The sequence below is a fragment of the Pinus tabuliformis genome, chromosome Q, assembly GCF_031772625.1.
Source record: "Pinus tabuliformis cultivar Carrire ecotype Pingquan chromosome Q, CPIR1, whole genome shotgun sequence".
NCBI lineage: Eukaryota > Viridiplantae > Streptophyta > Pinopsida > Pinales > Pinaceae > Pinus > Pinus tabuliformis.
Genome location: NC_142296.1, coordinates 1,138,951,282 through 1,139,023,370, shown reverse-complemented (window position 1 = coordinate 1,139,023,370; position 72,089 = coordinate 1,138,951,282). Strand labels below are relative to the sequence as shown.

General features: G+C 35.8%; 2 protein-coding genes and 2 pseudogenes across 3 annotated transcripts; 1 reads left to right on the top strand and 3 right to left on the bottom strand.

The window, feature by feature from the left end:
* Positions 1-35,884: 35,884 nt before the first annotated feature.
* LOC149223582 (putative receptor protein kinase ZmPK1) lies at positions 35,885-37,504 on the bottom strand. Its single transcript, XM_089387940.1, has one exon. It carries the CDS (start codon positions 37,502-37,504, stop codon positions 35,885-35,887), a length of 1,620 nt encoding a protein of 539 aa, XP_089244066.1.
* Positions 37,505-44,065: 6,561 nt separating this feature from the next.
* LOC149223581 (putative receptor protein kinase ZmPK1) lies at positions 44,066-44,848 on the bottom strand. The gene has a single exon (XM_089387939.1). It carries the CDS (start codon positions 44,846-44,848, stop codon positions 44,066-44,068), a length of 783 nt encoding a protein of 260 aa, XP_089244065.1.
* A 2,332-nt stretch (positions 44,849-47,180) lies between these two features.
* On the top strand, positions 47,181-48,018 carry LOC149223580 (uncharacterized; annotated as a pseudogene). Its single transcript, XR_016248981.1, has 3 exons — positions 47,181-47,344; positions 47,503-47,696; positions 47,861-48,018. The product of XR_016248981.1 is annotated as an uncharacterized LOC149223580 (transcript).
* Positions 48,019-49,490: 1,472 nt separating this feature from the next.
* Positions 49,491-51,893, bottom strand: LOC149223579 (UDP-glucuronic acid decarboxylase 2 pseudogene; annotated as a pseudogene).
* Positions 51,894-72,089: the final 20,196 nt, after the last annotated feature.

Below are 72,089 nucleotides of genomic sequence, written 5' to 3'. Positions count from 1 at the left end.
ATGTCACTCGAGTAGAGTATTGTGAATGCTGATCAATGTGGGTTATATTGCTGAATTGTTTGAAACTATTGAAAATCATTATCACCGTTGTACTTTTCATCATTGGGATAAACTGAACTCCGGAATGAATTAAGAATATTGAATCAACCCAATATTGCATAGGTTGGTTCTTTGAACCACAACCCATCATTGGAACAAAGACCCAAGCAAAACATTAGACCCCTTTTAAAAGGGGTACATGCTGTCTTATAAGAAAAACAAATAATGGACTTGCGAAAAGGATTGGAAGTAGGAAATTGGATTTATGCACTAGGATCATATTTGAAGGACATGGGGATGACCACAAAAACTCCCCTTCATATAAAGAAATTGTACATCGATCTCTCTAAGGTGAGTAAATCATATTTGAAGATTCTAAATTGGGATCTAAAGCCAATAATGCTTGCCTTGATACAACACATATTTTTTGAGTACCCTTGTAAGGGGGTGAGATTTATAGTTTCCTCCCATATAAACGAGGTCATGAGGATAACTTCACCTATACCTCCCTGCAATGATGATATTATGAGGAAAGTTTTCCATTTGATAGTGGAAAAATTCCAAGACTTGGACAACACCTTGGGTCCCATCTTGGGGAAGATGCTCAAAATCTTAGAAATTATGACTGAGGTCAAATAGTATGGCATCATGTTTGATCTAGAGTGTGATGATTTGATTCTTCAAATGTTCCAATACTTCTTCAACATTAAGGAAAATCATCCTGACATGGTAAAAAAAAACATGTAGTCCATTTTGTCTTCAGTTATGGGAGACCATGATGCCATATGCAAGTAGTTGCAGTCTAAGTTGTTGGCCATTTGGAAGAAGGAACAATTGGTCTCACCTACTTCTTATGAACTAGCTGAAAAGTCGTTTTTGAAGAATATAAGACTGTTAAAAACAAAGTTGACCAAGGAGGAGCTACTGAGGATTTATGGTGACAACAAGGAAGCAAGGTTACAACTATGCAACATGAATAAGTTAAGGAGGAAACATATTTTCTTCATCTACAAAGAGCCTTAGGAGCCTAACCACTCATGCTTGAGTGACACATAGGTTTCCCTGTTGTTGAATTCAACCTCTGCCTTGAGTCACAAAGAGACCTTGGGGGCCTGTTTTTGGATGCAACCTCTTCCTTGAGTAAAAACAACATTCATTCACATTGGAGTAGTCGAGAAACCATTCCCAGTGACAAAGAGACCTTGGGGGCCTGTTGTTGAATGCAACCTCTTCCTTGAGTAAAAACAACATTCATTCACGTTGGAGTAGTTGAGAAACAATTCCCAACAAAAGTGATGTTGTATAACACCCATTTGAAAGCACCTTAATTTCCATATGATGGTTCAAACACTTTTCATATAGTGTTTATGTTGCATTGAACTGTGCGAAGACCATGGTATATATAGTGTAATGAATTGCGTCAAATAGTTTATTGAAGGCCATGATATGCATTGAACTATGATGAAATTCCTTGATGCGTAAGTGCATTTTCTTTTAACTATGCGTTCAATATTTTTGAGGCCATGGAGTTATATTTTTTCTATGCATTCGTTCTTTCTTTTGAAGATGGTGTGTTGGTGCTTTTTTTGAAAACTGTGCATCGGTTTTCCAATGTTTTGAAGATCGTGTTGGGTACTTATAGGTCGTTGAAGTTTTTATGGTGCATCTTATGTGATCAGGTGCTCATGTCCTAAGTGTCGTAAAATGCTCAAAATTTAAAATGCTTAGAACTGGTTCAAAGTGGAACGAATGGAAAGTGCTCGTCCTCTTGATTCCGGTGCCGCAAACGGTTCGAAAAACAGTCGCCGTATGAGGAAGTTATGGCAAAAAGAAGAATTTGTCAATAACATTGAAAATTTGAATTTTTCAAAAAAAATTAAAAAAAGAATATTCCATAGAATATTCCTTGGAATATTCTAGGGAATATTCCTTTTCAGCAACCAATCACAGACTGCCACGTGGCAGGCCCGGAGGCCGCCACGTGGCCTGGGTGACGTCAGCAAATGGCTGTTGGTGTGCATGTTAAAATTTTGGGAGTTCCTTGGTTCGAACACATGACCTACGTTACCACACTCCCAAGCCTTACTGTTAGGCCACCGTATCATTTCTTATTATATGGGCAGAAAAAACATTGTTTAAAGTTTAAAATGACTTTGGGCGGGGCCCGAAGGGGGCCAGCCCCCATACCATGCGACCTCGGGCCTGGAACCTAGGGCTTAAGCCCCAATCGCCAGCACAATCAAACAGTCAGCGCGCAATCCGAGGTAACCGTTCACATGCGCATTAAAGACCGACAGTTAAATCCAGTGGTCAGGTCAGGTTTGGTGGTGGAATTGGCGGACCGCCAAACTTGGCGGGCTTATCTGGCCTCCAACTACAGTTAGCTGGAGTTTTTCTAGGGGCAGACTGGAGAAACTTTAATTGGCCATAACTTTGGCTAGGAAAGGCGGTTTTGGACGAATGTTTTTTTGATCTTGGGTATTTTCGACCTTATGAAGCCATTGGTGCAGGTCTTACAGCCATCTGAGGTCATTTGTAGAGGTTTTGGAGCCGTGAAAGTTCTAGGAGCCACTAGGGCCCATTATTGTGAAGACTGTATAGGATTGCAGGTATCCATTGGAGGTGAACCAATAGTCAATCCTGAAGGATTCAAGTGTTCTGAATCCATTTTTACCATCTATTCCACCTGTAGATGCTTCTATTCAGCTGTATATTCAATTTGAGCATTTAATTAAAACAAGGACAGGCCCATTTGGGAGTTATGGACCCAGCAGACGTATCCCAGGAGGGGTGAACTGCTTTATCAACTTCTTTTGCATCTGTGGTTGATTTATTTTACAAAACAAATTCGTTTTAGTGCATTAAACAGTAAAAGGAAATAAATCTGCTATGCTTAAATGGGTCATGAACAGCTGAAATTTTCATTTGTTTTCTTTCTGCAAGACATGGACATCTTTTAAATATGTATACATCTGAATTGAATACCTTGCAAACCATTTACAAGTAGTTTCAAATTCAGATCATTATGTTTGCGCTTATGATTTGAATGGAGTGTTTTTTAAAAACCATAAAGTGTATATGAAGCGATAATGTATTATATGAGAGTGAATGTGGCATATAAAATTCAAGCTCTTTTTCAAAGGAGGTTGTGAGTGGTATGTAGTATGGTATGTGCCATTCACTCCCTTTTATATGGTAATGAAATTGCATGTTGTATGGAGGTATATTTGAGAGCTTACATCTTTAATTAATGATTTTTGAAGACATATCTAGTCAATTTTACTTCAAATACATCAAGTTTTTGTTGCAACTATTATAATTATTTTGGGCACAAATCATTTTTTTATGATGCATTCACTTATATCTATAGTTGGAGTGGTTCTTTTCGGAAAAGAGAAATACCATGAGTGTTACAAGAAGATAAAACACACCCTCATTTTCAATGAAATTTATAAAAGAATTTGTGAAGGAGAAGGAGACAATGCACTTGAAAGGCCCACTTTAGACAATGAGTTTGCCATTTGGGAAAAAAAGAATAGCAAGGCCTATGCCTTGATTGTAGTGTCAGTAAATGAAGAGGTGAGCCGTCAAATTTCACCATTTTCAAATGCTTTTGAAACTTTAAAGAAGCCGAAGGAATTATATTAGTCACACTTTGAGTTTGAATTTATTCAATTGATGATCAAGTTGTTCAATATTGAGTTGAAAAATGATGACCCTCTTTCCTTAGCATTAGAAATAAGAGCCATAATGCATGATATTGAAGTTGCTGGAGTTAAAATGGATGTTCCTCTCACAACTTATGTCAAGGAATTATATCCTACTTATTCACATTATCTTGAGTCATTGCAAGCAAGTGGCAAACTTAAGGAGATTTTGTTTCACTCCCTTGAGAAGAAGTTTGATGAAAGAGAGAAGGATTTTGGAAGAATACAACTTCTTAGCAATCTAAAGAAATCATGTTCCTTGCATAAAAAGTGAATAATCATGCACATGATTATTCTAAAGGAAGACGTAGTAGAAGAGGACGTAGAAAGAAGATTTTTAAAGGTGCGGGGAGGTGGGGGTGGGGTAGATATTTCCAAGGAGAAAGGTTTGATATTCATTACATATAGTGTAATATAAATGGTTACGATTCTTCCACACGTAAGATCTCATGGGACAGTATTAAATAGGAAAAGAATAAAGAGAAAGTAAAATAATTAGATAAAGGGATAGAAAAAACACACGAGTCCACTCATTATGTTGTGGCACATTGCAACATTAAAGTAACTGAAGACTTATTTAATGCTTCACTTGCTTCAGGGAAACATCATTTGTTTCTTGATTCAAGAGCAACTTTCCACATGAATTTTAGAAGATATTTCTTTGAAGAATTCACTAACAATGTTGACGGTGTAGTCTACTTTGTAGATAAGTCAAAGCTAAAGCCATCGAGGCTTGGCACCATCTAACTCAAACTGTCCAGTCTTCCAAACTTTCTTCTACATGATGTTATCTACCTCCTGGATTTGAGGATAAATTTTTTGTCTTTGGTCTACATCCACCAGTAAGAACACTCCATTCACATATTTGATGGCAAGGTTGAGGTCAGAAAAATATCAAACCACTCACTTTTCATGACTGGGATAGAAGAAGAAAGATTTCTAAAGCTGTAAGGAACCTATTCTTGTGCACATAAATTTTCATATAGTTCTCACTATAATGAAGGTATACTTCCATTAAGTCTTTTATGGCATGCTAGATTTGGACATTTGAACTATAAAAACTTTCATTTTTTGAAGAAAATGGTGTTATTGGTTTTCCAACCATTCCTAGGAAACTTAAGCAATGTGAAAGATTGAATTCATTCATTCTAATTTATGTGGCCCAATGCCTATTCCTTTTCAAATGGAAATAAACACATGATGACATTTATTGATGAATAAACTAGAAGCTTTTGAAACATTCAAGAAACTTCATGTATGGATTGAAAATGATGCACAATATCATATTTTCTCTATTCGTACTGATAATGGAAAATAATATACTTCAAATGAATTTGAAAACTATCTCCGCCAACATGGGATCAAACATCAAACAACTGTGCCTTATAATCCCAAAAATAACAAAGTAGTTGAAAGAATGAACATGACAATCTTAAATATGGTACGCTCAATGATGTTTTTCAAGAATGTTAAGTTGATTTTTTGGGTTGATGCAGTTCTATGTGCTATGTATATAAATAATTGGAAAAACAACACTCCCTATGAAATGTGCTATGACCACATGCCTTCGGTGAGACATCTTCTGGTTTTTGGTTCCACTTGATATGCTTTAATACCCAAGGAACAAAGAAATAAAATTAGTGCAAGGAGTCACAAATGTATCTTCTTGGGGTACTTAGATACCTCCAAAACATACCATCTCTATGATGAAGTAAACAATAAGTTTATAATATCTAGAGATGTGGTATTTCTTGAATATTCCAAGATTGACAATGTTGTTGAGAAACATCTTGATCACTTGGATAGATTCATACAGGAAAAGTCTTTTCAAGAGTTTTATAATTATATTACACATCTTGAAGGGGCGATCCCCATACTGGATCAATCTATGGAGTCTCTTTCTAAAGCACTCTCTCCCCTACATGAAGCTCCAACCACTTATCAAAATGGCACTCTAAGTGACGTGATTGAGAAAATTGGGCGGCTAAATTTTGATTCAGCCGCATCTTAGTCAACTGAGAAAACTGGGCCATCTCCGAAAGGTCCTCCAAAATGGTTCACAAAGGCACTTGAAAATGTTCGTCCCGATGAGGTTGGAAAGACAAGAACAAGAAACTCAACCAGACAGAGTGGAGGTGATTTAAACAATCCTAATTCACCTGTTGATATGGATGTTTCTTATGATTGTGAATTAAATTTGTCTACATATTTTGAACCAACTTCCTTCAAAGAAACCGCTTCTCATGATGAATGGAAAGAAGCGACGCAGAAAGAATATGATGCTTTGATAAAGAATGACACCTAGAAGTTGGTTGATCCTCCATTGGGAACCAAACCAATTGGCTGCACATGGGTCTTCAAGAAAAAGTATAAAACATATGACTCACTTGAAAAACATAAATCTAGGCTTGTAGAAAAATATTTTGAACAGAAGGAAGGGGTTGATTATGAGGAGACTTTTTCCCCCATATAAGAATGGGCTACCATCCCAACACTCTTTGTTTTGGTAGCTTAGAACGGTTAGAAAGTCCATCAAATGGATGTAAAAACTACTTTCTTGAATGGAGATATGAAAGATAATGTTTTTATTTCCCAAGCAGAAGGATTTGTTGTGAAGGGTCAGGAACACAAAGCATGTAATATTATAAAATAATTGTATGGCCTCAAACAAGCACCATGAGCCTAGTACGAGAAATTGACTGAGCATGTTCTGAAACTCAATTTCAAACATTATGATCTTGATGATGCAACTCTGTTTGTCAAGAAAGTTGGGGAAAAAATCATATATCTTGTGGTGTATGTAGATGGTGTTTTGATGACGGAGAACAATGAGAATTACATTGCATCCATAAAGAAAGAATTGAGGAAAGGTTTTGAAATGACAGATTTAGGCTATGTTCACTACTATATTGGTATTGAAATAACCCAACATCCAAAGTTTATATTCCTTAGAAGAAGTACAATGAAGATATGTTGAACAAGTTTGGCATGGATGAGTGCAATCCTTTGACTACTCCAATGGAAAACAAATTTAAAGATCACATCCTCTGAAGGAAAATAATTTGAGGATGCAACGCAGTATAAACAATTCGTAAGAAGTATCAACTACCTAATTACTACTAGACCATGAATTTCATTTTTTATTGGAATCCTCTCTAGGTTTATGCAAAATCCTTGTGAGGGTCATTGATATGCTGCAAAAAGAGTTTTAAAGTACTTGAAGGGAACACAAGACTTTGGAATCAAGTATACACAGGTGGATGACTTCAAATTGATTGGATACTCTGATTTAGATTTCGATGGAGATAAAGAAATTGGAGTATCTACTTCAGGTTATGTTATGAGTATTGGATTAGGCGCTGTCTCTTGGAGTTCACGAACACAATAAATTCTAGCAGATTCTACAACTAAGGCAGAATCTGTGGCAGTAGTTGAAGCAACGAAGAAATTGTTTGGCTCGGGAATATTTTGGAATATTTGTAGATTTTTACTGTAGATTCAACAACTTATGTGATATACTAAAACAAAAGGCAATAATCTACTCTACTCTTCAGTGGAAACCAAAATTGACCAATGAAAACAATAAGTATAAAATTAAGAATTTCAGCTGCACATAACACAATATTTCTCTGTGGAAAGCAACTGCTCAAAACCCTGACTATCGATATTACATTAACCAGAAGATTTGAGAAGAAAAGACAATGCTTGTTCAACCTGAACAATTCCTGCACTAGTACAATCTAACTCTCTACTTCCTAGGCTGACCCTGGCCAACACTTAGCCAATTTACTAGCCTTTCAAGCCCGTACTTCCTTGGAAATTCCTAAGAGAGTTAGTCTCTATTTGATGTGGAAATTCCCTCTCCATAACTACACAATCCAAACATAAGTCCTCAACTAATTGCATGCACCATATGTAAAACTTAGAAAATTATACAACTGATAGCACACTGTCTATGAACTCTAATCTCAACTGGGTCTTCCTCTGAACTGACATGCACGAGTTATTTATGAGTGAATATTTAGTTAACTGGTGTGGTACTGGTGATGCCCTGGTGCACTACTCCATTACTAGACCTCTAATAGCTCCTCCAATAGTTAGAACTAGTTTAACTGACTATAACTTAGTTAGACTGAGTTATCTAATTACAAATCAAAAGAACTCATCTTGGGTCCCTAAAATTTGGGGATCACTCTACATGACTCTAGATAGACTTCCAACTCGAATTTCCTAAGTCAATTTAACTTAATTAACTATTACAAGTTGCTATGAGAATATAATTACAATTTAATTCACACTTTAATTCAAAGACAAATTAAATTGGAATTTATAGCTATTATTTTTAACATTTCTTGTTGCTATTTTCAACACTCCCTTTGAACAAGAAAGGAATTCAACTCTATCCTGATCCGATACCTTTGGAATGTTCTGCATGCAACACTTCTCTCTAGTGTTGTTACTGCTGCAACTTCTGAAACAAAAAAACATCCAAACTGAATCAGTATGATGCATCGGTCACCAAAGTCTATGATTGCTAATAGCTCTACCTCTGTCGATTGAGAACTCTGTGCTTCTGCTGACTTTGCCTCTATTACATCGACACTGCTGTCAACTCTGCTCTGCACTCTCCAGTATCTAATTGCTGGTAGCCTCTTCCTCTGTCACTCTAATATGTGACTGCATCAACCGCCACTGATCCATCCCACTACTGTGTATTAGTGGGCTCGCGTAGCAAGGTAATGATCAGTGAGACAAAACCTCTCAATGGACCCTGCCCAAATTTCTGCACTCTTGGGACTAATACTTCATATCACCCCACCTCTCACCAAGAGGTATGGCTGCATATGCTCCCTTTTTCCACTTGGATCGAAATTTACCCCTACTAGAGGCTTTGATTGAGCAGATGCCTCCACTCGGTCTCCTCTCTGATTCTCGATTTGTGGCTGATACACAACTTTCTAAGGCTGCTTCTTATCTGCTTGAGTGGATCTCTCCACTCGGTCTCCTCTCTGCTTCTCTAATTGTAGCTACTCCACAACTTTCTGAAACTGGTTCTGAGGCTTCTTTTGGGGCTGCATGTTAAGAGGTAATTCATTCTCCCTCTCAACCACCAAGTCTCTAACATTTTCCTTGCTCCTTAAGGATTTGCATGCATCTTTGACCTTGAGAGCATATAGGTTCTTGACTCGCACACTGATTTGTTTCACCTGTCCCATGGCGATGTGTCTAATGAAAACTCTTCCCTTACTAAATATCACATCATAGCCACGATCTTCCGATACCACGGCGAAAACAAGATTATTCTTTAGTCCTGGAACATAAATCACATCTGTGATTATGAGAGGGGAGCCAGACTCCCTCTAAAAGGTAACCGTACCGATTCCGTTAACTCTATACCTCTCATCATCTCCAAACTCTATGTTCTGCTTGAGGTCTTTCGCTTCAAAGTCACTGAAGAGATCTTTATTCCCAGTGATATGGAATGAGGCACTGCTGTTGAGATAACACACAATTCCCATTATAGTGATGTCCATACATGCAATGAGAGTTAAATCAAGTTTGAATTGTGAAGCTAGAGCTTCACCTACTACTGCTACTGCTGGCTCCTTCTTGCTTGCTTTCCTTTATGGGAAATTCATGGCATATCGCAGTGGAAACAAGATTCTTCTTTAATCCTAGAACATAAATCACATCTGTGATTATGAGAGGGGAGCCAAACTCCCTCTGAAAGGTAACCGTACTGATCCCGGTAACACTATACCTCTCATCATCTCCAAACTCTATGTTCTGCTTGAGGTCTTTCACCTCAAAGTCACTGAAGAGATCTTTATTCCCAGTGATATGGAACGAGGCACTACTGTCGAGATACCACACATTTCCCATTATAGTGCTGGCCATGCATGCAATGAGAGTTAAATAAAGTTTGAATTGTGAAGCTAGAGCTTCACCTACTGCTGCTACTGTTGGCTCCTTCTTGCTTGATTTCCTCTGTGGGAAATTCATGGCATAGTGCCTGTACTCGTGACAATGAAAATACTTGACTTTCGACAAGTCCTTAATCTTGCCGCCCACCTCGCCTTGGGAATTCTTTCCCTTGGCTTTATTTTCTTTGCTGACTAATGAAAAGTCGTCTTCCACTTCTTTAGAAGAGGTCCCATGTTTGGTGTTCCACCAAATCTCTTCCTGTACCAAATCTGACCACAACTGTTCCCAATCAGGTAGCTTCTCCCTTCCATTAATAAATCCCTAGTAATTATGCTAACTCTTGGGAAGTCTTAGAAGAGCTAGGCTAAACATATTGTCTTTGTCAAGAGTAATCCTAACACTTCTAAGCTCATCCTAACAATGGGTGAACTTGGTCAAGTAATTCGGAATTGAGTCGCCCTTCTCCATCTTGATATTTCTAAATTTGTCCTTCAGTGCCAACATCCTATGGTCACTGCTATTTTGAAATAGTTTCTTCAAAGCCTTCCACATTGAGTATGGAGTGTCCTTACTGTGGAGACTCGAGAAAATGTGGTCTTGAACTCCTTCCAGAATAATCCTTCTCTCTTTTGCCACACAGTTTCTCCATTCAACTAGATCTTTAGAATCCAAAGTTGGAGGATTAGGAATGTCATGATATATGAATTCCTTGATGCCATTTCCTTCTAACACTACCTCCATCCTATCCTTCCAAGCTATGTAATTTGAGCTTCCCTCTAGGGCATACTCAAGTCGCAAACCGTAGAATGACATATTGCTGATTCTGAAGTATGAACTTGCAAATTCGATTTCACCTGCATAAAAAAATCAAGATATCCTCTTCTACATTGTCTTCAGCTCTGATACCATGTATATTTTTACTGTAGATTCAACAACTTATGTGATATACTAAAACACAAGACAAGAATCTACTCTACTCTTCAGCGGAAACCAAAATTGATCGATGAAAACAATAAGTAGAAAAGGAAGAATTTCAATCACACATAACACAATATTTCTCTGGGGAAAACAACTACTCAAAACCCCGACTATCTATATTGCATTAACCAGAAGATTTGAGAAGAAAATACAATGCTTGTTCAACCCAAACAATTCCTGCACTAGTACAATCTAACTCTTTTCTTTTTAGGCTGACTCTGGCCAACACTTAGCCAATTTATTAGCCTTCCAAGCCCCTACTTCCTTGCACAATCCCTAAGAGAATTAGCCTCTATTTAATGTGGAAATTCCCTCTCCATAACTGCGCAATCCAAACATAGGTCCTCAACTGATTGCATGCACCATATGTACAACTCAGAAACTTATACAACTAATAGTACACTGTCCCTGAACTCTAATCTCAACTGGGTCTTCCTATGAAATAAAATGCCTGAGTTATTTATGAGGGAATATTCAATTAACTGGTGTGTTACTGGTGATGTACTGGTTCACTACTCCACTACTAGACCTCTACTAGTTCGTCAAAAAATTAGAACTTTTTTGATTGACTATAACTCAATTACACTGAGTTATCTAATTACAACTCAAAAGAATACAACTTGGGCCCCTAAAATTTGGGGATCACTCTATATGATTCTAGATAGACTTCCAACTCGAATTTCCTAAGTCAATTAAGTCAATTTAACTAATTAACTATTACAAGTTGCTATGAGAATATAATTACAGTTTAATTCAAGGACAAATTAAATTGGAATTATCTAGATGCTATTTTTAACATTTCTTGTTGCTATTTTCAACAAGATTTGCACGCGAAACAAGTGCATTCAACTCCTCTTTTGATTGATAACACTTCTACATTAAAGTTGACCGAGAACCCAATGTTCTATGACCAAACTAAGCACACCAATACAAAATATCATTTGATTTGGCATCATGTTGAGGACAAGACAATCCATCTACGACATTGTTCCACAAATGATCAGAATGCAAACATCTTCACTAAAACACTTGGAAGAGAAAATATTGAAAGATTTAGAATGATTTTTGGACCATCACCATCCCTTTAAATTAAGGAGGGAATGTTGACACCTAATCTTTAGAATTAGAGAAAATTATGTAAATATTGTAAATAAAAAATAAAAAACATTAGAAGATAAAGAGACATTGGGAGATTAATCCCAACAATCTCCCTCTCCTGGTATATATCCATGTTTTCTCTTAATATAAAAATACAATTCATTCGTGGAGTTACTCTCCTAACTTATCACATTATAATTATACTTATAATTTTTAAAATAATAATTATTTCAATCTTTTTAAAAAAGGTTTTAAAATTCAACATTATTAATCATTTTAGTTTTCATTATATATTTTTTTTTAAATTTTATGTAAGAATAGAAAATTAAAAATATAAATTCAATATATTATTATTATTATTATTTTATTATTATGATTGTATTAAAAATAAAAGGTTTAAATTATAATTATAAATTTTATTTTTGATAATGGTCTAAATCATAAGTTATTTTCTCTCTTTTAATTTCAAATGGAGGAAAAATAATAATCCTAACAATGCGAGTTACAAGACGAGAAGCCCCTATCTTTTAGTGAACAAGGTATAGCAATTATTTATCCATGATGATAGCCATATTTACAATGGGATGTAAGGAAAACAAAGTTTTGTGTTGTGGCCACTTTAGTTTCACCTGCTTGAGTTAGAAGACGAGAAGCGCCTATCTTTAAGTGAGCAATGTATAGTTATTATTAGTCCCTGCCTCCGACAATGCAGGGACTCTAGCGATTGCTAGGGCATTGACCTGACATTAATTGGTCCTTTGACCAAAAAAAAATTTGCGCTATCAAAATTTAACCAAACTTTCAAGTTGCAATTTTCCTTCACCCAAATTTTATCAAAAGTTTTGATTTGAGACTCTTATTGGAACCTTCGCGGGTCTCGAGGTAACGTTATATGGCTAACAAAATTTTATCCAAAGTTTCGAAAATGGCTAACAAAATTTTATCCAAAGTTTCAAAAAACTCATGCATCCACTGCCATACATGAACTTTTATAACATTTTAGGTTTCAAACCTCATACATCTCCCAAAGTTTGAAAATGCATATATATCCAAACTTTTAGACTGCTTATGTGTCCTTATGCAAATTGATGCTCCGTGTCAAGTTGACACTTTTCCCTAAGCCATCTCTCCTCCACATGTCCTCAACTTTCCTCATGTTCATGTCTCGGCACTGCGACTTTCTCCTTTATTCACTCCTATTCACATTGATTCATCGTGATGTACATATTATATAAATCACTCGTCTCAAAGGAGAATATTATCTTCCATAGACATTAGAATGGAGAATTTTCTCTTTCATAGACATTAAAACGGTGATAGAGACATTACCTACATTAGAAATGTGACAACAGACATTCCCTGTATTTTATTTTCTTTCTTTTCTTTCTGAATTTGGAGCAACGTAGGCGACATTACTTGTATTTTCTTTTCCTTCTGAATTTGGAGTTGTGCTTGATGTTGTCGTGCGTCACGGGGTTCCAAGAGTGCATCAGTAACACTAGCTATGTTGACTCTCAAATTTTCTACCATTTCCAAGTAGATATTTCAGGTATGCTACTCTCACCCACCCATCTGAACCAGAGAAGCAGAAGCATTAATCTAAAAGAACAAACAAGACTAAAATGAGAGGTATTTGAGATGAGAGTAGGGGATAACAAAATTGGCAAATCTAGATTCTTTATTTTTTAAATAATAGAAGTTTGAGTTAGCCTATATACTCAAAATAAAAAATAAAAAACTAGCTGATATCAATATTTTTTTCGCTGTTATTGAGTATCAAGTTTCATAGGTTCTATTATTAGGTATCAGGTTTCATAAGTTCTGTTATTGCAAAGACCGATTCTAATATGGCATAGACCATCTGTTATGGAAGACCCCCTAGTGAGCCCTACTGGTCATAGTGATTGAAAATATTCAAATTCATATGAATTTTTTTCTAATTGTCCACTAGGTGCACTTATATCAACCCCTGTAAACAATAAAATTAAAAACCCATTACTGTAAAATTAAAAACCCGTCACTGTAAATTGTGCATTCCTTGAGATAAGTTGTGTGTTGGGCATTGTCATCTTATTGTTTTAGCGATCAAATCCAAAATCTAAGACAACAAAACAAATAATATGGTGAACTTGATATATCTATGTTTATTACAATTTTGCATCTTTTCTAAAAAAAAATTCAGCCAAGATTTATGCTGGCATACTTACCATTTTCCAGAGCCAATGTTTGAGAGTTGTTTGGCATTTCCTGAATGCAAGGAAGTCACTCGTGCCCTACAAATTAACATACAATAAGCTAAACTATTGTCGAGACTAGAAAGAGAAGCTAAAGTATAGAGAAACTAGAGGTAAAGTACAGAGGATAAAATTAAATGATGTAATGGCCATATCCCTGTGGATGCTTCAGGAGAACATAATCTACAACACGGAGAGAAACGAAGGGAATCTACAAAACGGAGAGCGATGAGAGCCCTGAAATCATTGGTCACCAGACTCAATGTAGCCCCTGTGGTTCAGAAGGAGTCTGCTCGGTCTAACACCAATCTCTTAAAACCAATTTTGCAGAAAATATCCAAATGCATTCTATAAGGCTATGTTAATGACAAAAATATTACCAAACCATTTTAAGGTTCACTTAGTAGAACTCACTAATTGTTTGCAAGGGGAATGCATAATAAATTACAAAGCACAGTGCATCATTGTGAAAGTCTAATTCACCAGTTTCTTAGTACCAGTAGAAGGCCATCTTAATTATCGATAAATCACCATACCATTGTTGAACTACTACAGTAGGATTTACAAATATAATGCCAGGTTTGTCAAAATTACTAGTTCTTTGGTTAACGCTATATTCATAAATATAGAATACCTAGTCTAATTCTGGGATCATTATGGTAAGTTCATTGTTAATGCTATATTCATAAATATAGCAGATGCCTAAGTCTGGGATCTTAAGTCGGTATCACAACATATCAGAATAACGCTGTAGTAATTACAGATCATGCTGGATATCTCAAATCGGGATCTTAAATCGAGATCACAAATAACACTGTAGTGATTACCCCTTTTTTAGAGATCACAAAGCTCAAGAGCCATTTTTAGAGAAAGTATTTATGGGAACAATCTGGAACCTCTTGTGTTATGATAGTGATAGTTTTCATAATGTGGAAAGTCAAAGATTTAAAAGAACAATCTACGAACACATATTTTGATCCATGCTTGTATAATAATGTGTGGCCTCTGTAGTTAATGTTGGAAATTTCTGCTAATTTCAAACAATTACTAAACAAAGAACAATGCTCTGTTTCCACAGGATCTTTACACAGGGAAGCAAAAAAAATGTTTGCAGGAGATGAAGAACAGAGTTTCACACACCAAAATAAGCTTGTATTCATTAATCAAAGACAACTGCTATTACAAATTCTTCCTCTGCCAGAAGGATTCTCCAAGAACTTCCACAAAACAAATTACTCTATTTCAGCTCCAAAAATTTATTTTTACACTACTGTGTGTAAAAATAAAACTTACATTTACTATTGTAAAAATCTCTTACATTCGCATTTTACATTCAACAAAAAAAAACATTTTCTTTACACTGCTGCGCATTCCATGTGCTCAAACTCCCTCACGCTGCTGCGCATATTGGGTTTTCATTCTCCACAAAAAAATTCTACGCTGCCCCTGTTTTTTTCTTCTTCTTCGCACTGCTGTGTGTTTCATTGCCAATACAATGAACAAAAAAAACATTACATATATTGTTTGACTTTTGCCCATACTTCCATGGTAAAAAAACAATAAAATTAAAACATTTTACCAACATTCACCTATCACATTAAATTACATTTATTACTTTTACGGAGAAACTGGTGGTCAAAACATAACTTTCACTTCACGTTAAGAAATAAATGCTACAGATCTGTTGCTGTACATCAACCGTTGATCTGCCCTCAAAAAATCGGACGGCTGTGGTCAATATCGGAAGGCCTCTTCTTACCGACCTTTACCTTCCGGGGAAATAGCTGTTTTGGAACAGTTCCCATGGACACGCGTCAACAGCTGAGTGTGATCGGAGCCGTCTTGAGAAATACCACAATCAGCAAAAGGTGGTGCGAGGAAATCCATGGTGGTTTTGCTGAATTAAATGCGCGGTTGTTTAACTGAGCGGCAGTTGAAATTACAATTTCAACACTCCCCTTTAATTTCAACTGTTGGGTTATCAGTCATACCCAGACATTTCCTCAAAAATTCAAAACTTTTCTGTACCAATGGCTTGGTCAAAATGTCTGCAACCTGCTCCTGAGTTCTGCAATGTTGTAAGACAATTTCTCCAATGTTTACCAATTCCCTGATGTAGTGAAACCTTGTTTCAATGTGTTTCGTTCTCTTATGAAACACATAATTCTTGGATAATGCAATAGCTGAGCTATTGTCACAAAAGATCATAGTTCCTTTTGTTTGTTCTTGGCATAAGCTTCTTAACATCCTTCTTATCCAAACTGCTTGACATGCTGTTGTTGTAGCTACCACATATTTAGCTTCTGCTGTAGACAATGCTACAATAGGCTGTTTTTAGAAGCCCATGAAATGGCTCCTGAACCCATGTGAAAAACATAACCGGATGTGATTTTCCGATCATCTACACTTCCAACCCAATTACTATCAGTGTATCCAATTAAATCTGAACATTTTGAGACAGTATATAAAATGCCAAACCTTTTAGTACCTTTAACATACCTCAGAATTCTTTTCGCTGCCTGCCAATGTGCTTCTTTTGGCCTCTCCATAAATTAAACTAACAGCATTCATTATATCCGGCCTTGTTGCAGTCAAATACATGAGGCTGCCAACTATGCTCTTGTACAAACTAGGATCAAAATCCTTGCTGCTGTCCTCTTTGCTGAGTTTTAATCCCATCACTGTGGGAGTGATTGCTGCCTTGCTGTCCTGCATGTTAAATCTTTCCAACACTTCATTAACATATTTTGCTTGTGAGATAAAAATCCCATTTTCATTTTGATCTACTTCTATTCCTAAGAAGTATCTCAGCAAACCCATGTCAATAATTTCAAATTCTTCTTTCATAACTGCTTTGAAATTTTCAATGAGATATTCATCATTACCTGTGAAGATAACATCATCAACATATAACACAACAATTAGAATTTTACCATAATTTTCTTTGATGTAGAGGGTGGGTTCTCCCTCACATTTTTCAAATCCATTTTCCAGTAGATAGGAATCTATCCTACTGTACCATGCTCTTGGCGCTTGCTTCAGCCCATAAAGAGCTTTCTTCAATTTGCACACTTTTTGCTCTTGGCCTTTCTTTTCATAGCCTAGAGGTTGTTCAATGTAAACCTCTTCCATTAACACTCCATTTAGGAATGCTGACTTCACGTCCATTTGGTAAACTTTCCACTTTTTTTGTGCTGCTATGGACAACACGCTCTCACCGTTTCCATTCTAGCAACTGGTGCGAAATTTTCCTCATAGTCTCTCCCATACTGCTGCTTATATCCTTTGACAACAAGCCTTGCCTTGTGTCTTTCTATTTTGCCTTCAACGTTACTCTTGGTCTTGTAGACCCATTTAACTCCAATGAATTCTTTTCCTTTTTGTAGTTCAACTAAATCCCATGTCTTGTTTCTTTCTATGGCATTGATCTCCTCATCCATAGCTTCTATCCATTTCTTATCCTTAATTGCATCTTTGAAATGAATAGGGTCATCAACATGACAATATAAAGCAAACAAAGAATTCATACCTTCATCATAAATGTCACTTAAATTTCTGAACTTCTTACCTCTTTCATTTGGTGTGCAAGTGCTTGAAGAAGCACTTGAATTTCCTCCTTGTGGTGTGCTTGGAGAAGCACTTTCATTTCTCCTCAAGGGTGTCCCTTGCTGTCCTTGTGTTGGTACTGTTGTTTGGGGATGTATTTCAACCATCTCCTCATCATCTTCATCATGAAACAAACAGTTTTTAACATTCACTGTTTTCTCTATGCTTCCATCCCAAGCTTCCTCCTCAATGAACTGAACATCTCTGCTCATAAAAAACTTCTTGGTGGATGGGTTATACAACCTGTAAGATTTGGATTCCTCACTGTATCCAATAAAAATACATTTCTCCCCTTTACTGTCCAACTTCTTCCTTAGCTGATCTGGAATGTGTGCATAAGCCACACATCCAAAAACTTTCATGTGGGTGACTCCTTGCTTTGTCCCACTCCATGCTTCTTCCGACACTCTATTCATCACTGCTTTTGTAGGGCATCTATTCAAAATGTACGCTGCACAGTGTACAACTTCATCCCAAGAATCATTTGGAAAATGATTTGCCTTTAACATACTCCTCGCCATATCCATGATTGTCCTATTCTTCCTTTCGGAAACTCCATTTTGCTGCGGGGTGTACCTAGCTGTAAATTGCTTATGAATTCCATTTTCTCTACAAAATCGTAGAAATTCCTTGGAGATATACTCACCTCCTCTATCAGTTTTTAGAACTTTGATATGCAGCCCGCTTTGGTTTTCTACAAGTGCTTTGAAATTTCGAAATTTTTCAAACACTTCACTTTTGTTCTTCATGAAATAAACCCAAGTTTTTCTAGTAAAATCATCAATGAATGTTAGTATATAGAGGCTGCCTGCAAGTGATGGAGTTTGCATCGGTCCACATACATCTGAGTGGAAAATCTCTAAGGGTGCTTTTGCCCTTATGCTTTTCCCTGATGGAAAACTTTCTCTGTGTTGTTTCCCCAAGATGCAACTTTCACAAAGGCTGTCTGGTTTCTCTATCAATGGTAACCCTTTTACCATTCATTTTCTACTCAACAAGTTAAGACCTCCAAAATTGAGATGTGCAAATCTCAAGTGCCACAACCAATTTTCATCTTTTGGTTCGCTTTGGAAAGCCTCTTGTGTAACTGCTGCAATTTCTACTCCATCTTTTAAATCAACTTTTATCCTAAGAGGGAACATCCTGTTCCTTGTCATATTCACTTCAGCAATACATCGTTTGCTGGGTTTTCTATCCATGATGGTGCATACATCATTCTAAAAGAAAACATTGTAACCTTTTTGAACAAGCTGTCCAATACTTCAGAGGTTACATTTCATTCCAGGAATATAATAAACATCTGCTATGGTTTTCTTTTCACTTTTCTTTGTAAATTTTTTTACTTCTCCTTTTCCCATAACAGAAATTTTACTATCAGTCCCAAGTGTGACTTGTGACTTCACACTCTGATCTAACTTAGAAAACAGGGCTATGTTTCCTGTCATATGGTTACTGCAACCGGATTCTAGAAACCATATATCATCACTCTTTGTTTTAGCTATATTACAAGCTAACAACAAATTATCTTCGCTGATATTTTCTCTAGTGAAATTTGCACTATATCTATTATTCATATCATGCTGCTTCTTCCTACATTCATTGGCATAATGCCCATATTTTTTACAGTATTAACATTGGACATTGGATTTTTCATACCTTTGTCCTTGAGCATGATGTTGTCCACTTTGTTGGCTGCTGCCTTGGCCTTGGTTCTGATTTGGATTGTTGCCTCTTCCTTGAGAATTTGCTGGACTGTTTCTTCCACCTCTGTTTTGGCTTCTGCCTCTTCCTCTCTTTTTTCCTTTGCCTTGACCTCTTTCTCTTCCAAAGGACATCTGGGTCTTGAAGGCTTGCTCTAGAGATGAGTTTTCATTTCTACTCAACCTCTGCTCATGTGTTATCAGTGATGAATGAAGTTCATCAACTGAAAAGTTTGTGAGATCTTTTGTCTCTTCTATGGTGGTGACAATCACATCGAACTTTGAGGGTAGAACCCTCAACAGTTTCTCCACAATCCTCCTTTCTTCAAAAATTTCTCCATGAGATCTTATTTGTGTGACCAGACCAATCACTTGTGTGAAGAATGAGTCAATATTATCTGACTCCTTCATGCATAGGTTCTCAAAATCTCTCCTCAGCAACTGTAGTTTTGTTGTCTTCACTTTCTCCATGCCTTGATAGGTTGTCTTGAGAGTTTGCCATGCTTCTTTGGATGTCTTTGCTGCTACTATCCTTGGAAACACACTCTCATGCACTGCTTGATACAAAAATACGAGGGCTTTTGAATCCTTCTTCTTATTGCTCTTCAACAGATCTTTCTCTGCCTGAGTTAACCTATTAAACTCATTTTCATCTGCTGGTTCTTCAAAACCATCTTCAACTAATTCCCATAAATCTTGAGAAGCAAACAGGGCTCTCATGGTTATTGCCCAATAGTCATAGTTTTTCCCATTAAACTGTGGGAGCTGAGTATTAAAGATACCCATGCTAGTGCTGGTGATGGAGTCAGCCATTCTTGCACTCTCAGCTATGCTTCAAATACCTAACTGTGTATTTAAAATAACTCACTGTTTATTCAGCGGCAACACAAAAAAACTTGAGAAATACCTTGGATTTTTTACTAAGTCTTCACATTACTGGAGAAGCTGCTACAACAAAATCCTTCCTTCAACATCTTTGACACCTTCAAAGAGCCTGGACAAGCTCTGATACCACTGTTGGAAATTTCTGGTAATTTCAAACAATTATTGAACAGAGAACAATGCTCTGTTTCCACAGGATCTTTACACAGGGAAGCAAAAAAAATGTTTTCAGGAGATGAAGAACAGAGTTTCACACACCAAAATAAGCTTGTATTCATTAATCAAAGACAACTGCTGTTACAAATTCTTCCTCTGCCAGAGGGATTCTCCAAGAACTTCCACAAAACAAATTACTCTGTTTCAGCTCCAAAAATTTATTTTTACACTACTGTGTGTAAAAAAAAAACTTACATTTACTGCTGTAAAATCTCTTACATTCCCATTTTACATTCAACAAAAAAAACATTTTCTTTACACTGCTACACATTCCATGTGCTCAAACTCCCTCACGCTGCTGCGCGTATTGGATTTTCATTCTCCACAAAAAAAAATTCTACGCTGCCCTGTTTTTTTCTTCTTCTTCGCACTGTTGTGCGTTTCATTTCCAATACAATAAACACAAAAAACATTATATATATTGTTTGAATTTTGCCCATACTTCCGTGGTAAAAAAACAATAAAATTAAAACATTTTACCAACATTCACTTATCACATTAATTACATTTATTACTTTTATGGAGAAACTGGCGGTCAAAACATAACTTTCACTTCATGTTAAGAAATAAATGCTGCAGGTCTGTCGCTGTACATCAACCGTTGATCTGCCCTCAAAAAATCGGACGGCTGTGGTCAATATCGGAAGGCCTCTTCTTACTGACCTTTACCTTCCGGGGAAATCGCTGTTTTGGAACAGTTCCTGTGGAGCGTCAATAGGTGAGTGTGATCAGAGCCGTCTCGGGAAATACCACAATCGGCAAAAGGCGGTGTGGGAAAATCCTCAGTGGTTTTGCTGAATTAAATGCCCGGCTGTTTAACTGAGCGGCAGTTGAAAGTTGAAATTACAATTTCAATAGTTAACTCACGAGATCGAACCAATAACCTCACATTCTGTTAGGTGAATCTTTGAGATTACACAGACAGAGAAACAGAGAGGGCATTGAGTGAGTTCATTAAACATCTTACTCGCTTTGAATTTACCAAGTAAATGTGACCACAATTGACTGAGCTTCGAAAAAGATAGACCTGAGTGTCAAAAGTTACATTCAAACGAAAATGAATATCTTGGAACAACCTTCAATCATAGTGGGACTTTGGAAGCAATCTGAATTAGAAATTGTAAACTGTAAACAGTTTCAGCCTCTTCATTTGACGGTTTTGGGATGATGCTAAGTGGACAATCAGGGAAATGCTTAAGTTGTATTTGACGATTGAAATCTTTAGTGGCAGAAAATTTGGCTAACCCATTTACTCACATTCCAGCATTATAATATTAATGAAAGCTACAATCACAATAGTCCTTATAATCCATTAATGTTTACCCATTTACTCACATTCCAACATTGTAATATTAATGGAGGCTACACTCACCATAGTCCTTATAATCCATTAATGTTTATTGGAAAAAATACAACTACAAAAAGATGAACACAACAAGTTGTCTTACTTTGAGAAATAAAATAATCCTAACACTTTAGCTTCGTAGTATTTAAATCATTGGAATCAAATATTTCTATCAACACTGACATGGTATTTAAGCAATACAAGCAAACACAGGGTAAAGTGTTAGCGAAGCTGTTTGTTTTTTTGTTACACTGATTAGAACTGGTTTTCAAAGGGAAAATCCATAATGCACAACAGAAAACTAAGAGAATTTTCATCCACAAGTTGAAGGCAATTAGCAATTGCCGCATATCTTATATTATACATATGTATGGATCCAATATTATATTGGAAGCAACAGTGCCCGTCTCCATTCTCTTTTGCAAATTTATTTATTCAAGAGATATAGTTCATTGATCAATAAATTAATTATTTTGTGATCGACTTGACTTTTATTCCTTGTGTTTATATCTGTATATAAGTTTTTTGGAAAATTCTTCAAGGATAATTACGACTTTTTATTAAAAAAGTTGGCAATTTTTAACTATTCTGCTTACAAGCAGAATCAATAAGTTAATTAATTTACTTTTAAGGATGAGTACGAATTTTTATAAAAACAACTTGGCATTTTTTAACTAATTAGCTTTCTACAAGCAGAATTTGGCCGCGAGGGACTACCGCCGCCATCAATTTATAAAAACAATTTGGCCATTTTTAACTGTTTAGCTTTCTACAAGCAGAATTTGGCTGAGGGACTACCGCTGCCACCAATGCATTACTGCCCCCAACTTCCCCTTTGACTTGCGGAGCAGGGACTACCGCTGCCTCAGCGCTTGTTTATCTATGATGATAGCCATATTTGTAATGGGATGCAAAGAAAACATAGTTTTGTGTTGTGGCCACTCTAATTTCACTTGCTTGCTATTTTAGATTTTTACTGTAGATTCAACAACTTATGTGATATACTAAAACAAAAGACAATAATCTACTCTACTCTTCAGCAGAAACCGAAATTGATCAATGAAAACAATAAATAGAAAATGAAGAATTTCAGTTGCACATAACACAATATTTCTCTGGGGAAAGCAACTGTTCAAAACCCTGACTATCTATATTACATTAACCAAAAGATCTGAGAAGAAAATACAATGCATGTTCAACCTGAACAATTCCTGCACTAATACAATCTAACTCTCTGCTTCCTAGGCTGACCCTGGCCAACACTTAGCCAATTTACTAGCCTTCCAAGCCCACACTTCCTTGGAAATTCCTAAGAGAGTTAGTCTCTATTTAATGTGGAAATTCCCTCTCCATAACTGCGCAATCCAAACATAGGTCTTCAACTAATTGCATGCACCATATGTAAAACTTAGAAAATTATACAATTGATAGCACACTGTCTGTGAACTCTAATCTCAACTGGGTCTTCCTCTGAACTGACATGCATGAGTTATTTATGACTGAATCTTTAGTTAACTGGTGTGGTACTGGTGATGCCCTAGTGCACTACTTCATTACTAGACCTCTAATAGCTCCTCCAATAGTTAGAACTAGTTTAACTGACTATAACTTAGTTAGACTGAGTTATCTAATTACAACTCAAAAGAACTGATCTTGGGTCCCTAAAATTTGGGGATCACTCTATATGACTCTAGATAGACTTCCAACTCGAATTTCCTAAGTCAATTTAACTTAATTAACTATTACAAGTTGCTATGAGAATATACTTACAATTTAATTCAAGGACAAATTAAATTGGAATTTATCGTTGTTATTTTTAATATTTCTTGTTGCTATTTTCAACACTCCCTTTGAAAAAGAAAGGAATTCAAATCTATCCTGATCTGATACCTTTGGAATGTTCTGCATGAAACACTTTTGTCTAGTGTTGTTACTGCTGCAACTTCTAAAACAAAAAAAACATCCAAACTGAATCAGTATGATGCATTGGTCACCAAAGTCTATGATTGCTAATAGCTCTGCCTCTGTCGATTGAGAACTCTGTGCTTCTGTTGACTCTGCCTCTATTCCATCTACACTGCTGTCAACTCTGCTCTGCACTCTCCAGTATCTAACTGCTGGTAGCCTCTTCCTCTATCACTCTAATATGTGACTGCATTAACTACCCCTGATCCATCCTGCTATTGTGTATTAGTGGGCTCACGTAGCAAGGTAATGATCAGTGAGACAAAACCTCTCAATGGACCCTGCCCAAATTTCTGCACTCTTGGGACTAATACTTCACATCACCCCACCTCTTACCTGGAGGTATGGCTGCATATGCTCCCTTTTCCCACTTGGATCAAAATTTACCCCTATTAGAGGTCTTTGATTGAGCAGATGCCTCCACTTAGTCTTCTCTTTGATTCTCGATTTGTAGCTACTACACAACTTTCTAAGGTTGCTTCTTCTCTGCTTGAGTGGATCTCTCCACTCAATCTCCTCTCTGCTTCTCTAATTGTAGCTACTCCAAAACTTTCTGAAACTAGTTCTGAGGCTTCTTCCGGGGCTGCATGTTAAGAGGTAATTCATTCTTCCTCTCAACCACCAAGTCTCTAACATTTTCCTTGCTCCTTAAGGATTTGCATGCATCTTCAACCTTTAGAGCATATAGGTTCTTGACTCACAAACTGATTAGTTTCACCTATCTCGTGGCGATGTGTCTAATGAAAACCCTTCCCTTACTAAATATCACATCATAGCCATGATCCTCCAATACTGTGACGAAAACAAGATTCTTCTTTAGTCCTGGAACATAAATCACATATGTGATTATGAGAGGGGAGCTAGACTCCGTCTAAAAGGTAATCGTATCGATCCCGGTAATGCTATACCTCTCATCATCTCTAGACTCTATGTTCTGCTTGAAGTCTTTCGTTTCAAAGTCACTGAAGAGATCTTTATTCCCAGTGATATGGAATGAGGCACTGCTGTCGAGATGCCACATACTTCCCATTATAGTGATGGCCATGCATGCAATGAAAGTTAAATCAAGTTTGAATTGTGAAGCTAGAGCTTCACCTACTGTTGCTACTGCTGGCTCCTTCTTGCTTGCTTTCCTCTGTGGGAAATTCATGGCATACCGTGGCGGAAAATAAGATTCTTCTTTAGTCCTAGAACATAAATCACATATGTGATTATGAGAGGGGAGCCAAACTCCCTCTGAAAGGTAACCGTATCGATCCCGGTAACACTATACCTCTCATCATCTCCAAACTCTATGTTCTGCTTGAGGTCTTTCGCCTCAAAGTCACTAAAGAGATCTTTATTCCCAGTGATATGGAACGAGGCACTACTATCGAGATACCACACACTTCCCAATATAGTGCTAGCCATGCATGCAATGAGAGTTAAATCAAGTTTGAATTGTGAAGCTAGAGCTTCACCTACTGCTGCTACTGTTGGCTCCTTCTTTCTTGCTTTCATTTGTGGGGAATTCGTGACATAGTGCCTGTACTTATGACAATGAAAATACTTGACTTTCGACAAGTCCTTATTCTTGCCGCCTGCCTCACCTTGGGACTTCTTTCCCTTGGCTTTCTTTTCTTTGCTGACTAATGAAAAGTTGTCTTCCACTTTTTAGAAGAGGTCGCATCTTTGGTGTTCCACTGAATCTGTTCCTGTACCAAATCTAACCATAACTATTCCCAACCAGGTAGCTTCTCCCTCCTATTAATAGAGTCCTGGTAATTATGCTAACTCTTGGGAAGTCTAAGAAGAGCTAGGCTCACCATATCGTCTTCGACAAGAGTAATCCTAACACTTCTAAGCTCATCCTGACAATGGGTGAACTTGGTCAAGTAATTCGGAATTGAGTCACCCTTCTCCATCTTGATCTTTCTAAATTTGTCCTTTAGTGCCAACATCCTATGGTCAGTGCTATTTTGAAATAGGTTCTTCAATGCCTTCCACATTGAGTATGGAGTGTCCTTACCATGGAGACTCGAGAAAATGTGGTCTCGAACTCCTTCCAGAATAATCCTTCTCTTTTTTGCCACACACTTTCTCCATTCAACCAAATCTTTAGAATCCAATGTTGGAGGATTAGGAATCTCATGATATATGAATTCCTTGATGCCATTTCCTTCTAACACTGCTTCCATCCTATCCTTCCAAGCTATGTAATTTGAGCTACCCTTTAGGGCATACTTAAGTCACAAACCGTAGATTGACATATTGCTGATTCTAAAGTATGAACTTACAAATTCAATTTCACCTGCATAAAAAAATCAATATATCCTCTTCTACATTGTTTTTAGCTCCGATACCATGTATATTTTTACTATAGGTTCAACAACTTATTTCATATACTAAAACACAAGACAAGAATCTACTCTACTCTTCAGTGGAAACCAAAATTGATCGATGAAAACAATAAGTAGAAAATGAAGAATTTCAATCTGACATAAAACAATATTTCTCTAGGGAAAGCAACTACTCAGAACCCCAACTATCTATATTGCATTAACAAGAAGATTTAAGAAGAAAATACAATGCTTATTCAACCCAAACAATTCCTGCACTAGTACAATCTAACTCTCTTCTTTTTAGGCTGACTCTGGCCAACACTTAGCCAATTTATTAGCCTTCCAAGCCTCTACTTCCTTGTGCAATCCCTAAGAGAATTAGCCTCTATTTAATGTGGAAATTCCCTCTCCAAAATTGCACAATCCAAACATAGGTCCTCAACTGATTGCATGCACCATATGTACAACTCAAAAACTTATACAACTGATAGTACATTGTCTTTGAACTCTAATCTCAACTGGGTCTTCCTTTGAAATAAAATGCATGAGTTATTTATGAGGGAATATTCAATTAACTGGTGTGGTATTAGTGATGCACTGGTGCACTACTCCACTGCTAGACCTCTACTAGTTCCTCCAACAATTAGAACTTGTTTGATTGACTATAACTCAATTAGACTAAGTTATCTAATTACAACTCAAAAGAACACAACTTGGGCCCCTAAATTTGAGGATCACTCTATATGATTCTAGATAGACTTCCAACTCGAATTTCCTAAGTCAATTAAGTCAATTTAACTTAATTAACTATTACAAGTTGCTATGAAAATATAATTACAATTTAATTCAAGGACAAATTAAATTGGAATTATCTAGATGCTATTTTTAACATTTCTTGTTGATATTTTCAACAAGATTGGCACGCAAAACAAGTGCATTCAACTCCTCTTTTGATTGATAACACTTTTACATTAAAGTTGACCAAGAACCCAATGTTCTATGACCGAACTAAGCACACCAATACAAAATATCATTTGATTTGGCATCATGTTGAGGACAAGACAATCCATCTATGACATTGTTCCACAAATGATCAGATTGCAGACATCTTCACCAAAACACTTGAAGAAAAAATATTGAAAGATTCAGAATGATTCTTGGACCATCACCATCCCTTTAAATTAAAGGGGAATGTTGACACCTAATCTTTAGAATTAGAAAAAATTATGTAAATATTGTAAATAAAAATTAAAAGACATTAGAAGATAAAGAGACATTGGGAGATTAATCCCAACAATCTCCCTCTCCTGATATATATCCATGTTTTCTCTTAATATAAAAATACAATTCATTCGTGAAGTTACTCTCCTAACTTATCACATTATAATTATAATTATAATTTTTAAAATAATAAAATTATTTCAATCTTTTTAAAAAATTTTAAAATTCAACATTATTAATCATTTTAGTTTTCATTATATATATTTTTTAAATTTTATGTAGCAATAAAAAATTAAAAATATAAATTCAATATATTATTATTATTATTATGTTAAAAATAAAAGGTTTAAATTATAATTATAAATTTTATTTTTGATAATGGTCTAAATCATAAGTTATTTTCTCTCTTTTAATTTCAAATGGAGGAAAAATAATAATCCTAACAATGCGAGTTACAAGACGAGAAGCCCCTATCTTTAAGTGAGCAGGGTATAGCAATTATTTATCCATGATGATAGCCATATTTACAATGGGATGTAAGGAAAACAAAGTTTTGTGTTGTGGCCACTTTAGTTTCACCTGCTTGTGTTACAAGACGAGAAGCGCCTATCTTTAAGTGAGCAATGTATAGTTATTATTAGTCCCTGCCTCCGACAATGCAGGGACTCTAGTGATAGCTAAGGCGTTGACTTGACATTAATTGGTCTTTTGACCAAAACTATTTTTGCGTTATTAAAATTTAACCAAAATTTCAAGTTGCAATTTTCCTTTACCCAAATTTTATCTGAAGTTTTGATTTGAAACTATTAATGGAACCTTCGCGGGTCTCGAGGTTTGAAACTTTCCTTCACCCAAATTTTATCTGAAGTTTTGATTTGAAACTATTAATGGAACCTTCGCGGGTCTCGAGGTAACGTTATATGGCTAACAAAATTTTACCCAAAGTTTCAAAAAGCTCAGGCATCCACTGCAATACATGAACTTTTATAACATTTTAGGTTTCAAACCTTATACATCTCCCAAAATTTCACACTGAATATATATCCAAAATTTTAAACTGCTTATGTGTCCTTATGCAAATTGATGCTCCCTGTCAAGTTGACACTTTTCCCTAGGCTGGAGCTAACCAGCCATATATTGGGTATTTAATACTGTCAGAGCAGCACGCAACTTAGCTCGATAACACGGGAGTGGGCAAATATTATTTAATGCCGAATTTGCCCGCTTCCGTGTTATCGTGTTAAGTCACGTGCTGCTCTGAGGGCATTAAATACCCAATATATGGCTCGTTAGCTCTTTCCTAAGCCATCTCTCCTTCACATGTCCTCAACTTTCCTCTGCATGTTCATGTCTCGGCACTACGACTTTCTCCTTTATTCACTCCGATTCACATTGATTCATCGTGATGTACATATTATATAAATCACTCGTCTCAAAGGAGAATATTCTCTTCCGTAGACATTAGAATGGAGAATTTTCAAAGGAGAATATTCTCTTCCATAGACATTAGAATGGAGAATTTTCTCTTTCATAGACATTAAAATGGTGATAGAGACATTACCTACATTAGAAATGTGACAACAGACATTCCCTGTATTTTATTTTCTTTCTTTTCTTTTTGAATTTGGAGCAACGTAGGCCACATTACTTGTATTTTCTTTTCCTTCTGAATTTGGAGTTGTGCTTCCCTGTATTTTATTTTCTTTCTTTTCTTTTTGAATTTGGAGCAACGTAGGCGACATTACTTGTATTTTCTTTTCCTTCTGAATTTGGAGTTGTGCTTGATGTCGTCGTGCGTCACGGGTTCCAAGAGTGCAGCAGTAACACTAGCTATGTTGACTCAATTTTTCTACCATTTCGAAGTAGATATTTTAGGTATGTTACTCTCACCCACCCATCTGACCCAGAGAAGCAGAAACATTAATCTAAAATAACAAACAAGACTAAAAGGAGAGGTATTTGAGATGAGAGTAGGGGATAACAAAATTGGAAAATCTAGATTTTTTTTAAATAATAGAAGTTTGAGTTAGTCTCTATACTCAAAATAAAAAATAAAAAACTAGCTAATATCAATATTTTTTTTCGCTGTTATTGAGTATCAGGTTTCATAGGTTCTGTTATTGGGTATCAGGTTTCATAAGTTCTGTTATTGCAAAGACCGATTCTAATATGACATAGACCATCTGTTATGGAAGAGCCCCTAGTGAGCCCTACTGGTCATAGTGATTGCAAATATTCAAATTCATATGATTTTTTTTCTAATTGTCCACTGGGTGCATTTATATCAACCCCTGTAAACAATAAAATTAAAAACCCATTACTGTAAAATTAAAAACCCGTTAGTGTAAGTTGTGCATTCCTTGAGATAAGTCATGTGTTGGGCATTGTCATCTTATCGTTTTAACGATCAAATCCAAAATCTAAGACAACAAAACAAATAATATGGTGAACTTGATATATCTATGTTTATAACAATTTTGCATGTTTTTCGAAAAAGAGTTCAGCTAAGATTTATGCTGGCGTACTTACCATTTTCAGAGCCAACATTTGAGAGTTGTTTGGCATTTCCTGAATGCAAGGAAGTCACTCGTGCCCTGCAAATTAACATACAATAAGCTAAACTATTGTCGAGACTAGAAAGAGAAGCTAAAGTATAGAGCAACTAGAGGTAAAGTACAGAGGATAAAATTTTAAATGATGTAACGGTCATATCCCTGCGGATGCTTCAGGCGAACAGACTCTACAACACGGAGAGAAACGAAGGGAATCTTCAAAACAAAGAGCGATGAGAGCCCTGTTCGGTCAAACACCAATATCTTAAAACCAATTTTGCAGAAAATATCCAAATGCATGCTATAAGGCTATGTTAATGAAAAAAAAATTACCAAACCATTTTAAGGTTCACTTAGTAGAACTCACTAGTTGTTTGCAAGGGGAATGCACAATAAATTACAAAGCACAGTGCATCATTGTGAAAGTCTAATTCACGAGTTTCTTAGTACCAGTAGAAGGCCATCTTAGTTATCGATAAATCACCATACCATTGTTGAACTACTACAGTAGGATTTACAAATATCGTCAAAATTACCAGTTCTTTGGTTGACGCTATATTCATAAATATAGAATACCTAGTCTAATACTGGGATCATTATGGTAAGTTCGTTGTTAATGCTATATTCATTAATATAGCAGATGCCTAAGTCTGGGGTCTTAAGTCGGTATCACGACATATCAGAATAACACTGCAGTAATTACAGATCATGCTAGATATCTTAAATCGGGATCTTAAATCGAGATCACAAATAACACTGCAGTGATTACCCCTTTTTTAGAGATCACAAAGCTCAAGAACCATTTTTAGAGAGTATTTATGGGAACAATCTGGAACCTCTTGTGTTATGATAGTGATAGTTTTCATAATGTGGAAAGTCAAAGATTTAAAAGAACAATCTACAAACACATATTTTGATCCATGAATGTATAATAACGTGTGGCCTCTGTAGTTAACTCACGAGATCGAACCAATAACCTCACATTCTGTTAGGTGAATCTTTGAGATTACACAGACCGAGAAGCATAGAGGGGCAGTGAGTGAGTTCATTATCCATCTTACTCGCTTTGGAATTACCAAGTAAATGTGACCACAATTGGCTGAGCTTCCAGAAAGATAGACCTGACTGTCAAAAGTTACATTCAAATGAAAATGAAGAGCTTGGAAGAGCCTTCAATCATAGTGGGAATTTGGAAGCAATCCGAATTAGAAATTGTAAACTGTAAATAGTTTCAACCTCTTCATTTGACGGTTTTGGGATGATGCTAAGTGGACAATCAGAAAAGTGCTCAAGTTATATTTGACGATTGAAATCTTTAGTGGCAAAAAATTTGGCTATCCCGTTTACTCACACCAGCATTATAATATTAATGAAGGCTACAATCACAATAGTCCTTATAATCCATTAACGTTTACCCATTTACTCACATTCCAGCATTGTAATATTAATGGAGGCTCCACTCACCATAGTCCTTATAATCCATTAATGTTTATTGAAAAAAATACAACTACAAAAAGATGAACACAACAAGTCGTCTTACTTTGAGAAATAAAGCAATCCTAACACTTTAGCTTCGTAGTATTTAAATCATTGGAATCAAATATTTCTATCAACACTTACCTGATATTTAAGCAACACAAACAAACACAGGGTAAAGTGTTAGCGAAGCTGTTTATTTTTTTGTTACACTGATTAGAACTGGTTTTCAAATGGAAAATCAATAATGCACAACAGCAAACTAAGAGAATTTTCATCAACAAGTTGAAGGCAATTAGCAATTGCCGCATATCTTATATTATACATATGTATGGATCCAATATTATATTGGAAGCAACACTGCTCGTCTCCATTCTCTTTTGCAAATTTATTTATTCAAGAGATATAGTTCATTGTTCAATAAATTAATTATTTGGTGATCGACTTGACTTTTATTCCTTGTGTTTATATCTGTATATAAGTTTTTTGGAAAATTCTTCAAGGATAATTACGACTTTTTATTAAAAAAGTTGGCAATCTTTAACTATTGCTTACAAGCAGAATCAATAAGTTAATTAAATTACTTTTAAGGATGAGTACGAATTTTTATAAAAACAACTTGGAATTAGCTTTCTACAAGAAGAATTTGGCCGAGGGACTACCGCTGCCACCAATGCATTACTGCCCCCAACTTCCCCTTTGACTTGCGGGGCAGGGACTACCGCTGCCTCAGCGCTTGTTTATCTATGATGATAGCCATATTTGTAATGGGATGCAAAGAAAACATAGTTTTGTGTTGTGGCCACTCTAATTTCACTTGCTTGCTATTTTGGATGTTGAGGACCGCCGACACATGGTTGGATTGTTAGTGTTACCAAGTTTATTAATGTCATCTTTCATTTGCAATTTATATTTGTTTTATTTAGATCATCAATAATATTATTAAGAACAAAACGTCATTGATAATATTATCTATTTTCTTAAATTAAAAACGTCATTGATAATATTATATATTTTCTTAAATTAAGTTAAAATGTAATTAATAGTATTATTTACTTTTGTTAAAATGTAATTAATAGTATTATTTACTTTTATTAATAATATTATTTACTTTTATGAAATTAAATTGAGTTTCATTGTAGCAGTTTTTTAATAATTTATAATTAAAATTTATGTCAGACCATTAATAATTAATAATATTAATATTAAGAATAAAATATATATATATTTTTTAATTTATTAGACTAACCTAAGTACCCACAGTGATTTGAACTAGTGACCTATCGCAAGGAGTGCGTTAACAGCGCACCCATTCATCGTCAATCCAAAGCCCCATGGGCTAAGAACGAAATATAATTAATTTTTATTCTATTTTTATAAAGATAAATTAAGTTTTAATATTATTTTTATTTAAAAAAATAAATTTAAATTATTTGCACTAATTTTTTTTAATAATATTTTTTTTGTGTCTCACTTACAATCACATTAGATCTCAGTTTCAAAATCTTTGTTGCAATACTGAGCTCAGGAGGGTTCTCTCCAAGCTTTTTGAGTATAAGAATAAAATCTTAAATCAAACTAAATAATTCGTTTCTTTAGGTCTGATAGACCCAAGGTTGGTCTTAGTGGACGTTAACCATCATCATCATCATATATATAATTTTAAAATAGATAAACTTACATTACAAATTGTACGTATAAATATAATATAATATAGACATACCAACATATAGATATATGAGATAAGGTAATATCATACGAAATATATTTTAGAATAAAAATGTATAATCAAATTAACTTTAAAAGGCCAATCATATTTTAAAGGATAACATTATCCTTTGGTTGAGTTAGTATTGATTGAGTTAGTATTACTTAAATTGAAATTATTTATCAGTTACATTATAAATGTTAAATAAAATCATATAATTAATTATAAGAAAAATGTTGTAGTGTTTGTAAATATGTGTAAACATTTAAATATCAGCTTAATATGGAAGAGATGCTGTACATTTTTTAAATAAGTGTAAACATTTGAATGTGCAGTTAATATAGGAGAAATATTGTACTATCCATTGGCTCAATATGGGAGAGATATTGGATTGTCATAAAATGAAATATTAGATAAAAAATAATAATAATAAAACATAATATTTGCATAATTAAAAAATAAAAAATAATAAAAATAATAAATAGATTCAATTCAATTTGTTATCTAATTGATACCATTATATTTACCACATATTTAATAAATGTTTAAAAATTATATATATATATATATATATATATATATATATATATATATTTATTTGTGATTATTATTTTTTGAGAATTTAAAATTTAAATTTAATTAATAAATATATAAAAAGTAATATTTATATATATATTTTATAGGTTATATATTTATCTTTCTATGTCATGAATGCTATGTATATTACATTAAAAAATTAAAGAAAAAAATATAAAACACGTCAAATAAATGGTGCATATATGTAACTATATGTATTATCAAGGCTTTAATAAAATAAAACATAAGAATATTTTTATATAGAGATATCTCAAATTTATAAAAATAGAAATAATATTAGTTAAAGCCAATATAGATTCATCTTGGCTCGAGATAAAGAGGAGTCAATTCTCCCTAAGTGCAAATTTTTTTTCAAAGTTTTGCACCCTTCAAGTTTTGCACATCTTGACACATTTGATCCCTCTCAGTCTAGAGTTAAGATAGATCTATACTGGTATATATAACATGAAATACATTATCTAACGTGGATGATAAACATAATTTAGAAACTATAGAAAAGAAAATTGTAAAGGTGATTAATTCCTTATAAAAATTAAAGACCTCATTGAAAAGAAATTCTAGTATCCTTAAGTTCTGTCTTATCTTTGTAAACAAGAGTTGGTAAGAAAGTTCTTGTATAGATCTATTGTAAATCTAGATCTACCAAGCCCTGATAGGGATCAAATCTCTATGCAAATGTCTTCTTGAGTGCAAAGCTTAAAGAAATGTTTGAATCTTGAGAGATTTGTTCCCTCTTGTCTAGATCTATCGATCCCCAATAGGGATCAAATCTCTATGCAAATATCTTCTTGAATACAAATGTTTGAATCTTGAAAAATTTGATTCCCCTTGACACTTGATAGATCTGGAAATTTGACACATTTAAATTTAAAAACCAAAACATGAAAAACATAAAATACATTATCTAACCTCAATTATCAACCTAATTTAAAAACCATAAAAAAAAATTGTGTAAGGTAATGAATTTCTTATTGAAATTAAAGATCCAATGAAAATAAATTCCAATATCCTTTATGTTCTGCCTTACCCTTATCCCCGAGTCGCTCAAAGAATTTTGGTAGAAAGTTCCATGTTTTGTTTCCGCTAGTTGTGCGATTATGCTGCTACTGGAAACTAAACTAAACATGTTTTAAGCTAAACTAAACATGTTTTTATTTTATCTTTTATTTATTTATTTATTTATTTTAGTACCTTTTATAACCAGCTTCTTTAATTTACATACATTAATATTTATTTATGTATTTTTATTTTTTATTACCTCGTTCCAATTATTTTTATTTTTTAAGTTACCTCATTCCTATATTTTTATTAATTCTAACTAACTTTTATTAACAACTTATTATTATAATCTTTATAATTATTAATTATTAAATAAATAAATGAATTAGTTTTTTAACTAACCATTAACACCAATTAAAATTATTTTATTTTTGAATAATAATAATAATAATAAAAAATAAATAAATAAATAATAGTAATAATAATATTAATAATTTGACCCTGGTCCTAAGGTCAAAATTAACCGTTGAAGACTCTGCTCAGACTATTTAACATGCTAAGCTGGATCCGTTTCTTCAACTTATCCTGACGATGAACCACATTAGTTGGTTCGAAACGCGTCGACAAATGATATTCTATGTGATTTACGCTGGAGAATCTCTCATAAAATATTTTAAGCTAATAAGCGTTCATGGAAACAACTTGTTTATCTCCAACTTACACACAATGGATGAAAGCGTTTATTTTATTACCACATAATTATCCAACTTACACACAATGAATGCAAGCGTTTCTTTTATTATCACATAGGGAAGCGTTTATTTTATTGCCACATAATTAACATGGCAGACATTGCAGTCACAACTATAATATCTAAAAGATTTTTGATAATATCTAAAGGATTAATAACATTCTAGTAGACATTTCGAACCAAATATATATTAACAGTAATACTACTATAATATGCTAAAATGTACACTATCGTAATAGATAATTCTAAAATAATAATAATAATAATAATTTAATATTTAAATATCTACAAAACCACTCTACTTACTCTACTCCCGTAGATGATAATTTTTAATTCCAAAACTAATAATAATAATTTAATGTTTAAATATCTAAAAAACCCACTTACTCCCGTCATACAAACTTTTACAGATATTAAAACCTAACCCCTAAAATTATGCGATCTCTTACAGATAATAAACCCTTACAGCTAAGATTATGCAAACTCTTACAAATAATAAACGCTAACCCCTAGCATTATGCAAAATGTTACAAATATTAAACCTTAACCCCTAAAATCCTGCCATTATGATTTTGCTGTAGGTTGGTGACTCTCTACTGCGAATGAAGAGGAAGCGAGAGTTGGAAATGATTTGGCTGAGACGTTCGGCGCAATGGAGTCTGATGATGCAAAGGAATCGGGTTGAGAAAGCATTTCGACGGCCTGACTCATGGTTGGTCTCACATCCTTGTCTTGCTCGATGCAGAGCAGTGCTGTTTTCAGGATTCTCTTCACCTCTGCCGAATTAAAATCTCCATGCAACCTCGGATCCACCACTTCCTCAATCTCTCTCCCTTCCCTCATCATTGCAGAGACCCACTGAACCAGATGTCCTGTTGAACTGGATAACGAGCTTCTTCCAGTCACTATTTCTAACAAAACAATCCCAAAGCTATAAACATCCACCTTGGCCGTGATTGGCATATTCATTGCCCACTCCGGTGCTAAGTAACCCCGTGTGCCTCTAATTGTGGAGAAGGAGAATGACTGATCTCTATCTACCAGCTTTGCCAACCCAAAGTCAGAAACCTTGGGACAAAATTTCATGTCCAGAAGTATGTTTTGGGGCTTGATGTCACAGTGCAGAATCCATTCCAAACATTCTTCGTGAAGGTAGGCTAACCCCTTGGCTGTGCCCACTGCAATCCCAAATCTTTCTTTCCAACCCAAAACTCTGTCATTGCCAACTTCTTGGCTTTCTGCAAACAGATACTTGTCCAGAGACCCATTTTCAACGTACTCATAAACGAGCAACCTGTGATTTCTTTCTGCACAGAAGCCAAACATACGAACTAAATTCATGTGATGGACTCTCCCAATCATACTCACTTCTGCCCAGAACTGATCATGACCTTGGGATACTCCTTCCAGTTGCTTCACCGCTACCACCTCACCATCGGGAAGCACGCCTTTGTACACCGTCCCAAACCCTCCTTCCCCCAGTTTTATCTTGAAGTTATCAGTCGCTTTCTTCAACTCTGCAAAGCTGAACTTCTTGAATCCCCCGGGGATAGCTGAGTAGGCTAGACGTTCATAGCCAAGATCTCTATATGTTCTGGACATATACCACCATCCAAGTATTATACAAAACAGCTCTGCAACACCAAATGCAATAGCAAAATATCTTAGCGCAGATTTGACATTAGGGCTTCTTGTCTTATTCCTTTTGTCTTCGTCTGTGGAAAGCGAACAGTTTAATGGCAAAGGCTGAGACGCACTGGTAATATTAGAAACAGTAGAATCAGAACTGGAAACTTTGATATACATGTGGCTCAGCTCACCGGGAGATCGGAATCCATTGAGCAGTAAATACTTGGGATAACACAATCCGGTGCCATCCATTTGGTAGACAAAGCCTTCACAACGGCTGTCATTCATGCACACAAATTTACACTCTTCCAGCGTAAGCTCAACAAGGCGAGATAGATCGAAGTTAGGATAATTTGTATGTGGAAGATGAAGAAGCTTTGTACTGGACGCGCTGTGCCCATTCAGTTCTTGATTCCGCTGGCAACCCTGGAACCAACTGGTGGAATCTTTCATGTGAAATCCAGGGGGACAAGTACAACTGGGCTTTGGAGTGTATATGCACAGACCGTACATTCCACAGAAGCCATGAACTGTGCATTGATCAGAGACTGCCATCCAAACAATGGTCCATGTACCATTCTCTTCCACCAAACTGTATAGCCTCAGGTTTCCATCAATGTCGAGAGTTAATCTTCTCTGGGGGCTGTTGGGTATTTTTGATGGGGAAAATACCAAAACCAAGATTCAAACTAAACACAGAGGCAATGCTCTGTTTTACCTCCACAGGATTTTTATACACAGACAGCTTAAAAAAAATTTCACTGAGTAACAGAGGATTTCACCACCATAAAATATTTCTATTCATTAAAACAAAAAAAAAACTAATACATCCTCTTTTTCTGAGAGAGATTTACCACTGTAAAATCATTTTCATATTCACTGCTGTGAAAAACAACTTACTGCTGTAACAAAAGTTTACATGAGCTTACTGCTGTAAAACAAAATTTACATTCACTGGTGTGTAAAACAACTTACGCTCCACCATTTTCTTTATGCACTTGCAAAACCACACATGGTTTTCCTTCACCTCTGTTTTTCAATGCCCACACAAAAACATTACAACATATTTGTGCACTGCTGTGCATACACCCTCTGGTTCTTCTTACTGCCGTAAAAAACCAGTTTTCTCTTTACTCCCGTGCGCAATACATGCAAAAAAAAAATCAACACACATAGCCATGTATAAAAAACATAATAAAAAAAACTAACGTGGCCCATAACCATATTAAATGGCCTACACCTAAACTTACGTAAATGCATATATAAAAAAATACAAATGGGACGTATGCCCATAACCATTTAAAACAGGCCTCCACCAAACAATTACGAACAGCATTAAAAGCCATGACTTTTCTTACACGGCGGTCAAACCATAGACCTTTTACTCCACGTAAAAATTGATTTGACGTGGGCCTGTGCACTTTCCGGAGATCGACGGTGAAGATTTCATGCCCAGATCACTTGGCTGATCCAACGAGGTTCGCACACCAACCTCGGGTAAAACAAACGAACTTTACTGTCCGGGGAAAATGGTTTTGGGGGGTTCGTACACTGGACGCATGTCTCATGCTGAATGTGTTCGGAGGGCTCCAAGGAAAAACAGCCTTTGCCAAAAGGCGGTGCGAACAAGGTAGATGGTTTTGTTTGGTGGTTTTCGGCTGCGTTGAAATTACACTTTTAACACTCCCCTTTAATTTCAACAGCTGGGCATTCTGTCATACCCAGACACTTCCTCAAAAATTCAAAGCTTTTCTGGTCCAGTGGCTTTGTCAAAATGTCTGCTACCTGTTCCTGAGTCCTGCAATGTTCTAAGACAATTTCTCCATTGTTCACTAACTCTCTGATGTAGTGAAACCTTGTGTCGATGTGTTTCGTTCTCTTATGAAACACTGAATTCTTTGACAAAGCAATAGCTGAGCTATTGTCACAAAAGACCACTGTCGCTTTTGCCTGCTCTTGGCCTAAGCTTCTCAACATCCTTCTCATCCATACTGCCTGACATGCTGCTGCTGTCGCTGCCACATACTCTGCCTCTGCTGTAGATAATGCTACAATGGACTGCTTCTTAGAAGCCCATGAGATGGCTCCTGAACCCATATTAAAAACATAACCGGAAGTGCTCTTCCGATCATCTACACTTCCAGCCCAATCGCTATCTGTGTACCCAACCAAATCTGAATGTTCTGAGGCATGATATAGAATTCCAAACATTTTGGTACCTTTGACATACCTCAAAATTCTCTTTGCTGCCTGCCAATGTGCCTCCTTTGGCCTCTCCATGAACCTGGAAATCAAACTAACAGCATACATAATATCAGGCCTAGTTGCTGTTAAATACATAAGGCTGCCCACAATGCTTTTATACAAGCTAGGATCAAAATCCTTGCTGCTGTCCTCTCTGCTGAGTTTTAATCCCATCACTGTGGGAGTGATGGCTGCCTTGCATTCTTGCATCTTAAATCTGCCCAAAACTTGATTGACATATCTTGCTTGAGATATAAAAATTCCTTTTTCATTTTGATCTACTTCTATGCCTAAGAAGTATCTCAAGAAACCCATGTCAGTCATTTCAAATTCATTCTTCATGACTGATTTAAAATTCTCAATAAGATAAATATCATTTCCAGTGAAAATAACATCATCTACATACAAGACAACAATTAAAATTTTACCATCCTTTTCCTTGATGTAGACTGTGGGTTCTCCTTCACATTTGTCAAATTCATTCTCCAATAGATATGAATCTATCCTGCTGTACCATGCTCTTGGCGCTTGCTTCAGCCCATAAAGAGCTTTCTTCAATTTGCACACTTTGTGCTCTTCTCCTTTCTTCTCATATCCGAGAGGCTGTTCCACATAGACCTCTTCCATTAACACTCCATTTAGGAATGCTGATTTCACATCCATTTGGTAGACTTTCCATTTGTTTTGAGCTGCTATGGACAGCACTGCTCTCACGGTTTCCATTCTTGCAACCGGGGCGAAAGTCTCCTCATAATCTCTCCCATACTGCTGCTTGTAGCCTTTGACAACCAGCCTTGCTTTATGCCTTTCAATCTTGTCTTCAGCATTGCTCTTGGTCTTGTAGACCCATTTCACACCAATGACTTCTTTGCCTTTTGGTAATTCAACCAAATCCCATGTTTTGTTTCTTTCTATGGCATTGATTTCCTCATCCATAGCTTCTATCCATTTCCTATCTTTAATAGCTTCTTCAAAATGGATAGGATCATCAACATGACAAAACAAGGCAAATAAGGAATTCATTCCTTCTTCATAAATTTCACTTAGATTTCTAAACTTCTTACCTCTTTCACTTGGTGTGCAAGTGCTTGAAGATGCACTTGAGTTTCCTCCTTGTGGTGTGCTTGGAGAAGCACTCTCATTGATCCTCAATGGTGTACCTTGCTGTTCTTGTGTTGGTGCTGCTGTTTGGGGATTCATTTCAGCCACCTCTTCTTCATCCTCATCATGAGACAAACAGTTTTTAACATTCACTGTTTTCTCTATGCTTCCATCCCAAGCTTCCTCTTCAATGAATTGAACATCCCTGCTTACAAAGAACTTCTTGGTAGATGGAATGTACAGCCTGTAGGCTTTGGATTCATCACTGTATCCAATGAAGATGCATTTCTCCCCTTTGCTGTCCAACTTCCTCCTTAGTTTATCTGGAATGTGTGCATAGGCCACACACCCAAAAACTCTCATGTGGGTGACTCCTTGCTTTCTCCCACTCCATGCCTCTTCTGGCACTTTGTTCATGACTGCCTTTGTAGGACACCTGTTCAAAATATAAACTGCACAATGTACAGCTTCAGCCCAATACTCATTTGGCAAATGCTTTGCCTTCAACATGCTCCTTGCCATCTCCATGATGGTTCTGTTCTTCCTTTCAGCAACTCCATTTTGCTGTGGGGTGTACCGAGTTGTGAATTGTTTATGTATTCCATTTTCTCTACAAAACTTTAGGAATTCATTTGAGATATACTCACCTCCTCTATCAGTTCTCAATACTTTTATGTGCAGCCCGCTTTGGTTCTCCACAAGTGCTTTGAAGTTTTGGAATTTCTCAAAGACTTCACTTTTGTTCTTGAGGAAATATATCCAAGTCTTTCTTGTAAAATCATCAATGAATGTCAAGAAATATAGGCTGCCAGCTAATGATGGAGCTTGCATTGGTCCACACAAATCTGAGTGGATAATCTCTAAGGGTGCCTTTGCCCTTATGCTTTTCCCTGATGGAAAACTTTCTCTATGTTGTTTGCCCAATATGCAGCCTTCACATAGGCTGTCCGGCTTCTCTATCAATGGTAATCCCTTTACCATTCCTTTTCTGCTCAATAAGTTTAGACCTCCAAAATTTAGATGCCCGAATCTCAAGTGCCATAACCAGTTCTCATCCTTTGGCACGCTTTGGAAGGCCTCTTGGGTGACTGCTGCCATTTCCTTCTTGTTCTTCAAGTCTGCTCTTATTCTAAGAGGGAACATTCTGTTCCTTGTCATCTTCACTTCAGCAATGCATCTTTTGCTGGGTGGTATGTCCATGATGGTGCACACATCATTTACAAAGTAAACATTGTAACCCTTTTGGATAAGCTGTCCAACACTCAATAGGTTACATCTCATTCCGGGGACATAGTAGACATCTGCTATGGTTTTCCTTTCTCCCTGCTTTGTAAGTATTTTTACCTCCCCTTTTCCCATAACAGACACTTTACTATCAGTTCCTAGTGTGACCTCTGATTTCAAATTCTGATTTAAGGCTGAAAAGAGGGCTACATTCCCTGTCATATGGTTGCTGCAACCTGAGTCTAAAAACCATATGTCCTCACTATGTGTTTCAGCCATGTTACAAGCTAACAGGACATTTTCTTGACTGCTGTTTTCTCTTGTAACATTTGCATTTTGTCTGCTGTTCATATCATGCTGTTTCTTTCTACAATCACTAGCATAGTGTCCATACTTTTTGCAATAATAGCATTGAACATTAGATTTATCATACCTTTGTCCTTGAGCATGATACTGATCTCTTTGTTGGCTGCTGCCTTGACCTTGGTTCTGATTTGGATTGCTGCCTCTTCCTTGTGCATTTGATGAGCTGTTCCTTCCTCCTCTATTCTGGCTTCTGCCTCTTCCTCTTCGGTTTCCTCTTCCTTGACCTCTTCCTCTTCCAAAGGACATCTGGGTCTTGAAGGCTTGCTCAAGAGATGAGTTTTCATTCCTACTCAACCTCTGCTCATGAGTTATCAGTGATGCATGTAGCTCATCAACTGAATATTTTGAGAGATCCTTTGTCTCTTCAATGGTGGTGACTATGGCATCAAACCTTGAGGGTAAGACCCTCAATATTTTCTCCACTATTCTTCTATCTTCAATTGTTTCTCCATGAGTTCTCATTTGTGTGATTACACCAATCACATGAGTGAAGAATGAGTCAATGTTATCTGACTCCTTCATGTTCAAGTTTTCAAAATCCTTTCTCAGCATTTGCAATTTTGCTGTCTTCACTCTCTCCATGCCTTGATAGGCTGTCTTGAGAGTTTGCCATGCTTCATGTGATGTTGTAGCTGCTGCTATCCTTGGGAATATACTCTGGTCCACTGCTTGATACAACAAGACAATGGCCTTTGCATCCTTCTTCCTATTGAGCTTCAGCTGATCCTTCTCTCCCTGAGTTAATGCATTAAACTCAGTTTCATCTGCTGGTTCCTCAAACCCATATTCTACTAGTTCCCATATATCTTGAGAGATGAACAAAGCTCTCATGGTTATAGACCAGTAGTCATAGTTCTTCCCATTAAAGTGTGGGAGCTGGGTGTTGAACATACCCATGCTTGTGCTTGCCATTCCTTGCATCTTGAACTATGGTTTTAAATCCTTGACTGTGATCTTTTTTAAAAAAAAACTGACAGTCTTCAGCAATAACAAGAGAAATGCTTTTGGGGAATACCTGAATCCTTCGCTGTTTGTGTCTTCTGTCTGCCTGAGAGATCTTGCTGCAGCAACAACCTTCTCCCTTCAGCTTCTTTAACTTCTTTAAAGAGCCTAAGCCTTGCTCTGATACCACTGTTGGGTATTTTTGATGGGGAAAATACCAAAACCAAGATTCAAACTAAACACAGAGGCAATGCTCTGTTTTACCTCCACAGGATTTTTATACACAGACAGCTTAAAAAAAATTTCACTGAGTAACAGAGGATTTCACCACCATAAAATATTTCTATTCATTAAAACAAAAAAAAAACTAATACATCCTCTTTTTCTGAGAGAGATTTACCACTGTAAAATCATTTTCATATTCACTGCTGTGAAAAACAACTTACTGCTGTAACAAAAGTTTACATGAGCTTACTGCTGTAAAACAAAATTTACATTCACTGGTGTGTAAAACAACTTACGCTCCACCATTTTCTTTATGCACTTGCAAAACCACACATGGTTTTCCTTCACCTCTGTTTTTCAATGCCCACACAAAAACATTACAACATATTTGTGCACTGCTGTGCATACACCCTCTGGTTCTTCTTACTGCCGTAAAAAACCAGTTTTCTCTTTACTCCCGTGCGCAATACATGCAAAAAAAAAATCAACACACATAGCCATGTATAAAAAACATAATAAAAAAAACTAACGTGGCCCATAACCATATTAAATGGCCTACACCTAAACTTACGTAAATGCATATATAAAAAAATACAAATATAAAAAAATACAAATGAGACGTATGCCCATAACCATTTAAAACAGGCCTCCACCAAACAATTACGAACAGCATTAAAAGCCATGACTTTTCTTACACGGCGGTCAAACCATAGACCTTTTACTCCACGTAAAAATTGATTTGACGTGGGCCTGTGCACTTTCCGGAGATCGACGGTGAAGATTTCATGCCCAGATCACTTGGCTGATCCAACGAGGTTCGCACACCAACCTCGGGTAAAACAAACGAACTTTACTGTCCGGGGAAAATGGTTTTGGGGGGTTCGTACACTGGACGCGTGTCTCATGCTGAATGTGTTCGGAGGGCTCCAAGGAAAAACAGCCTTTGCCAAAAGGCGGTGCGAACAAGGTAGATGGTTTTGTTTGGTGGTTTTCGGCTGCGTTGAAATTACACTTTTAACAGGGGCCTTCTCCATAATCTGATGCCGCAATGTTAAACCCGTCGTTTGACCTGAAATTACCGGAGGCATTCAACATAGCTTGGACATATAATGTGTTTTGCGAGCCGTAAGGCCCGTAGTTGTCGGTCAATCCTGATCCGTCGTCGTAAATGAGTCGAAGAATGCTGTAGCTATCAAAGTGGAGACGATAGTAGCCTGGTTTAAACGTGCCCCTTCCCAATCTGGATATTAACTGCATATTATTCCTGAGGGGCTGCTGTGGAAGAAGAGTATCGGTTGGATAATGGAAGCTTTCCCACACATGATCTCCTGAAAAGCCACGTAATACCAGATTTCCCGTTTCTAAAAGGGCAGCCTCCTTTACATTGGAGTTACTGCCGGTGTTGGTACTCCACACAACTGATCCGCCTGCATCCGACAGAAGGAGGTTTCCATCTTTTCTCAGAAGAAGACGGGAATCTCTTCCGTTGACGGGTTGGTCTCTGTTTGCCACCCAGGCAACTGTTCGGTCGCGTGTCCGAGTATACCAGATGGCAAAAACATAAGCGTTGTCACCCACTCTGTAAAATCCAGCAGAAAACGTTTCATGGGGAGAAACCAAGCAGGTTGTGTTCTGTTGAGGAGTCAGTGAAGAACCGAGCTTCAGCACATCTTTTTTAATGTTGCACTGATTTTTGGAAATGTAAATTCCAGAAACGTGGCTGCAGGCGAACAGAAGCATCAAACATGTTCGCTGAGCAGAGAAGAAGCACCAGTGGAACCGCAGCTCTGCTTCCATTGCTGCCAGATATATTAATCAAATCCGGCAATCCACATTGTCCTCACAGCTGCCACCCGGACCGCAGGAGTAACAGAGTAATTGTGTCAAGTGTCAAGCTGCAGAGAAACGTCCTAAATCAGAAACAATTAGTGGGAAAGTGAAAGAGTTTTGTATTAATTATGTTGTATGAGAATTCATCGATTTATAACCATGGAGGAGGCCCAGTGTTGTGTAAAAATAGTTATGATAATTGCAGATAACAACTAGTCTCCGTGACTTTACAACTCACAACCCTTACTTCATTAGAAAAGTGAACCCTCCGTGACCTTATAATTCACCGAGCCTTACTCAACCTTTACAATCCACAAGCTTTGTTATCAGATAAGTAATACTCTCAGTGACTTTACAACTCACAACCCTTACTTCATTAGAAAGGTGAACCCTCCGTGACATTACCGTTCACAACCTTTACCTCATTAGAAAAGTATGTATTGGAAAAGACCAATCAATGACTTTAAAAATGCATATAGAAAATACCAACAAACGACTGTGGGGAGGAGATTTTTCATTTCAGGAGGGTATGGTCTAACGACGCCACAATTTCAAGGTGAATTCCTTTTGTTTAAAATTTGTGATTTTGAAAAATTGCATATTGAAAATACCAACAAACGACTGTGGGGAGGAGATTTTTCATTTCAGGAGGGTATGGTCTAACGACGCCACAATTTCAAGGTGAATTCCTTTTGTTTAAAATTTGTGATTTTGAAAAAATGCATGTTGAAAATACCAACAAACGACTGTGGGGAGGAGATTTTTCATTTCAGGAGGGTATGGTCTAACGACGCCACAATTTCAAGGTGAATTCCTTTTGTTTAAAATTTGTGATTTTGAATAGTTTTTTATTTGGGAAATATATTCATCACCATCAATAATTTTAAATACCCAAAATCTTTACCGTTCTAATTTATATTTAGAAAATTTTCACTAAATTTCCTCAAAATTATATCAGAATTCTTATTATTTTAGGAGCAAAATTTTACACCTTTAAACTACACATTTATAGAATACATAACACGCGATTGCTATTCACATTCGCAAAATTGTACACCTTTTAAACTACACATTTATAGAATACATAACACGCGATTCCTAATCACATTCTTCGTTCTTTATCTGCCAAGACAACCTTTGAAAGTTTTAACCAGATATATTAACTCTATTTGAGACGAAGCAAATCAATTGCTATGAGTTAATTTGTTCATGAAATTCCCTATCACAAGACATTTAAGAAAACATAAGATTTGTAAATTTCCTGAGTACTAAAGACAAAATTTTCCCATCAAATTCTATCTATCTCCTTAAGGCATCTAAAAAAACATAAGATTGTAAGTTTTCTCAATTCTAAAGACAAAATTTCTTACTATTTCCAATTGTCCCATCAAATTCTATCTATCTCCTTAAGGCATCTTAAAAAACATAAGATTGTAAGTTTTCTCGGCTCTAAAGACAAAATTTCTTACTTTCTTAGTAAGTTGACACGTCAAATTCCATCCCCACACGGCATCTAAAAACATGAGATTTGTAAGTTTTCTGAATACTTAAAACTTGATTTCTTAATTCTTCGTTAAATAGACCTGTCAAATTCCCATCCCTAAACGGCATCCAGAAACATATATATGAGTTTTCTGATTAATGAACACGAGATTTCTTACGTTCTTTGTTTTTCTTTATCTGCCACACCGCATCTATGAACAACCCGCAGAACGAAACATAAAATGTACTAGCATTACTACCAAAAAGAAATAACCCCGTCACAACACGGCAATGCCTATTTCCAAATCTATTGATTCATTAATACACTCCCTACGGACCTCAGGGAAAATCCTATTTCCACCACTATAGGATCATTAATGCGCTCTTACATGCGCGGGAGATAGACTTTTATAACACGCACAGGGGTAACGCGCCGTTTTTATTTTTATTATCTAGTTATAAACGTCTATCTCCCACGCATGTAAGAGCGCATTAATGATCCTATAGTGGTGGAAATAGCATTTTCCCGGACCTCAGGCCACGGACACTGACATTTATTTAATTTTCAGGCCAACACTTTCTGGTTAATAGTGATGGATATATTCATGATGTGATTATCCATCTCGTTGTTTTCTATTGATGCCCATTGAAACGAGCGGCACATGTATCATGGCATGTCGTGTATCATATGCTATCCATTGAAACGAGCGGCACCTGTATCATGGCATGTCGTGTATCATATGCTATCCATTCCCCATACCATCTGATATTAATTGCCACCAAATTTTGAATTGTATAATGGCGCTCCAGATTGGAATTTTGAATCTCAGAACCCGCGCTGCCATATTTTGTTGAACTTGAAAGAACCTTTGGTCGGTTATAGTTTCTTGGCTCAGCATGAGCTTCCGGACGAGTTCGGTGCTGATCGCGATTGCGGTGGTTCTGGCTATCGTTGCCTTTCCTGAGCCTTCCTTTCTTCCGGTGAGTAAATGATAGACATTATAGTTTGTGAGTCAGTTGTATCAGTGTCCTGCATATCCTTTTCTCAAAAATCTCCATAAAACTACACACAGGTTAAAATTCTGAGAGTAGGGTATTATCTTTGAAAGCTGAGAGTTTGAAGTGAGCTTTTGTGTTAGCAAATATGAAGTTGTGCTTCTGGACAACGGCCCATCGCCCATCCTTGTTTCCATTGGTTTCAACACCTCTGTTGCCTCGCTCTGATAGCAGGAAGACAGGCAGCTGGAGCAGCCCATCGACTTTGCAGAGAGCCAGACCTGCCAGAATATCTCCTGTCACTTCGGCATTGCGAGGAATCCCTGGATTGAAAATGGTACGAAACCCTAGCCTTTAGTTTTCTGTAATTGAAATTGGTCTGAATTATGCAGTTCTCAATGATTAGTTTTCATTTGTTTGTTTTTCCTGGTTTTTCCTATTTGGGTTTCTTTGAAATCTGTTAAAACCATGAGGGCTGTAAATGAAATCTATGGTTCGCAGGTTGCAAGAGGGTGTGGCAAATGCAGTGGAAAAGGAGCCATTGAATGGCTGCAAGGTGCTAGCTGTGACTATTGAACATTTATTTGTTTATGTACTTACTTATTTGTTTAGTGAGGAGGAGTGCCAAAGAAATATTCATTCATAATGCAGGGAACTGATAAAAATAAGAAGAATGGGAATATGTTTGAGAGGTGGAAGTGAGTACCCAAATATCCATTTTTCTCTCTGTTTTTTTTTTCCTTCTGAACTCTCTGAATTGGTATTCCTTTTGGGGTTTTATACGTTGGTTTCTTATGGCCACATTGCATGAAAACTGTACTGTGCTTTGCAGGTGCTATGAATGCCAAGTCTTTGGCCTGTTGAGTTGCCCCATCTGTGGAAAAGGAGGCCTCACCCCTGAACAGAGAGAACGATGAAGATGACTCTTTTGATTGCATATATTTATATTGTGTATCTTACAGTACTGTGGACACATCAGTATATCATGCACTATTTACTGCTATTATTCTTATTATTATTAAACATGTAGATAGCACGCTAGTTTGAATCTATCCGTCAGATCCTCATATTTCTGTGGGTTGTTCAGTGCTGTCCAAAGGCAGGAGAGATTCAGAGATCCCCATCTTTCTGTGGTGGATTATTGAATGTTGTCAAAGATTAGATAAGTGTGTGTATATATGTTGATCACGTGGCTCTCTTGTATTTGAACACGTTTACATGATATATAGTTATATACCCTGTATATTAGAATATATTATGCACCTACCATCTCATTATTATGAGGATCATAACTGTCTTTTAAATCCTTTAGATGTTGCATTCATTCTTTTGTATTAATTTTTTTATAATGAATTATTAAAGTTAAAAACATTGATCTTTTCCGATTTAAGTCGATCTAAGTTTTGTATAATATGATGTGATATTATTTATTATTTCAAGGTGATTCCATCTTTTGTAAAAGATTTAAAAAATTGATTTTATTTTAATATATTATAATTTAATATCATTTATTATTATTATTTTAAAGATAAAAATTAGACTTGAATTGAAAAGGAAGGAGTTTTATTATTTCAAGGTGATTCTATCTTTTGTAAAAGATTTAAAAAATTGATTTTATTTTAATATATTACAATTTAATATCATTTATTATTATTATTTTAAAGATAAAAATCAGACTTGAATTGAAAAAGGAGTTACAGCTCACAAGTGAGCACTGCACCTGGAGACTGCACTCAAACTGCACTCAAACAAAGAGAACTCTCTCCGTACACTCTACATTCTTCAAATGAGCAATCACATCATTAAGTACATTACTAGAACTCATGAAGTTGCAACCAAACTCCTAAACTCTAGGAACAAATCCTAAACTAAGGAGATACGTTACAACTTGTGTAACCATTTCTCTATTAATACAAAATAATATTAATTATTTTCAACTCTCCCCCTTAATGGAGAAAGGATTATCCTGAACTCCTAGCATCCCTCTAAACAATTCAAACTTTACACGCCCAAGAGGCTTAGTAAACATATCAGCGATGTTATCACAAGTTTTACAATATTCAACACATATCACTTTTGACTGTAGTTTCTCTCGATGAAGCAGAGCTGCAGTGCGCTGCTTTTTGCTGCTCTATGCTATGACCCCGGATCCAATGCTGAATGCATAACCTGTGATAGAACTTCGATCATTCAAGTTACTTGCCCAATCGGAATCTGAAAAACCTGCTAGAGTAACATCAGAAGTGTTAGTGTACAAAATGTCATAATTACTAGTACCACTAAGATACCTCAACACATTTTTTGTTGTGATCCAGTGACTTTTGAGTGGTTTTGACATGAACTGGCTCAACACACTAACAGAATATGCCAAATCTGGTCTAGTTGTAGTCAGATATATCAAACTGCCAACTAGCTGTCTGTACATGGTTGCATCCACCTCTTTAGTACCGTCGTCACTGCTCAACTTTAAGTTCTGTTGTAATGGTGTTGCTGCTGATCTGCACTGCTCTATTCTGAGCCTTTCCAGCAAGCTTCTGGCATACTTCCCTTGAGTAAGAAAGGTTTGTCCAGAGTCTTTCCATCTCATACACTTGTGACATCTGATTTCTTTGATCAGATTGTTAGCATTCCCTGTTACAATCATATCATCTACATACAAAGAAATCAAAATAATTTGCCTCTGTTTATTAAACTTGGTATACAGATTTGGATCATTCAAGCTCCTATGAAAGCCATGTTGTACAAAAAATGAGTCAATTTTCTCATACCACGACCTGGGTGCCCATTTTAAACCATAAAGTACCTTTTTCAATTTACACACAAGATGTTCCTGCCCCTTTTCCACAAAACCTTCAGGCTGTACTAAATAAATTTCTTCCTTCAAGTCACCATTCAGACATGCAGACTTAACATCTAGCTGGTGTAGTTGTCATTTTTGTTTTTTTGCTAAGGAAATTAGCATTCTAATGGTGTTTAATTTGGATACAGGAGCAAATGTGTCATTGAAATCCATTCCCTCTTTCTGTGAGTAACCCTTTGCTACCAGTCTAGCTTTAAGTTTCTCTATACTCCCATCTGCATTTATTTTTGGTTTATACAGCCATTTGCATCCTATGGGGGTTTTACCTTTAGGAAATTCAACCAAATCCCAAGTATGGTTTCTGTTTATTGATTCTATTTCCTCATACATTGCAGCCCTCCATGCATCAGATTTACTTGCTTCCTCATAATTTGCAGGTTCTACAATGTTTAAAATCTTTGACATTAATGCATAGTCTTTCAATTTAGAAGGTAATCGAGTATTCCTACTTGATCTCCTTGGTAGGGGACTTACCTCAAATCTCTCTATTTCAGCCTTTTCTGGGCTTGCATTATTGATTACATTTCTTGTTACTTCTTCTTCTTGTTTTTGCTCTTGCTCTTCATCTTCCTTACTGTTTTCTTCCATTAGCAATGGAATGTGCCAATCACTGTTAGAGTCATCCTTTCCTTCTTTAACCTGTTCTAGTTCTAACATTGTAAATTCCCCAGGATTCCCAAGATTGAAAGGACCAACATGTTCGCCCTCCATAAGTTGCATAAGGCCTTCAACCAGATCAGAAACGAACTGGAAGCTCCGTGTCTGTTTCCCATTTCCAAAGACTGTCAAAGGCTCCTTGCGCAAAGCCTGAGCAACAAAATTACTTATAACCCGACCATCATCACGACACATTCGTGGACCGTATGTATTGAAAATTCGACCAATCCAAACCTCAACATTTGCTCCCATAGTCAGAGTTTCGGTTGTTCTCTTACCCTCATCATAGCAACTGCGGACTCCGATGGGATTAACATTGCCCCAGTAAGCTTCAGTTTGAGGATGTTCAAGAGGATCTCCATAAACCTCACTAGTACTTGTAAGCAGAAAACGTGCCCCAACACGCTTGGCAAGTCTGAGTATGTTCAAGATTCCCACATCATTAGTTTTGATAGTCTTCACAGGATTGTGTTTGTAATGCACAGGGGAAGCGGGGCAAGCCAAATGGTAGATCTGATCAACCTCCAACAATAAGGGTTCCACAACATCATGCCTTATCCGTTCAAACCTCGGATTGCCAAAATGATGCAAAACATTCTCCTTCCTTCCTGTGAAGAAATTGTCGACAACAATAACACTGTCGCCTCTTGCCATGAGCCTGTCAAGTAGATGACTGCCAACAAAGCCAGCTCCACCCGTCACGACAACTCGCAGGGACTTTCTCTTCAAACCTAGGGGCACTTTAGCCCCCGAATTCACCATCGAACCTGAATGATACTGAGCAAACCGAGAAACAGGAGTCTCATAAACAACCCAATGAGGTTTGTCGGGCACAAACCTTCCATTTTCATTAACATTAGAAGCCAAAAAACCAGGCTGAAGGATAAAGAAAGTCGATGCGATGGTGATTCCTATCAAAATAAATAGCAGCCGCTGCTCCCTGAGCAAATAATCTACTGGCCTGATAATAGACCATGTCTTTTCTGGCTTAAGAGAGTACTCATCACTGTTATTCATATTGGACTGATAAAATTTCTGATCCTCTGATGAATAAGTCTTCAATGAGCCACCACTGGGCAAGTCCGATCTGCTGCCACCAAACAGATCAAGAACTCCAATGCACCACCACTGGGCAAATCCGATCTGCTACCACCGAACAGATCAAGAACTCCAATGCGCCACCACCAGGCAAATCCGATCTGCTGCCATCGAGTAGATCAGGAACTCCAATGCACCACCACCAGGCAAGTCCAATCTGCTGCCACCGAGTAGATCAGGAACTCCAATGCGCCACCATTGGGCAAGTCCGATCTACTGCCACCGAGTAGATCAGGAACTCCAATGCGCCACCACCGGGAAACTCCGATCTGCTGCCACCGAACAGATCTGAAATTTCAAAGTGCCACCACCGGGCAACTCCGATCTGCAAAAAATTGCAGATTTTCCACAGAGAAAGAGGCTGGCGCTTCTCGATAGCGAAATACCTGTGCCGAAAACAAAATCGATGCCTCTCGAAATTGGCGCGATTAAGGCTTGATTTTCCACGCCAATAGCACTTTCTGGCACGACTATCGCTCTCAAAACCACGCCAAATGATGCGACTGTTCCTTAATAAATAGCACCAACCCTTTCTTCCGCTCAAAAATGGCATGACTGTTCGCGACAAAACCGTGCCAACCCAATTTTCTGCTCAGAGATGATCAGTCATCTAAGACCTGTCTTTAGGTGTTACTGCAGTCCACCTGATTCTACAAATGCTTATGTAGACTCCACCGCCACTACAATTCTGTAATCAATGTTGCATCCTAAAAAAAAAAAATTAAGGCTATCCCTACTCTGTGCTCTGATACCAAGATAAAAATCAGACTCAAATTGAAAAAGGAGTTACAGCTCACAGGTGAGTACTGCACCTGGAAACTGCACTCAAACAAAGAGAACTCTCTCCGTACACTCTACATTCTTCAAATGAGTAATTACATCATTAAGTACATTACTAGAACTTAGGAAGTTGCAACCAAACTCCTAAACTCTAGGAACAAATCCTAAACTAAGGAGATACGTTACAACTTGTGTAACCATTTCTCCATTAATACAAAATAATATTAATTATTTTCAACTTTTAATTACATAATGTTGTTGTAAAGTAATGACATTACTGGTATACTATACTGCCAAGCACTTACTACTCTTAATATCACTATACCCATAACATTTTATTTGTAAAGTTCATAAAAAATCCAAGATCTTGATCTTTTGGTAGTTTATTTTTTGGTGGAGTGCTGTGAAAGGCAAGGCAGATTCAATAATTTTGTATATACATAAAATTATCATGTGGCTCTGAAGTTCCGTCCAATCATGTCTGCAGCTTCATGGATAATAGAGTAAATAATTTGTTACGGTACCAAAATATCAATATGTGGTCATAAACGCTTCCAGTGTTATTTATATTTTTGGATTTTGTTATCGAAACGAAAGGACATTTTGGATTTTGTTGTTGAAATGAATAGACAGAATTGGAATTGTTAGCCTGTGATGTATAAGCTGAACTTTTCAAGCTTATCCATATTTCTGCAATTATTGTAAAGTGCTGCATTAATAGATGCAAACAATAAGAACATGCATCATACGCATTGGTGTTAACAACAGGTGGGGAAGAGACTTCATGAAATTGAACATACCTTCTGATTATGACACTTTGATTAGAAGGATCAAACAACTTTTAAGCCTTGGAATTCTCATCATAACCAATGAAGATACACTTGTGAGATTTGGGTTCTAATTTTTTTCCATTTTTCATCAAGAATATGAGCCCAACATTCACAACCAAACACCTTAAAATTACTAATATCCAGTTTACATCCATTCCATTTTTCCTCAGGGGTAACATGCTTAATAGCTTTAGTAGGAACTCTATTTAAAATCAAATTAGTACAACAGATGGCTTCAACCCAAAATTTATTATGCTTTCATTTAGAATAAAGCATACATCTAGCCATTTCAACTACAGTTATGATTTTCCTTTCAACAACACCATTTTGTTGAGGTGTGTAAGGAACCGTCTTTTGATGTTGAATACCATGCTTAGATAAATATGCATCAAATTCTTGCTTAACAACTAAGTGATTCTTTTTCTTCTCTGCTGTCAGATCATGGCTTCCTCTCTGTTGTTAGATCATGGATAAACGTTCTCGTTGCCTTATTTACAACTAAGTGATTCCCTTTCTTCTCTGCTGTCAGATCATGGCTTCCTCTCTGTTGTCAAATCATGGATAAACGTTCTCGTTGCCTTACTTTTTGGCTTTTGTTTTGTTTTCAGATCATGGCTTCCTCTCTACTGTCAGATCATGGCTTCATGTCCTCGGTGCCTTACTTTTTGGTTTTTGTTTTGGGAAATGTTTTGTATACCAGAGAAGAAGTTTCGAAATCATGCCTCCCAGAAGAATAGTAAGAAACTAGAGAAGAATAAATTGAATAATTTAATTTAATATATTTGTTAATATTTTTTTAGGGTTTATTTAATTTTAGATGTTTTTAAGGATAGTTTTTCTTTTAAGAGTGGTTTTCATTCTCAACGCCTTCCCAAGAGATTTAAACCTGTGACGTGTTTCTCCACATAAACCAATTGGTCTACACCTCATGGGTGAGTAAATCATATTATTTTAATCTAACTGGAATCCCCTTGACTAAGGTGCACAAATCTATATCTACGTGTTTACTTAGTTTACACTTTTTTTTTTGGATTCCCTTCACCAATGTGAGGAAGTATCCCTTGGGTTTCAAATCTATTTGTGTGGGGTGCACAAGTTTATATTGACGACTTTACCAAAAATGTTATCCATGAATATGGGGAAGCATCTCTTGTGTTTCAAGTCTCCTTGGTGAAGAGCATTAGTCTAGACTCTATAATGATGGGTTTCTAGAGGATGTTATCCATAAATGTGAGGAGCGTCATTTGAGTTTCTTTGTAAAGTTTAAGAAATCTAAAATTAAATTTTATGAATCAATGTTGAAATTTATATTTAATTTGAATGCTTTTCCATTTTAAATGTTTTTTACAATAGTTTTGGATAGAAAATCATCAAGAGTAAATTGTCAAACTCATAACTTTGAGTAGTTATACAACAAACTATCCATCATTTTTTCACCTTATGATTTTCTTCTCATAAACAAAATATTGTATCATTCAAAACAATTCATATGGGTTAGCTTGAGTGGTTTGACTTGCCATGAAAATCCATAAGTGCCTCGGAGTTAACACAGTTAAACTCGCTTGGATCCCTTAGGGTTAGGTGCATGTGTTTTCCACTGGTGGCATTTACTGTAAGCACCATTCATAGAATATGACAATTTTTTATAAATTTATTTTCTTTTCAATGGTTTCTTAAGTCTTCGGAAATAAAGATCTTTTTTAAATATTTTTTTCTAAATAAATTGTGGTTATAGATTTAGATTTTTTAAGTGTAAATAAATTTGGGTTTCTTAAATCTTCAAAAATAAAAATCTTTTTAAATATTTAAAAATCCTTTTTAAATATTTTTTCTAAATAAACTGTGGTTATAGATGGTTTAAGTGTAAATAAATTTGCATATTGATTTCTTTTTTATTTTTTTGGATGCTTAATAAATCATAGGTGAAGATGGATATATGATATTTAAGGTTTACATATTTTTATTACTTATTATATAGCTTTATTAATTTTAAAAATGACGCTTTGAGTTGCGTGAACATATTTTTTTTCATTTTGTTTTATTGGAAAGAAATCTTCTCCATTATTGATTTATTAGAAATATTAGAAAGGCATATATCACTAATGATGATGTCTTTGTAAGTTGACATGTAACTAATGATTATGATCTTATAAGTGGATATGTTCTTTCTATAGAATCCATGATGCCTCCTCTATCCCCTTATATTTCAACTTCTCCAAAATCCCTTATAGTTCATTCTTTTTGTTTTCCTACAAATTCTTTCATCCAAAATTTCTTAATTTTCTCTAAAAACTTGCCAAAAATGGAAAATTCTTACCTCAGATGTACTTCTAGATGAAGATCATTCAACAGTTGCTTTTAATTTGTCTAGATTTTATCTTTAGTCCCTGAGAAACAAAAAAATCATAAATAAAACAACTCATTTAGTGAAAGCATGCATTTCTTTAGATTAATCAAAGACTTATTTCAAAATCATTAGTACCAAGGGCTAACCTAAAAAAGAGAGTCAATTAAATTCTTTTCTATTTGATATGAAAATCCCTCTAGATTTGTTAATTTTCTTAGGGTTATATTGTTCTTTGCTTTTAGATAATTGCATTTCTTCATTTGCATATTAAATTCACCCCCTAGCATCATATCACCATTCAATTTTACAACATTATTCAACAACATATGCAATTATATAGAAATAACAACATCATCATCAATGTAGAGGAACATAAAAGAACAATAGAAGAAAAACATTCACACATAGAGACACCAAGATTGGTCAGAGACTAGGGCAAAACCCACTACGGGGAAAACCCTTTCAAATTCTTCTTCTTATTAGATTGTTATTGAATGATTCAAAAAAAGAGAGTACAATGATCCATATCTTCATCCATACAATTATCCAAAAAAAATAAACTAAAAAACATCATGAGATGAACCCAATAATAGCAATAATAAAAACCCTGATTCAAAAGCCTAAGATCAACTCTCACTGTTTTGTAGTCAACTGCGGAACTCTGCAATCAACTGGGGAAATATTCGGTCAATTGAAAAAACCAAACCCTAGGTCCCAACCATAGGGATGATGTGATGTACATGTGTTTGAAAGGCTTCAGCCACACGGATAAGTTGACCTGCATGCGGTTTCAGTTGAAAATTACCTGTGACAAACCTGTGGTCGAAAACCAAAACCCTAGCACACATGCGAGCTTCAGACTTGTGCAAGAAAAATTTCCAAGAACCATCTTAAACCTATGTGAGCCAAACCAAAGAAAGAAGAATAAGAATGATCATAATGTAGATGTCCAAATGAGGTTGAGGTCACTTGTATTTATAGTCTTCCAAGGGTGTCCAATTTTATTTAAGGCTGACTTAATCAAATATGCACGTGGGATTTAATTAATAATACACTTTCCCTTATCCAAATTGATAACTTCAATAATCAAAACTAGTCCTCTCAAAAAAGAGGAATCTCGTCCCATCGTTGGAATTTGTCACTAGGCTGCCAGATTAACACTCCCTCTTAGCTAGGTAGAAATTCCAACAACATCATATAGTTATTGCAAGAATCCTATCATAAAATCAATCCAATCTCAAGAATCTCATCATCAAATGTCATCAGTGTACATCTCTCCTTATCTCTTGATTGTCTTTGCTCATATGCTGAACATTATCGAATCTAAAAGAAGAAGAATTTGACATTGGAGGGTAGCCTAAGCTACCACCCTCTATCACGTTGAAGAGAACATCTCAATACGAAACAATATCAGGGAGCACATCTCAACCTAAAACTACATCGGGGAACACATCTCAACCTAAAACTACATCGGGGAGCACATATCAACCTGGAATCACTGCCAGCGAGAAGCCCAATGCTATCACCAGGGAAACATCAGAGAGCTTAACATCAGGGAGCACATCTCAACCTGAAACCACATTGGGGAGCTCAGTCTCAACCCAAAATGAAAATGAGGAAGGTCCTACGAGACACTCTCACCTCATGTCTGTGACTGTGGGGAAGGTCCTATTGGACACTCTCACCCCAAGTCATCTCATTGAGTAATAAGAGAGATACAACTTACCAAGAAAGGATCAAAACCATCCCATTGTGCAACCAATGGGCAAGATACCACTGGTTATATGAGGTAAGGATCACAACCATCCTATTTCCTACTGATCTTCCCAACAATGACACTCAACAATCATGTGGTAGAACACCTGCATCATAATCAGCTTGGGTTGTACACCTCCAAGCACTCTCTTAACCCGTTGGCGAGACAGGGAGCGATATTCCCAATAAGCCCAGCTTGTGCATATGATTCCAACTAGTGTATACTCTACATATAACAAGATAGGGGAGCTAACATCTCTGACCCTATTAGTGACAGATAGGGGAGAAATATCTACAACCCTATTATCTATAGATCCCTCAACCTTAAAAGCCCTCCATCTCAATTCCTCACCCTGGGAGCTTAGACGGGGGGGGGAAGATCTGACTCAATGTTCTCGATTAGTCCTTCTCTCTATAGATCAAAAACATATCATTGTGCTCATATTTGATATCAACATAAACAACTCACTGAAGAGTTCAATCATAATGTCTCAATAGTAGTAGTCTCCTATTCATACAAGACATCAAATCAAATATTATATTAGAACAAATATATATTACAAAAAGGATACCTTATTCATCCTCCCTCTCACGGAGGCAGAAATCACAAGCCAAAGCTTGTCTCATACAACAACACTATCTCAATATATGAGAATATCTCAATCTTAGCTATATATGGGATTCTCTACCAATTGGATCCAACTCTTTATTATTGCAATGTATCACTGTCATATCCAGAACTTGTTCAAAATAAATTTCCAAGGATTTTCTTCAATTTGCCTCACATCTAGCTGGCATGCTAACACCATCATACTCAACCTTGACCATGCTTATAGCTACAAACTTCTCAACAAAAATATCATGGAAGATCTCATACTAAGGGAACACCTAAATGTGCTCATATCATCAATAACAATCCTAAATAACATCAATAGGTCCATGCAATCACATATCATAGGAAGAATATCTTGGACCAAATATTGATCGTCCCATGCAAATATCTCAAAGGAAAATCACAATATATGAAGAGGCTCAATCATGAATCCACTTAGGTGTCCTATGAAGAACATATATATATGAATGGGTGTTCACATGGAACATCAATGCTTCAATCAACTATTGGTTGCCAAGTCAAGTTCAACAATATCTCTTCATAACTTCTTGAAATTCAATCGAAGTGTCCAAGGATTTGCATTTCCACTTTCCAAAAACTCAATAGATACACAGTAGAGATTTTATTTTCTAAACATCAAAAAGTAATTCATCATGCCATGATTCTTCATTTCGAACTTCAGAGGCGAACTCCCTCTTAATTTGATCATCAGAGGTTCATTACCTATCAAGAATAGATCATCAATGTATAAAAACAAAATCGAAGTCATACCTTGGAACACATTGAATTAGATGTTCAAATCAACACATCTTCTTGGCTTCACCAGGTAATTGTCTGCAAACATACTAGGCTCAAGAATCTTGCTTCAAACAATACAATGTTATTTGTAAACATTATACTGATCAAACCAATATGCTTAGCCTGACACAAATCAATACTGTGCAATCAAATCAACTAAGTCAGCTTATCAAGCGTTAGATGATAAATCAAAGCTAATATCAAGGTCATAGAAGTTTATGCCAATATCCCTGTGACAAACTCTTTGGACAAAGTATAAAGTAGATCTCACATCCAAATACCAAGTCATGACTTCATCTATTTTCAATTCAACAAATTTGTTATTAAGCAATATCAGATTCCATCAGGCCATCCACACAATCATAATATGAATCATTTCAGTTAGTAGATGCAAATGCATATACCAAGGATAAGTCACAATTGTTTATGCTTCAACCAATGTGTCAAAGCCAATGACACAAATAAAAAATCTCTAGTGAATACCAATATCAGTTACTAAAAGTCACTATGCCCATATAACACTACCATCAAGGAAAATTATCAGTTATCAAGTCAAAACCTTAATTTGTTAACATTGAGAGTTCAATCAATCCATAACTCAAACCTATATATGAATCATCAAGCATTATGTCAAATTTTTAAGGCATCATCAATTATCCAAGCCAATATTGCTCATATTTACTATGTTAAGTCAATAAGCCAAATCTTCTCAAACCATTTCAATTGTTATCAATTACTATCATATACTAGCTTCAACTATTAAATAAAAATGACATACTGATATACATATTATGGTCCCCTGTAAACACAAGTTTAGTCAACACATTCACATTCTCTATAGTAGGTCAAACATTCAAACTTCCATACTCATAGGAATTTCTATTGTCTACTTCATATCTATAGGACTATCATACTCCTAGTGCACTCCTGATTTCATTCATAAAGCTTCATTTTTGTGATATATAGGCATAACCACACCCATAGGGCTTATTTCGTATGATTGGGAGGCTATAACCACACTCTTAAGCCTTCTTTCGTGCGATTAGGGCTTAAACTAAGAGAAACCCTCTCTTATCATACTATAACTTTCTACAAACCAACAATATTAGGAATTTGTCTATTTATGTGAAAAATCTTACTTCAACAATAAATAATCTTCTATAAATTTAATGCATATGATAATAGGCGTAGGGATCTTATGGAGAGTTTGTCCATTTGAATTGGAAGCCAATTTAGTCATCATCATTCAAGTCGTCAACTTGTCTATCATAATTCTATCATGCATTAGCAAAACTATTAGATCCTAAAATCAAACTGTATTAGGTTCTAAAACATATATCCATCATGATCATAACATGTTAACATCAACTACTTCATTATCACATATGAACATGAAATCAGACTTTCATCAAGAGTTAGTGTCAAATAGCTAATAGGAGTATACTTCAAGAATCATGATCACAACCTTACATCTATATCACATAACTCAATCCATCAAGTAAGGGCATCCAATTTTACCATATATTATAATTACCAAGATAAATAAGGTCAACAAGAAGATCCTGAATATCAATCTTAATGTTACACTTCTATCGTCATGGTTATCATGCTTCTCACAAACATTATCAACCATATATAAAAACAATGTGTCTAGCCTGCTTCAAAAAATACTTCATGTCTAAATTTTAAAATGCTTTGCCAAATATGAGTGTCATAAAGAAAATTCTCGGACTCACTCAAAAGACTGAAGATACTGAATTAAAACACTGAAGCAGGTCATTGAGTACAACATTGTTTTTTATCATTGTGGTTTTTTTAATGTCCATTTTTCATATGAAGTCATGACCGAGACTGCTTTTATTCATTCAAATACGCCTTCAACAATCTTCCAATGACTAGGGAGGGGAGTATTATAACGAGTAGGCAATCTCTTACAAATAATTGATTCCAACATTATAATTACCATTGTTGTTTCAAAGTTCATATTTACTTAGATATGAGTCTTTAGTTTGGAAATAGGTGTCCAACGTAGTAATTTTTAAGATAAGCTTACATGTGTCTTCGGGATTGAAGATGGCCTAGTTAATACCTCATCTGTTGAAACATATTATGATTTCTTTTAAATGGAAAGGTTAAACTATAAATATTATATGTAATAAATAATCATTTATTTTTGGAATTTTTATTTAATTTAAGAAAAAAACATTTAAATTTATATAAGTTATAATTACTTATTACAATAAATAGGTAGTGGAGTTGTGATGGCCACATTATCAACTCAAGTTCACAGATGATAGAGAGTCGTTATAACATGGGATGACCAACCATCAAACCAGACTTTGTGTCGAACTTATCTTAAATGTTGATTAGAGAAATATTCTCGAATCATAAGGATTGAGATTAAACCTCATCTATTTAATTTTAGAATATTTGATGAATTGCTAATGTTTTGTGAATTAATAATTATGAAATAAAAATGCTATATAAAGCAATATTGGATTGTCATACTTAATTCAATATTATTATGAATTTAAAATATTTGTTGGTGTTTCAATTTATATTGATATGCAGGGTTTTTGTTTTGTGAATTAATAATTACAAAATGAAACAATATATATATTTTAAAGCATTTTTTATTCTTTGCATATAGCTAGCTAAGGGACACATCTTTGGATGCAAGTAAGAATGACCTTTCTTCTCTTCAACAATTGGTTTCGATGGGTACAGTTTTGGATTTATGAGACAACAACCTTCCTCAATATAGTTAATTTTCATGTTCTTATGCACTTTTCTTAGTAGAGATTAAAAATGGATACGGTGAAATATGAAAGAAACATCAATTTTTGACTAAATTTATGAAGCATATATATATATATATATATATATATATATATATATATATATATATATATATATATATATATAGATATATATATATATATATATATATATATATATATATATGGAAGCTTCGAGTTGATGTGAATAACCTCATTTCATTAGGGTTTTTGAAACTGGTTTTGATTAGGTTTGATCTGTAGTGAATACAGTTTCGACAAACTCTGTTGTAGCTTTGATGGCTCCCCCACGAGGGGCCGGTGAGGGCCCCTCATTTAAATCTGTGGTAATTCTTCGCTCTTCATAGTTAAATCCAAAATCCCTCACTCCACAACACTTAGCACTGCAGTCTAGACCTTCTGCAAATGCAGGGTTAAGCCAACGACCAACGAACAATTCACAGCCAGAGCAAACGGTTAAGACGTCATCAACCTCATGCTATTGTCATCCTCAAAAGAAAGACATGCCCACTCTGGAAATTCCCACAGCTAAACTGGGATCAAATACAGAACGAATGAAAGAACATGCATTAATCTGGAAGTTCATTGGCCCCTGGCCCACTAGGAATACTTTGCTCAACTAGCTTCAAAAGAACTAGGTCATCAAGGGGGATGTTGAGCTCAAGTTAGGCGCAAGAGGATTTTTCCCAATAATATTTAATAACATGGAGGATAGAGACAAAATTATGTAGGGAGGTCCCTATTTTATGAACACGAGACACTTTTTGAAACCCTAGTACCTCCCTTTAATCCCAAAAAGGAAGACTTATCTTCTCTCGTAGTATGGATCAGGTTGTATTATCTTCCATATGAGTACTGGGATCTGAATATTTTGGCTCACATCAGCGATAAAATCGGAAAATTCGTCATGATATCTGATATTACGAAGGTTAGGCGCTATACCTCCTATACAAGATTATGCATTTATATGGACCTCACAAAACCCCTCCTTGCTTGCATTCATTTCAGCTATGAGGACGTTATCTAGAGAAATCGATCGACTTTAAGCAAATCCCATTTGCCACCACGGACATGACTATGGTCACTTTTTTAAGGATTGACCCAAAAATCCCTCCCCAACAAAAGGGGATCAAGTCAACACAACCTCCCACTCAGGTGGAGATGGATTCAAAACAATCTTAGGTCACAAGAGAACAACCAAGAAAGAAGGTGAATCATCAAATCCCTTAGGTACACAGAGTGGAAACAAATTTTCCCTCCTCCAATTTGATCCAGGCGCAGATCAAACCTCGAACCAACCCCAAGAGGAGACAACAAATCTTGTAGCATTCCTAAAGCATCACCTGCTTCGACAAGTCCTCCCCATAACAACGATGTTCCATCAGAAGAAATACCTTCTCCCATGGAGGAAGAATACCTTCAAGATCCATAGCTCAAGGAAGTGGACCTGCAACAAATAACCAAATAATAGCATCTTAAAGATCCATCATCCATTCCTGAAGACCATATCCAATTAGTGGCAAAAGCTTATTTGAGACATCAATATGTGCTCTTATAAAAAGTCAATTCCTCAGGTAACATTCCTTCCCCCTATTCATCTTTCTCTTTGCAAGGAATAAAGAACAACACTCCTCAATCATTCCCCTCAGCTGTCAAAGAGCCTAAGAAGAAGGGAAGGAAAACCAACAGCCAATTCTTGCAAGATCTAGGACAATTTCTTGTTAATTCAGGGCAAGTAGCCCTAATGACAACCCCTTTCCCTCCCCTACCCTTCTCTCAATGATCAAGATCATCTCATGGAATGTGCAAGGAATGAATGAAAAATATAAATGTCAAATCCTCAAAAACCATATAACCATGCATCAACCTGACATTCTTCTCCTGTAGAAGACCAAATTTTCTCACCCAACACTCACTCAAATAATACCCTACCTATGGAAATCTTGCGAATTCCTTTCTCAATGTGCTTCCAGGTCCTTTGGAAGCCTGTCCATTTTTTAGAACCCATCCACAGTCCACATTCGAGTCTCCTTTTCCCTCTCGAGAATTCTCACTGTTGCTTTTCAACCCATTGACTCGTCTCATTCTAGATTTCTTTCCAATGTCTATGGGCCTACTCTTGCCCAAGAAAAAATACCATTCATCTATAGTCTCATTGTTTTCCATTGTATCTTTTCTCTCACACTGTGAATCATGGCTAGAGACTTCAACATAATTTGATCGCTTAATGAAAAAATGGGGGGAAATTAGGAAGCTTGACGATGTCTCAGACTCCTTCAATGCTTTTATTGACAACTGCAACAAGATAGACATTGAAAATATAAATGGTACATTCACCTCGAACAATAGGAGGGGAGGAATTCATCAATTTGCTTCAAGATTATATGGATTCTTGACCTCCAAAGCTCTATTTCTGTCAGGATTGCCACTCAATGCGTCGATCATCCCAAGTTTTGGCTCTGATCACTGACCTATTTCTATGTATACAAACTGGTCGTCATCCCTGAAAAATAAGTCGTTTCTCTTTGAGGTCTTTTGGCCCAAACATCAAGACTTCCTCTCCAAAAAGGTAGATTGGTGGTTCGTCTCTACATTCATCACAGGGAAAGACATGTTCTAGTTCCAGCAAAGATTAAAATTTGTGAAACAAAAGATCAAGGAATGGAAAATAACAAAATTTGGTAACATCCTTTAAGACAAACTATCTTTGGAGACCAAAATCAAAGAATTCTAGTAACATGTAATCTCATCAGGAAGCACTCCCCAGCTACGATAAGTAGAGAGTGCCCTTTGAAATAAACTTTAGGAATGCTTAACCCAAGAGGAAATCTTATACAAGCAAAAATCGAGGATCAAATGGCTAAGGCATGGCGAGAAAATTACTAAGTTCTTCCATCTTTCCATGGTAAACTACATGCACCAAAAAAAAATCCATAGGCTGTGAGATCACAACAACGAGTTGGTGGAGGACCACAATGATATGTCCAATCTATTATCCAATCATTTTAAGGACCTCTTAATATAGCCAAATGGAAACATATTGCCCTCTATATGAAAGATCACTCAACATATCCCCAAGCTCATATCAGATGAAAAAAATGCAACACCTCTAAGGCCCATCTCCATGCAAGAAGTCGAAGCAATTGTTATGAGAAAGCCAAGGAAAATGGCTCCCGGACTGGATGGATTCACAGCTGATTTCTTCCAAGTTTGTTGGCCTCTCCTTGTTCATGACATATGGTGGTTTGTTGAAGACTCCAAAACCTCAACCTCCCTTATTTTGGCATTTGACTCCACTTTCATTGCACTCATGCCCAAATATGGTAAGGACTCCTCCCTGTCGGACTTCAGACTTATTTCTCTTTGCAACGTCATCTACAGATTGTGGCCTTATACAAAGGAAAACTTCATAAAACTCAGCTTAGTGGGCTTGAAATATTATTAAAATTGGTAGATAACGCTTTTGGGTATGGAAGTTGCGTATATATAGAAGATGTGTATATACAGAGGTTGCGCCTATATAGAGACTGCATTTTTGTGCATATATGGAAATTGTGCGTAACTTTCTTATATGTGCATATCTTCTATATATGGATAATAGAGTAAATAGCTTATCGTGCATTCATGGGATATCCCTGATATGAAGTTCCAATTATACCTCATACTAGTTGGTGTAGGAGTCTCATCTGCAATATGACCCGGTTGCCAAAGTAGTGGGTTTTAATGACGTCCCTTGGCTGCAAAAATGCATAAAGTGGTGTAATCATGACTTTGGTGAACAAGTGTATGAATCTACAAAAGGACAAGTATAATGCATGGAAAGTTCTAACACACGAAGGGAAAATGAGTGAGCCCCTTAGAAACCTGTAATAGTACGCAACTTGAAAGGGACACACGAGCATAAATACATCACAAGCTAAGATATGCACATAACTTTCCTATATAGATTAAATAGCTTATATGGAAATTGTGTGTAACTTTTTTATATGTGCATATCTTCCGTATATGTGTAACTTTCTTATATGTGTATATCTTCCGTATATGCATATCTTTTATATATGTGAATCTACAATATATGCGCAACTTTCATATATAGAAATCGCACGTATATGGAAATGTGCACATATAAGAAAATTATGTATATACGGAAGATATGCACATATCTTTCATATATGCACAATTTTCGTATATGCGCAATTTCCATATACAGAAATTGCACATATATGGAAATTGTGCATATACGGAAGATATGCGCATATCTTCGGTATATCCCTAACTTTCTTATATGTGCATATCTTCCGTATATGCACATCATTTATGTATCTTCATCGTATATGCACAAATTCCATATACGGAAATTGTGCATATACGGAAGATATGTGCATATCTTTGTCTATACATAAATTTCGTATATGTGCAAATTCCATATATAGAAATTGCGCATATATGGAAATTGATCATATACGGAAGATATGTGTATATCTTCCATATATACATAGCTTTCTTATATGTGCATATCTTCCATATATGCACATCTTTTATGTATGTGCATCTACCGTATATACACAAATTCCATATACAGAAATTGTGCATATATAGAAGATGTGTATATACAGAGGTTGCGTATATATGGAAGTTGCATATATATAGAAGATGTGTATATACAAAGGTTGTGCCTATATAGAGACTGCATTTTTTTGCATATATGGAAATTGTGCATATACGGAAGATATGTGCATATCTTCTATATATCTGTCACTTTCTTATATATGCATATCTTCTGTATACACACGTTTTTTATGTATCTGCATCGTATATGCGCAAATTCTATATACAAAAATTGCACATATATAGAAATTGTGCATATACGGAAGATTTGCGCATATCTTTGGTATATCCGTAACTTTCTTATATGTGCATATCTTCTGTGTATGCAGGTCGTTTATATATCTGCATCATATATGCGCAAATTCCATATACAAAAATTGTGCATATATGGAAATTGTGCATATACAGAAGATATGCGCATCTCTTCCATATATACATAAATTTCGTATATACGCAAATTCCATACACAGAAATTGCGTATATACGAAAATTGTGCATATACACAATATATGCACATATATGAAACATATCTTTCATATATGTGCATCTTTTGTATATGTGCATCTACTGTATATGCGCATATCTTCCGTATATGTGTAAATTTCTTATATGTGCATATCTTCCGTGTATGCACGTCTTTTATATATGTGCATCTACCGTATATGCGCAACTTCCGTATACAAAAATTGCGCATATATGAAAATTGTGCATATACGGAAGATATGTGCATATCTTCCATATATGTGTAACTTTCTTATATATGCATATCTTCCATATATGTACATCTTTTATGTATGTGCATCTACCATACATGTGCAACTTCCATATATGGAAATTTTTCATATATAGAAATTGTGCATATACGGAAGATATGCACATATCTTTTGTATATGCGAAATTTTTCTCTATGCAACTTCTGTATATACACATAACGTCTATGTATGTGAAACTTTAGTATATATAACTTTTGTATATGTGCATCTTTTGTATATGCGCAACTTCCGTATATGCACATATCTTCTGTATATGTGTAACTTTCTTATATGTGTATATCTTCTGTATATGCATGTCTTTTATATATGTGAATCTACAGTATATGCACAACTTCCATATACATAAATTGCACGTATACGGAAATGTGCACATATAAGAAAGTTATGTATATACGGAAGATATGCACATATCTTCCGTATATGCACAATTTCCGTATATGCGCAATTTTCATATACAGAAATTGCGCATATATGGAAGATATGCGTATATCTTCAGTATATCCCTAACTTTCCTATATGTGCATATCTTCTGTATATGCATATCGTTTATGTATCTTCATTGTATATGCGCAAATTCTATATACATAAATTGCACATATACGGAAATTGTGCATGTACGGAAGATATGTGTATATCTTCCATCTATACATAAATTTCGTATGCGAAAATTCCATATACAGAAATTGTGTATATATGGAAATTGTGCATATACGGAAGATATGTGCATATCTTCCATATATACATAACTTTCTTATATGTGCATATCTTTCGTATATGCATGTCTTTTATGTATGTGCATCTACAGTATATACGCAAATTCCATATACAGAAATTGTGCATATACGCAATATATGCACATATTTTTCGTATATGTCCATCTTTTGTATATGTGCATCTACCATATATGCGCAACTTCCGTTTATGCACATATATTCCGTATATGCATAAATTTATTATATGTCCATATCTTCCGTATATGCACGTCTTTTATATATGTGCATCTACCATATATGCGCAACTTCCATATACAAAAATTGTGCATATACGGAATATATTTGCATATCTTCCATATATGCGTAACTTTCTTATATGTGAATATATTCCATATATGTACGTCTTTTATGTATGTGCATCTACCGTACATGTGCAACTTCCATATATGGAAATTTTGCATATACAGAAATTGTGCATATACAGAAGATATGCGCATATCTTCTGTATATGTGAAACTTTTCTATATGCACATATCTTCTAGGTATATGTGCAACTTCCGTATATACACATAACCTCCATGTATGTGAAACTTTAGTATATATAACTTCCATATATGTGCATCTTTTGTATATGCGCAACTTCCATATATGCACATATCTTCCGTATATGCGTAACTTTCTTATATGTGTATATCTTCCGTATATGCATGTCTTTTATATATGTGAATCTACAGTATATGCAAAACTTCCATATAGGAGACTCATGGATGACGGTTGTCTACTCCTTGAGCCGAGATCATAGCACGACACCAACAATCTTCTTATTTCTGGTGAAATTTTTGAAAGATCAAAGGGTGTGTTGATTAAACAATTCTGAATTCCCCTCCACGCAATTCAATCCTTAGATTCTACACTTCCTTGAAATTCTTTAAAACCTCACCAAGAGAATGATGGGAAACCTTTGCAACCATGGATTTATTTGGGCCCAAAACATGTTGCAATGTCTGCCATGACCTAATGATGCTACCTAGTACCCATCATGATTCTCATCAAATAGCTCCATATCCCCCTATTTTTACCACTATTGTTAAGGTTGGTTTCTTCACTGGATATAACATAGTCCACCTTAACTACCACAATCTGCACTTGGGGGACTATACTAGAGAACCTCTTTGAAACTACATAGCATCATCCCAAGGTCTTAATATCACCAAATTTGTTGAATATAAGCAACAAAAGTGAATCTGGGAGCATGTCAAGGTGGTCTACTGATGAATTAAACCCCATGTTTGGATCAATATAGATACTCCTCAATATAGCACATAACCACGTAAAACTCAATTGATTTAGGACTTGATCAGAAACTGCTTCAAAATCAAATGAAATATTCAAATCTTTGATACATCTTAAATATCATGAATTCTCATAATCATTTACACAAAATCTCATACTATTGTGGCTAGGAAAACATATAAGAACCTTTAGATTTATACCAAAACAAATAACAACCAGGCTCATTCTAGTGCAAATCTTCAATCTTGGTTCCATCTCATGCAACCACATATTATCCATTACCAAACCCAATCCCTTAAAAAAACCACAAGAACCTCAACACAATGATTAAGCTCCAAATTTCTATGAATTCCCACAATGATTCATACTAAACTCAATATCATTAGAGCCCAGAAAACTCCATAGTTAAGATGGGTATAGGCCGGTATTTTAGCAGAGATCATATTATGATAATAGTTTTACCCCTTGCCTGTTGTGAAAGACTGAACACCAAAATCTACAGTATTTGTATCTTGGAGTATTTTTTTCTGAGTTGACACTTCACTTGTTATTTGATTGACAAATTGGTGGACATGAACAACAAAGAATATTTAGAGGAACATACTGCACGTTTGGCATGAAACAAGGATCATAAAAATTGCTTCCAGCAACGTTGAAGGAGAATTCAATCATTGCAAGAAGATATAACTTATATTCATGGAAAAATATTCAAATTTTCCATCTCTGTCGTTATCGGTATGACTACAACTTGATCAAATTTTCATAACTTTCTCTACCAAATTGCAATTCCGGACTTTTTCAACAACTATAAATGGTAGACTTTGGCAAGAGTTGTAAATTGGTTTGTCTTTGAATGTATAATAAGGCCATTTTAATTTTGTAACCTTATTTGGGATTATATACACCTGTAAAGCAGCATCATATATGAATTGCAATGTACTAATTCCGACATAATCTTGAAAAATCCATGCTAAAATTTTTGGATGAGCTTCAATATAGCTTTCATGGTTTGGAATTATGGCTTATCAATATTTTGTCACTTCTAATTGAAGTGGGATATTCTTTAAGAATATGTACATCAATCTAAGAAAATAAACCCTGAAAATGCCCGCATTTGAGAAACAATTTTCAGATTCTAGCAAGAAATATTCATGCCTACTTATGCTCCTACATCATCCAACTAACAAGAAAACGTCAATATAGTACTTCCATCTGCAGAATTAGACAAGGATCATTGATGCCTCCTTGTTGAAAGGTGATCCACATAAGTATTGACAGACAAGAAATGTTGTAATTAAATAATCATTTTGTTAGGTAATAGCTACTCAACTAGCTTGACCAATCACCCAACACATAATCAGTTGTTTTTAAATATAGTTTTCCCTTTTACTCTTATCATCTATGTAGCTTATCCCTCCCCTATGTGACTAATGCAAATTAGATCTATTGTGTATCGTACTTGGAATTGTGCATTTGTTCTGTTTATCTAGCAGTCCATGTGCTTTCCAATAAACAAATTACTTAGACATGTAACCAGTTAGCTCACATGACATAGAAGTATGTTTAAGGAAATTAAGGGTACCTGCACTTATCTACTTAGTATTTATCATTCTTTATCAGTTGTAAGAAAATACATCATTCATGTACACTCATCAGACATTAATCAATCCTGGCATGCAATGATAGCCATGATCAGAAATTCCAAGATAAAAAACAAAGGCATCCTCATGATATGATGAATCGTAAAGAGGGTAAGATTGAAAATAAGAAATTTCACCCTCTATTTCTTGAGAAAGATCAAATGACTGATTAAAAAGATCTGGAAAAGAAGATACTTCATCTTTGTGTTCGAATGTAAAACTGACATTCTGTGAGTTCTGAGTGTGATTAGAAATAACATCATCAAAAACTGATTCTTCGCAAGATTCAACAAGAATGACAGAATCACGGAAAATGTCAGGGTAATGAGGGAGAGTTGTGGAAGGAGAAAAATCAACCTTCATCAAAGATTCTTGTTTAGATGTAGACTCCCACACATAGTCATTGTAAATGATATCGTTGGTTTGCTCCTCAATGCTAACTCCATCCTGAACTTGATCCTTATGAACATCAAAAGAAATAGTTGAAACAAGTGAACCAAAAAATGTACAATCAGGAGGACCAAAGGAATCAACAGATGGAGGACAAGGAGATAGAACATCATCACAAACATCAAATTCACAATCCAAACCTACGCTGAAATTTTGAGTATGTGGGGTGGGAGGAGATGGTGGTAAATCAGCGGATGAACTCTCAAGTCCTCCCATCTCAACCTGTGGAAATGGAGCTGTTTGATGAGGAGAACATGAAGAGTCAATTGGAACAACAACTTTGTTCATCACAGATTTATAAGCTCTATAACTGAGGTACATTGGGAGACTTTCAAAAGATTCATATTCATGTGGATTCATCGAAATGTGAAAAAAAATTCAAACTTCTCTTTCATTAAATTCCAATCAATATCATCTTCAAAAAATTCAAAACAAAATTGAATGAAATGATCGTGAAAATCATCGAGAGATTCATCATGTGCTTTTCGCAATCACATGATTTTCTTGAAATAGATTTGTAGTTATACCTGTCAAAGGAGCAAAAAATCTCTTTGACAAGATGTTCGAAAGAGTGTATGGAAGTGACTGGAAATTTGTAGCATCATTCCTTTACGCATGCTTTGAACATGAGGACGAAAAACCTGCAAGCAATATCCTCATAGTGGATATTTTGTTTAGTGCAAAATTAGAAAAAAAACGGTATGCTCGAGAATGGTT

Excerpts from the sequence above, each read along its gene's own strand:
- LOC149223581 (XM_089387939.1), bottom strand. The coding sequence starts at position 44,848 with ATGGAAGCAGAGCTGCGGTTCCACTGGTGCTTCTTCTCTGCTCAGCGA.
- LOC149223582 (XM_089387940.1), bottom strand. The coding sequence starts at position 37,504 with ATGGCAGTCTCTGATCAATGCACAGTTCATGGCTTCTGTGGAATGTAC.